The 71,392-nt window shown below is 42.0% G+C and overlaps 2 protein-coding genes across 7 annotated transcripts; one reads left to right on the forward strand and one right to left on the reverse strand.

The window, feature by feature from the left end:
- Positions 1-8,228: 8,228 nt before the first annotated feature.
- Positions 8,229-52,148, forward strand: POMP (proteasome maturation protein). 3 transcript variants are annotated; one of them, XM_049647401.1, is made up of 7 exons: positions 8,229-8,273; positions 8,808-8,905; positions 11,297-11,357; positions 14,194-14,295; positions 18,039-18,132; positions 50,427-50,555; positions 51,581-52,148. In XM_049647401.1, the coding sequence occupies exons 1-7, from the start codon at positions 8,244-8,246 to the stop codon at positions 51,595-51,597; spliced, it is 531 nt and encodes a 176-aa protein (XP_049503358.1). In that variant the 5' UTR covers positions 8,229-8,243; the 3' UTR covers positions 51,598-52,148. The 3 variants fall into 3 exon arrangements, with proteins under 3 accessions (XP_049503358.1, XP_049503355.1, XP_049503359.1); XM_049647398.1 differs by lacking the exon at positions 51,581-52,148 and having other exon boundaries at positions 50,427-50,866; XM_049647402.1 differs by lacking the exons at positions 50,427-50,555; positions 51,581-52,148 and adding an exon at positions 21,772-22,660.
- Positions 34,674-54,442, reverse strand: SLC46A3 (solute carrier family 46 member 3). Of its 4 annotated transcripts, none has more exons than XM_049647395.1 (6): positions 54,198-54,440; positions 53,270-53,482; positions 45,567-46,437; positions 43,896-43,979; positions 38,614-38,770; positions 34,674-35,287 (listed from the first exon to the last, which is right to left on the reverse strand). In XM_049647395.1, the coding sequence occupies exons 2-6, from the start codon at positions 53,456-53,458 to the stop codon at positions 35,203-35,205; spliced, it is 1,386 nt and encodes a 461-aa protein (XP_049503352.1). In that variant the 5' UTR covers positions 53,459-53,482; positions 54,198-54,440; the 3' UTR covers positions 34,674-35,202. The 4 variants fall into 4 exon arrangements, with proteins under 4 accessions (XP_049503352.1, XP_049503351.1, XP_049503353.1 ...); XM_049647394.1 differs by having other exon boundaries at positions 53,897-54,440; XM_049647396.1 differs by lacking the exons at positions 53,270-53,482; positions 54,198-54,440 and adding an exon at positions 51,958-52,044.
- Between the last annotated feature and the right edge of the window lie 16,950 nt (positions 54,443-71,392).

Raw genomic sequence — 71,392 nt, forward strand, 5'->3', positions numbered from 1 at the left:
AGGGCTTTAAGGAGGGAAGTAACAGGTTTGAATTTGAGGGGACAAAACATCTTTAGCAGCACCATGGAAGATGGTTTGGAACAAGGCAGGAGCTCTTCTTATGACCCAGGCATCAGGCAATTAATTCTGTTAACCATAATACCCTATTTGTCAGGCAATTTCACTGAGGTATCTGAGAAATAATGCTTTCCTTCCTCACTGATGTAAACACCTCTAACTACAACGATAAAAAAAAAAAAGGTCTTTTTTTTTTTTCTTCTAGACTCTATTGTGTAAACTTAGTTGCACACTCTGATTTAATAAATAGAGTGAGGCTGAATAGCCTTTGGCATCAATCCCAGATACTAAAACAGTGAGAAAACAACAAAACATGGAACGTAATATCTATCCATAAATCCAATTGTATGGTTAGGGTTATGGAGCACTTTAAGAGTTATGATTTCCCTGGCAAAGTATCAAAAAAACATACCTTTGAAAATTATTCAGAACAGCCATTTGGCATCCAACCATGCTGACAGAATGAAAAATACTGAGTAAATAGCCTACGTGTAGTTCACCATTCTTTAAGTAAAGAAAGGATGTTTTCTAAAGCTTCAGAATGACATCTTTTGTAAAATAAAAACATGGTCATGACAAAAGCCAAGAGAAAACTTCCCAACTCACTTAGAAGACGGGGTCAATCTATTTTTGTAAAAAAGATAAATAGATATATTCTGTCATATAAAAGAATATCTGCAAGCCAGTATGTTCCTGGTGGTCATTTCTGCTCTCCATTCCCTTCTTTTTGTCCTTTGGCGTTTTCTAATTTTCTACAATGACTGTGCATTCCTTCCATAATTAAAAACGGAAAACCTCAGACAGACCAATCATACGATCAGAATGACTTAGGCTGCTGTCTCACCTTTTAAATTCGAAATCAGCTTTCTGATTCTGAAAAAGATGAGTGTAAGCTGTTTTTGAGGTAGCCTTCTACTATGTTTTGAATGAATATAGGCAAATTTTCTCTCCTCCAGTTTTGAATGGGCTTCAAGGAGCAAAATTTTGATTTTCAAAAATACAAACGCTTCCCCTCAAGTATTCATACCAGTGGAGAAGAATACGGACCCTAGTATCCAAAACTATCATCCGAATTGAAAATACCATTGTACATGTATATTCTATGAGGGTCTATATGCAGCTGTATAATGCTTTTGGCAGATATGCCTTCCGAATTAAATTTTTCTTTAGCTGATATTAACACGACTCTGTGCTTCTACGTGTGGGCTGGCAAATGAAGGGTAACAGAAACAAGTCTAGAGTTTAAACTTCGTTGCATATAACCTACAAACTGTACACTCCACAGACAAATAAAGACTCTCTATGATAAAAATATCAACCACTTTTTCAAAAGCACAGACCCGAAGTAGGGCGATGAGAGCATGAAAAATGAAATGCTAACCTCTGCTGTCTGATGCAACGCAGATGGAAAATAGCAAAACGAGACACCTGGATTCCAGAGTCCACTCTAGTCCTTATTCTCAAAACCCAGCCTTTCATATTCAGAGGACACTCTTCCAAGAGCATCTCCATCTGAAATCATAGCCAGCAAGTATTTCAGAAGAAATATGAAACTTTCATCTCTTAGGGTTAAAGAAAATGGTCTGTCAAATACAGTTGGTGTAACGTATTTCTCCGTCCCGTAACACTTACGACGGGACTTGCAAAGAGAGATGTGTCGGTGTCATTTGTCTGAAATTAAGCACACTGAATCTTCCCCACCACTACAAGAATTTAGATCATTTAAAGGAAGAGTTGGGTGTACTATTTATGATTTATATAGATTCTTTTCAGGTCCTCTGAAGCATCGTAACTTTCTTATCATTGAGATTTGGACCACCCCTTCACAAAAACTCCCTCCCCAACCTCATAGGGGGGCACCATTTCTGAAACTGACGCAGCCGGAGTACATGTTTTACAAAATTTTTACACTATTTTTCCCTCCTGTGTCTCTCAAACAATGGAGCTCTTGTGCTTCTCCTACTCTAAACTCTGAGGGAAAAGTCACTTGTCACCAACCCTCATCGCCAATCCCCCCATTCCGCTTTCAGAGCTCAAAAGAATCCATGTGGCTAAGAACTGTCAGAGACTGGGAGGACAGAAGACCAACCAGGACTGGCCAGAATTTGTAGCTGGAAGGGGGAGGGGGAAAGGTGGGCATATCACACACACACACACATCCGTGGCTCTTAAGGTCAGCGGATGTCAGAACTGTTGACTTTTTGGTGAGGTGCCAGATTTTGTTGAATCTAGCCCTGGGGGAAAGGGGATCGTTGGAGCCAGGCAAGGATTACGGGCCTTGGCTTACAGTGCTGAGCTTTAAGGTTGGGTTTCAGGCCCAAGAAGATGCTTCTGGAAACTTCTCCAAATAAGTTATCTTGGACCACCCTTGTCTTCCCCCACCTATTTCCCAACCATGTTAGTCTAGTCTTGCCTACTAGGCACAACGATCCATTCATCTGTTCTTTCCTACACTTTTCATTCAATAAGCATTTACTGGTGCTGTGTGCCAGACACAGATACAATAATGTGTAAGGCATAGCCCCTGACTGCAGAAGCCTGTCAGAGAGAAGGAACAGAGAGATCTGAAAATAGATGAACACAGTTAATAGATTAACAGCTAAAGGTTATGGCCAAGGGTGTATAGGTTGTATCAGGTCATAAGGGAAAGGACCTTGACTTCTCTACCCCATGTATTCCTCTGGTACCATCACCTGGTTGGCCCCTGAACCTGCTACTCACTGGTCTTTCCTTCATAAACCCCTGCCACCATGTCCCTTGGAACATACAATTAGACTTCCCCAGTTTATTGTGACTACATTTCCCAGTATTGTTTACTTGGCCACAAGTTCTCTTCCCACATCTTGGCCCCAACTAAAACCTAGCTTTCTCATAAATGATGCCACTTTCCTCAAGTCTATCCCGTGGAGTCTCATCTTTCTCCCACTTTCCCTAACTCACAGGGTAAGAAAAATGTCAGCACGGCCTCCTGCTCCCCACTTTACTGCTTGATCATTGACTTTATCACTCAACTGACTACCTCTTCTTTGAAATGCATGTGCTTGCTTTATACCATCCTTTCTTTTGAAGGGATGAGGACTCAGCCAAAGCCAAGGGCACATTTCAACTTCGCGTGCTTTTACACCAACCCGAGCCGTATCCGTTCACCTGTGCTCACCCATGTTCAGCAGGCTGCACTCTAGATGGGTTTCTTCTGCTATGTCCAACAGTGCGCACTAAACAAATATTTTTACCAGAGAGCCTGAAGAGTAAAGTCAGGGAAGACAAAAAAATGTGAAACAGAGTACTTGTTCTCTCACAATGTACGCAATGAGCCTGTTTCTTACGGAAAACAGGGATAATAGTAGTACCTACCTCACAGAGTAATTGAGGATTAACTGAAACAATGTATGTAAAGAACTGAGAACAGGGCCAGCTACTCAGCAGACGTTAACAATTACTAATAGTCTGTCCTCCAAACGATATTACATAAAGTCTAAGTAAACATTAAACCATTCTAATGTCCAGTCTAATTGAATTCTTCAAGCTACTTGAGCATACTGAACACTGACTTGTATTAGTTAATGCTGTAACAAACCTTCTAAAAGGATATAAATATAGGTGTGTGTACGGCTCAAGGTAAGGCGATTTTTCTCCTTGCTGCCCTCCTGATATTATCCTATCAGTCACCGGAGACTTATTTTTGACACTTCATCATCTTTTTAAAGCGATTTTAAAGCTACTTTTAAACCTGAACTACTTTTCAATCTCTCATCCCTTCCTTCCCCTGTGGACTCTACTGCAACACTCCAAATGGTACCTTGGTTCCTAGTTTCTCCTAATTCCAGTACAGTCCTCAGGCTGCCACCAGAATAATTCTTTTTAATGTCAAGTGTCTTGTGAAAAGACCTCCATTATTGCCTATTCCCTGCAAGACAAAGCCTAAAACCCCAGGATACCATACAGGGCCCTTTATTTTATCCTCAACCAATCCCTCCAATTTCATTTCATGTTGTTCCACCTGTTCCCCCTGAACTCCCAACTGCATGGGAATATTCTTCATTGTTCTTATTACAACATGCCCTTTTGCAAATCTCTGCCTTTCCACATTTCCTCTTCCTCAAAAGCCGGTTTTCCCTGTTCCCAGCCACTCTCTGATCCAGCTCCTTTCTCTACAACGCATTTACATTTATTCACCATACTTATACCCCCCAGTAAAATAAAAGTATCTCAAGTATAGGGAAATGGCTCTTCTCTTTGGCTCCAGAATCAAATGCTCAACAAAAATGTAATGACTGAACTGTGAGCAATCAACAACATTAAAGCAATTTCTTTTTAAGAGCTGCAGTTTTAAAATTTCTCCTTAGGTGGAACTGAGTGAAAGGAAAAAATGCAAATGAAACATTCAAACTCAAATCTCAAGGCAAACATGGAAGAGACAGAAGAAGACACATAAAGGCAGCAGTGCAGAATATTCAAAACCTGGAACTTCAAGGTTGTAGGACCTTGGCAAGTGGGTATACATAACGTATATGACTTTATCACCTCCCTTAGAGGTGACAGAAGTCCTCCAATGGCTTAAAAAAATTTTTTTTTAATGTTTTTATTTATTTTTGAGACAGAGAGAGACAGAGCATGAGCAGGGGAGGGGCAGAGAGAGGGAGACACAGAATTGGAAGCAGGCTCTAGGCTCTGAGCTGTCAGCACAGAGCCCCACGCGGGGCTTGAACTCACGGACTGTGAGATCCCTCCGACGCTTAACCGTCTGAGCCACCCAGGCGCCCAGAAATCCTCCAATGGTTTTTAAAGATAAAGCCTCACCCTTAATTGGCACAGAGGCCTCCAAAATAAACTTGCCTCCATCTATTTACAGCCTCATCTCCCACTACTCTCTCCATACTCTCTGAACTTTAGCCACACAGACCTCCTTTCCCAGCTCAGTTTTTGCGCAAGCAAATTTGCCAGTAATGTTCTTTCCCATACTCTCCTACCTTTCAGTATCAGCCCAAGGATTCTTTAAGTTATCCCCATTATATGGTAACAGAGTAGGAGTCCATTTTATCGCGTTATATTTGGAAGGCAACACAGTATAATGCTTTGAAAACGGATGATTGGGTCCTTGGGCATATTTAAACTCTTGTCTTGCTTTCCTTGACTATAAAGTTGAGATAACAATAGAGCCTACTTCATAAGATTATTGAAGAGATTAAAGGGGATAATTCACGTAAAGGGCTTAGAATTCTATCGCGAGAAGAGCCCCAATATATGTTGGCAATTATCATCCCTACTTCGCTCCATGTCACCCGCCCCACCCCCAGCAGTTCCGCTGCTCCTCTTGCCTAGGAACCACATCAGCCCGATTCATTTCTATATTCTTAGCCTCCGCACAGGGTTCTGAACATAGCAGACCTTCGTTCTATGGTTTTAAAGAATAAACTGGCAAAGCCTCGTGTTCTACTTTTGCCTTTTTCTAGCTGAAACGCTGCAAATTATTCATTGCACCTGTGCCTCGTTTGCCCTCACGAAAAATGTAGTCTCCTCTTCGACGAGGTTTTGTATTCACTAAGGGGATGCATCTACCAAAGCGCACTGCACATCTTCAAACACCGTACCAACGGTGGATGTTTATCATTAAGCGGAGGTCCGCGTCTTCCCTCCCCTCCGGCACATCTCGTCCCGACCCCACCCTCCCCCCAGCCCACACCCTTACTGCGCCCTTGGCCCCGGGTCCCTCGGGACTTCAGGCGTGGGAGCCTCGGCCCCGCGCGGCTCCCTCCCGGCGCCCCGCGCCCTCCTTCCTTCCTCGCCCGGACGGACGCACTTCCGGCGGATGTTGGGGGGGGGGCAACCCCGGAAACGGAAGTGAGCAGTGGGGCCGGCTGACGGTAACGGGGCTGAGAGGCTGTTCACTGAGCAAGTTGAAGATGGTGAGTGAGCCCCCGGGCGACCTGAGTTCCCGGCGGGTTCGGGACCCTGGCCCGGCAGAAACAGGCCGCCTCCCCCTGGCTCGTCCCGGGGTGGCGGCGGCGGCGGGAGGATGAGGCCGGCCTCGGGCGCCATGATCTGTCGAGTCACGGGGTTGGGGGTTTCGTGGCTGTCGTCCGGGCTGGGCTCGGCGCGGGTCCCGCGAGTAGCGCTTGGGCTTCATCCCCTTCGCTTGGTTCTCTTCTCTCGGTCTGCGCCCCCTCGTCCCCAAGTCCCCAGTACCCCCCGGCTCCTTCCTCGTGGTTGGCGCCGAGCTGGCACATCCGAGAGTGCAGCCTGTGATGCGGCGCTGAGGGGCCCCAGAGGGGCGACCCTTGGGGGCCCAGAGCCCTCGAACTCCTCGCCCACCCCCGACCTCGGAACTGCTTTGCGAACAGACCCACAGCTGAAAGTCTCCTTTTCATCTCTTACCTTTACAGACATTTCTGGGGGCTTGTAGTGTGCCAGACGTTGGAGGGGGTAAAAATCAAGGCAGTTGTTACTCCCCGTGTGTCTGTGTCTTTAGTGCATCTCCTCCCCCCTCCACTCCCTTTCCCTCCTTGTAACGTAAAAGTAGTGATGCTTGGGAAAGACTCCTGAACCGCCCTGGCCCCTGATTCTGATACTAGGCCATCTAAATCTAGAAAGCGTGTGTTGGTAATATTGCTGATTATTGTGAAGATGTTGTATAAACTCTCTGCGGTGTAACTAGTGATACTTTTCATAGATTTGGTTTTGTCTGCTGCTTTAGCAGAAACATCAGGTGCCTATCCTGATGTTGTACAGAAGGAAATTGGGGGAAACGATAATAGTAGAACCCAGAGATCAGAATTCTCCTTTTCTTTGTGCATAGAAGAAACTTTCCTTCTGTTACTTTACAATAAAGCAATGTGGGAGGAGGAGAGTGTTCCTTTCCTGGTGGGAAAGTACCAGGAGATACATTTGGTAAGGTAGAATCATACCACTCTGGTCCTGGCAAGAGTTCAGGTGCCTGGGAGGATAAGTAAATGGGGCCAGAGACATTGTATGCCTTGATCATAGTCACGTAGTAGGTTAGAGACAGGCCACACTGCATAGATTCCAGATTCGTTTCCTGATCAACCTTGACTTCTGTGTTGGGGAACCTGTTGTGTAGGTTCTTGAGTTCCAGGATGAGGATATTGGGCTCTGTTTTTCAGACTGGACATTGGTGAATCGGTGAAAGGTTTTTTTTTTTTTTTTGACGCTTTTTTTTTTTTTTTTTTTTAACAGGTTGGTGGGGAAGATTATATGTGTTAGGAAAACCTTGAGATGCAGAATTGGAAGGTGGAAGAGTCTAGAGACAGCAGTACCCAGCAGAGTGCTGTTAAGGTTACCCAGGTGTGAGGTCTTGAAGTAGGGCGGTAGATTGAAGAAACCCTGGACAGGATAAAGTAAAATAAATACTCGGGTGAACCCAACAGTCGACATAAAACGCTGGTTTCTCAGAGTAGTTTCTCCTAGAGTAGTGTAAGGCTGCTCACCAAGCTACCTGTAGCTGTTGTACATTTTTCTGCAGAATTACAGGGTTATTGTATGTGAGCAACACGTGATTAAAAGTTAGCTCTTGTGTGTTCCCTGTTGTAACATTTATTGCATTTTATTTGCTTGTCTGATTTATCTTCATTAGACTCAACCCTGGGGAAAGTGTACATTCAGCATCTACCAGAACACCTGACGCATAATGGGTGTTTAATAAATCACCTGCTGATTATTAAATGGTTTTTATATTTAAATATAGTTATTGAATTTTTTTGATTAAATGTTTTATAGCATAGATGTGATTAAATGTTTTATAGCATAGATGTGATAATACAGTAGTGCCCAATGTACTGTGAGTCTTCGGTTTTGTTTACATTATGCCAATTAGATTTATTTTTCGTAGGGTGTACCCTCTTTCAGAAACCAAATACTTTCTCAATGTCCCTTTTTTTCTTAGCTTCTGTGACTTCATTCTTCTAGCCATTCTATTCATTCTTAACCCCGTTTCCTTGTGCTTTTGTATTTTTTAAGGAATAGTGGTTTCCAGGATTCTGCCCTCGACTTTTTTTCATTCTGTGCTAATCATTCCAACCTAGGGGAAGAATCTTTCCGATGAAAGTAATTCTGATCATGCCAGAACCTTCAGAGGCTCTCTCAATTTCAGAATAAAACCTGAATTTCTTCGCATGTTCGAGCCTTTTTTTCATTTTGCCAGCCTGCCTTTACCTCTGCCTCACTGAGACATGGAGTTAGCTGGTCATCTCAAACTACTTGTAGCGTATTCATTTATGTCTCTCTCTTTTTTTTTTAAACGTTTATTTATTTTTGAGACAGAGAGAGACAGAGCATGAACGGGGGAGGGGCAGAGAGAGAGGGAGACACAGAATCGGAAGCAGGCTCCAGGCTCTGAGCAGTCAGCTCAGAGCCCGATGCAGGGCTCGAACTCACATACCGCGAGATCGTGACCTGAGCGGAAGTCGGACGCTTAACCGACTGAGCCACCCAGGCGCCCCTATGTCTCTTTCTTTTACCCGTGTTCTTTTGTCCGAGAATGCCTTTCAATATGACAGTATTCAGAGATCAACTCCGGGATCCTATCTACTCCCAAGTTTGATATTATTTAGTGTACCATGTATAATCACCCTACCGTAATGCTAAGTCTCATCATAATTGTCTAGACTATGGGCTCTTTGAGGGCAGAGACTTTATTTTTTTGTTTAGTGCTTAAACAGAGTTTTTTACATAAATGTTCAGTGTAAGTTTTAAAAAGTTTTTTGTATTTAATGGTGTTTTTGGTTGTGTTGTAGAATGCCAGAGGACTTGGATCTCAGCTAAAGGACAGTATTCCAGTTACTGAACTTTCAGCAAGTGGACCTTTTGAAAGTCATGATCTTCTTCGAAAAGGGTATATGGGTGGGGGGGAGGGGCGGGATTGTGACTTTGACTTTGTTGTAATAAAATGTTTCCGTGAATTCTTTTTCACAGTATTCTTTAAATATTTTGATAGGCCATAAATATATATTTAATTTGGGACATAGCAAGTAATATACCTTAGACTGGGTGAGTGTGGGCATGGATGTTTTTTGTTTTTCTTTAATTTTTATTTAATTTACTTCTTTAATTTATATCCAAGTTAGCTAGCATATAGTGCAACAGTGATTTCAGGAGTAGATTCCTTAATGCCCCTTCCCATTTAGCCCATCCCCCCTCCCACAACCTCTCCAGTAACCCTCTGTTTGTTCTCCATATTTAAGAGTCTCTTGGGGCGCCTGGGTGGCTCAGTCAGCTAAGCGTCCGACTTCAGCTCAGGGCACGATCTTGCAGTTCATGAGTTCGAGCCCCACGTCGGGCTCTGTGCTGACAGCTCAGAGCCTGGGGCCTGTTTCAGATTCTGTGTCTCCCTCTCTCTCTGACCCTCCCCCGTTCATGCTCTATCTCTCTCTGTCTCAAAAATAAATAAATGTTAAAAAAAAAAAAAATAAGAGTCTCTTATGTTTTGTCCCCCTCCCTGTTTTTATATTATTTTTGCTTCCCTTCCCTTGTGTTCATCTGTTTTGTATCTTAGAGTCCTCATATAAGTGAAGTCCTGTGATATTTATCTCTCTCTGACTGACTTTGCTTACTGTAATACCCCCTAGTTCCATCACTAGTGATCCATGGCCAGATTTCATTCTTTTTGATTGCCGAGTAATACTCCAGTGTGTGTGTGAGTGTGTGTGTTTGTGTACCACATCTTCTTTATCCATTCAGTGGATGTTTTCTGTAATGAAGAAATGTTTTAACGGTAGTGGGTTCCCAGGTTAGGGCCTCCTTCTAGGAGCTGTCACCCAGGAGCATGATTTGCTAGGATTCTCCTTTTTGCTACTGCTAACTTGGAAAGCCATTGTGTCCTTATCTTATTTCCTACTGGAGTAATTCTCTGGGAGACACTAGAACACAGCAGATACAGCATTAACTCTGGACTAGGCCGCCTGGGTTTTGATCCGCTCTTTACTAGATGTATGATTTTGAGCAGGTTACTTAATTGCTCTATTTCTCAGAGTCTTTATATGTGAAATAGGGCTGTTAATAGTATAAATCTTATTTTGAGGAATAAATGAGTTAGTACATGAAAAATAGAACAGTCCCTGACATTAGTAAGTTCCCAGTAAGTGTTAGCCGTTGTTATTTTTCTTCTCTACCCTCAGTGCACAGTTGTACCCTTGATTTCTTCCATGTTTCTATATGTTTAGGTCTCGATTTCTAGTACTTCTTGGCAGGTTGCCTTTCTGCTTAATCCAATAAGAGTAGCATCTGAATTTTGAATTCTATATGTAACTTTAAGATATTTAGGTCTTGCTATAACAGAATGTTGTTCTAATACTGGTGTCTGGGGACAGATAGGATGCCTTGTTATTATTGTCTTTCCATTTTATAGTGAAAGATGCAGTTTATAGTCTTTGGAATTAGAGAATATCATTTGATTTATGGCATAATGTAATCAAATTCACGAGCCAGTCAGTAACCAAGTTCTGATGATTTGTTATTTATTTATTTTCACATAAAATGCTCCTTTTTCTTCCTGGTTAGACTATAAGATTGCTGTGGACAGAACCATTTTCAAATTCCACTTGTAGGATACTTCTGTACAAAGACAGTATTCAATAAATGGTTGTTGCAGGATTTCTGTGGCTTCTTTCAGCTTTCAAATCCTGTTTTGGCAATAAGAATAGTTATCTTTATATATCTAGAGTGATAAAGACCAGTGGTCTGGTTCTAGCAGCGTGTGACCTTACATACTAGGTGTTCAGTAAATGTGAAACACATTGTTCAACATGTATTATTAAAGATACGTTAAATATTGAATATGTATTGGACCTAAACAGAAGGGGTGTAGATATTTTGTATAGTAAAGGAAGCACGTCATCAAATAATAGTAGTTTTAAACATACTTTATTAAATTTCTTCTAGATAATAGGGCATCGTTCAAACACTGTTTTTTGAAGGGCTCTCCCTAGTTAATTGACTACTAGTATCTATAATTGGTACATTTTAAAATAGTTATATAGTAGATTTGACTTTTTTCCTCTTAATGTTACATAACTCGTTATAATTCATTATGTTACAATTCATAGTTATATGAATTTTAACACATGTATCAGTTTCTGTAACCACTGTCACAGTCAGGACGCAGAGTGTCATCGTCCCCCAAAAGTCCCTTGTGGCATTCTCTTATAGATAAACGTATTGATAGATGTGATTTTGAGCTTTAGGGATTGAGTGATTTATCATCTACCTCTTAAATGTTTATTTTCAGCCTGCCTTGTGTGAAAAATGAACTTTTGCCTAGTCATCCTCTTGAATTATCAGAAAAAAATGTAAGTATGTTACTTGTATTTTTACTTTTCTTCTCTAGTAGAAGAATAGTTTTAGTAATACTTACGTGGTTTCATTTATTAGGACATTTTTGATTTTGAGCATTTGACCATGAAGAATATGAGGACTTATTTTCAGTATCCTTGTAGAGTAGGCTTCAAATTATCATTATACTGCTTCACTAAAGCTCTACACATTCCTTCTTTTGTCTTTTTTATGGATGTTTCTTTTTTTTCTTTTTTAAATTTTAACTAGGCTCCACGCCCAGCCTGGGGCTTGAACTCATGACCCTGAGATTAAGAGTCGCATGCTCTACCAGCTGAGCCAGGTGCCCCTTTATGGACATTTCTGACAGCCAATCCACCATTCCTCTCATAATATTTCCTCATTTGATGATCCTGTTTTCTTTCATATTTTTCCTCTGCCATTTTTGCTATCGATCTCCAAATCCTCATCTCTAGCCTTGACCTCTTTCTCAAGCCCTGCACCTCCAAGGTACTGAGGGACATATCCTCTTATGTGGTATAGTAGGTACATAGATGAATATGACATAATCCCCATCCTGGAGGGGCTGAGAATTTAACGGGAGGACAGGCAGTGAATAGGGGCTATATAAAATGCTATAGAGGACGAAGACGGAGCGACCACTTGTGCATATGGCTAGTGGAAGGCTTCAGAGAGCAGACATTTGAATAGTTTTAGATCAGTCACTCCCAAAGCAGGTATAGCCTGGATGGATGTTGTAAGGCAGCTTACAGGGTTTCTAAACACACGTTCAGAGCAAGAATAAAGAGGTGTCTTATTACTTCAGGAAGATGGTGCAATGTTATTATTAATAAGATGGGGCTCACTCAGATCAAGGGAGGAGACAGTCTCACTTTCCCAAGTATTATTTGGAATATTGGTTCACTTCTGGGCAATACATGTTAAGAGAAACTTGGACAAATCTGAGTGAGACTGGCCCAGATGAAGAGTTAAAAAATCATACAGTTGTTTTGAGACTCAGCTTCTATCTGCCACCTCTGTGTAGTCTCCTTAATCACTTAGCCAGGTAGTGGGAGTCTCTTGAAATTCTCTGGCACTTTCTGTTATAAATCCTTCAGCACAGGTTGTGTAATTGAACTATCTAGGTTTGAATTCTTGGTACCATACTTAGCAGCTAAGTGAACTTGGGCAAGTTTCTTAATTTCTCTTTAAGTCTTAGTTTCTTCATCTGTATAATGGAGTTAGTAATAGCCCATGACTTGGCACATGCTGACTTAAAGTAGCTCTCCATGATTGGGAGCTATAGTAACGATAGGGAAGATGGCCATCGTTATTCATACCAGTGGTTCTCAACTAGGAATGATTTTGCCTCCTCCAGGGGACGTTTGAAAAGGTCTAATTGTCACAAGTGGTTGGGGAAGAAGGATCTTCGGTAGTGGCGTCAGTTGGACGGAGGCCAGGGATGCTGCTAAACCTCTTACAGTGTACAGGACTGTCCCCGTGCACCACGACAGATAATTATGTAGCCCAAGATGTCAGTAGCTCCAGGGGTTGAGAAGTCCTGATCTGTATGTGATGTTTTCCCAGTTCGATCGTACAACCTTCTCCGTGGTAGACTGGTTGTCATACTTTGCCACGGAGCCTAATTCTAATTTTGCATGTGTTGTTAGTGGTTAAGTATATGTTGACTGATAATTGCAGTTTGACAGCATATCATAAGGTGGATACATTCGTCAAAGTTTATAAAATTGAATCTTTTACATAAAACTGTATTTACTTAATTCAGTATTTAAAGGAAACCCTTCAGTGAGAACTTCAGATTATATACCCATAATGAAATGTTGCATATTTTCTCTAAGGACCGTCTGTTAAAATTTTGCACTCCAGCTACAGTAGTTAAAAACCATATTGCTTAATATCCTTTAGACTTCATGTATATGGCCCCAGGTTGTGTCTCAGTGGGCACTAATCTCTCAGTAAGTATTTGATTAAAATTCCTTAGCCTGCCCCTGCCATGACTTAAAATCTTATCAAGAGAATGTAGTATAATAAAAAATGATCACACAGGTCACTTTACCTTACTATAGTTAACTTACACAGACCTTTGTAGCAGTCTGTCTGCAAATCATATCCGCTACCCCTAAGAGCCATTTTAGGAAACTGTATGATTAGAATCCATGAATGGAGTTGATTCATTTTGCCTGGAGTACATTAAATTGTAAAAGTTTTTTACAAGTAATATCAATGTTTAGTAAAAATATGATTCCAGAAAAAAAAAATTCCTAATTAGCACCCAGTGCAAACTGGACAGACTTTAGAGTTTCGGATCCCTACCCCCCAGGAATCTATACTCCAAAGAGTGGAGTTTAAACATTATAGCCTAGTTAACAGGGTGGTATAATGGGTGTGATTATTTCTTTTGTGAAATCCTTTGAATTGTATATTTTCATACTGAGAAATTCACCATTTTTGTCACTTGTATGTAACTATTTCTGGATCTCAGGTTATTTATACCTTTCTGTGTTTTACCAGTTTTGCGGTAATTCTAATCAAAAGCACTGACATGTTTTGTAAATGTATTTTTGCAGTGTGAAAAACATTCTTTATCTAAAGTTTTGTAAATCCCAAGTTTTAGGGGTAATTTTACGTTAGTGAAGTACCCTATACCTGCATGCTGGATAAAACAGACGTACGTACTCTAAACTTTATTTTATTGACAAAAGTGTTTTGTTTTTATTTCAGTTATGGATAGTAAAATGCTTTGTCTAAGTGTTGTGTTATACATGTATCAATGAAGTTTTGAAAGCAGAGTGTTGAGTGTAACCTTTCAACTTCCATTGTTGTCCCGTGTAGTTCCAGCTCAACCAAGATAAAATGAATTTTTCCACACTGAGAAACATCCAGGGTCTGTTTGCTCCACTCAAATTACAAATGGAATTCAAGGCAGTGCAGCAGGTGAGTTTGTGCATGTCAGCTATGATACATTCCACCTGCGTGTCGCTATGGACCGGAAGGACTCTTCCCTAGTCATAGCCCTATAAACCTTACCTTCTCTTCTCTACAGCCTATTCTACTTTGTCCCCTTTTAGGATAGGACCCCGAGTCCTACTTTATACAGAAAAAAAAAGAAGACATTAAACGGAAGACTTCAAATTTAAGAGCTCAGTGCCAAAACTTACCTGCATCTGCTTTCATGTTTTTCTTTTTGGAGGGTTACATTGAATTTGAAATGCCTCTAGAAATATCCACGTGTGGTGCGTGGCAGGCAGTTTGCATATAGCTGGGCACCCCTGTTGCTAAAGAATAAGATCTTCAGAAATGTCCTTCCAGGTGTAAGAACTGTCCTCGACCTGTGTTCTAGGTTCTGCCCTCTCACACCACGTCAGAGAATTCCCTTTTCGTGGATCCTTTCTGTAGCTGATGTCTTCATCCTCTCCGTCTACTTGCTCAGACTCCTCAGCAGTGTTTATGTGCATCCCGACCTTTTCTGTCTTTAAAAACAACCCAAATGTTGTATCAGTCCCTTTATAGCAACTTCTCGCTCACTAAATGTGCTTTTGCCAGGTTAGTGTCTTAGACTTGCCTCTGTTTGCTGCGTATGTGCCTTTGCCTCTTGTCCACTCAACCCACCGTTTCCTGGCTTCCATCACCAGTGAAACTGCTCCTGAACAGTGTGGACGTCTGGATACCCTCCTTTTGCTTGGTCTCCCTGTGGTGTGTAATACCGATGACTCCTTCCTTCTTCCCCTGGCTTTTAGGACACCACACTTTTCCTGATACTCCTTCCTGTCTGAAATCGCCTTCTCAGGTATTTCTGTGTAGGTTCCTTTTGCTTTTTTCTTCTGCATCTTGCAATACCGGGTTTGTTAGTTCCCGTCTCCAGTCCTCTTCTCATCCTGTTATTTCCTACCTATTCCTGTGACTTTAGGTATCACGTATATGTTGATGACTCCCAAGTTTTAATTCTCATGAGCTGTAAACCTGTAGGCTTCTCCAGTTGTAAGTCCCACGGGCACTTCACATTTCACATGTGTGAGTACAGAAGAACTGCTTATGCCGCACATACTCTGTGTCACGTGTGACTAGGTTGCCACCTAAGGCAGAGATTGCAGCATTAACCTTGGTTATCTCAAGCGGCACCTGTCCCCACCCGCCACCCTGCCTCCCACCGTCCAGTCAATTACATGTTGACACCATCGCTTCTGCATTGCTTTTGATCCCCTACTGTGCTTCGTCTGGATCAGTGCGACGACACCCACCCCTGCTGCCCTCAAGTCCATTGTACATGCTGTAGCCACGTAATTTTTGTAAAATACAGAGTTGATCGTGGCACTCCCCTCACTTTGCCCTCAGAATCATACTCTGACTCTGTAACGTGGCTGTGCTCCTGAACTGGCCTCTCCTTGTTCTTCAGTGTACTTCGTAGCCTCCTGAAACTACTTTCAGCGTCCTAGTTTTTTTTCTGGCCTTTTGGCTTTTGCACGTGTTCTTCTTACTACTGTGTCTTTTTCAATAAATTCTGTTAATGCCAGCAACTGTGTTGGCTGAGTCGTCCTGGAAGCTGTTTTAGAACTTTTTTCCAAGGATCAAGCTCCGAAAGAGCATGTGTGGCTCTAACAGTAACCTGGATGTGAATCTTGGCTCCACTGCCTACCAGTCTTAAGAACTTAAACAAGTTAGAGACCTTTCTGAGCCCCAGATCTTGTGTTTGTTTTTAATGTGAAATGGAGTTAACAGGAACAACACTGTCAGGTTATTAGGGTAACTCTGAAGATTAAATACAACATATGTTTGGCACAGAATTGTTCGTTTCCCTTTTATTTTCCTGCTACTCAGATTCCAGTTACATATTGCTCATATTTTGGGCCTAAACTTTTAATTCCATTTAATCCAAAAATCGTCGTCCAGAGTTCTGTCCCCCGCCCCGCCTTTTTCCCTTATCCTTGTGCTGTTGGGGTTCTTGCTTACTGGGATATGTAACAACTGCCTGCTCCTTCCTGCTTTTGGTGCTTTCTCAGGACTGTGTCTGATCAAACTGTACCTACCAGACCCCTTACTCTCTGATTTAACTTACAGGTCCATTTTTGTCTCTTCCTCTGTCTTCCCTACTTTCCTTTAAAAAACAAAAACAAACAAACAAAAAATACATACATACATACATTTGTCAACCTAGAGATTTTTTCATCCTAAATTCTATAAGCCATTAGTAATTAAAAATAGTTTTAGTAGGTTATATTTTCTTGGGGGAGATAATCTTAACGCCCTGAGATTTCAAAGTCATGATTACTTTAAAATATTGGTATCGTATGGTCACGGACCATCACTCTTGGTATTCTTGTGTTAATATCCAAACTAATCTTACGACTAACAGAGAACACAAAACTTGAAAATTTGGTTTGCTTATATAAAAGTTCATCGAATACCAAGTATGTGCCAACGACTATACTATATACATATTTTACACCACACCGTTCCGCCAGTTTGAGAGGAAGGTGATAGAATCCTGTTTCCCAGATGAGGAAACCGAGAGTGAGACAGAGCAGGTACTTCTACGAAGCCAAAGTAATGGTGAGTCCTAAAACAGTCTGGATCCAGATACCACTGGCTCTACAACCCGTGCTTTCCCTGCTACGCTTACAAACCAGGGTGCAGATCCTATGCTTGATACTTTACTTGAAGGGGCGCCTGGGTGGCTCAGTCGGTTAAGCATTCGACTCTTGATTTCAGCTCAGGTCACGATTGCACGGTTTGTGAGTTCAAGCCCTGTGTCAGGCTCTGTGCTGACAGCACGGAGCCTGCTTGGGATTCTCTGTCTCTCGCTCTCTCTCTGCCCTTCTCCTGCTCTCTCTCTGTCTCAAAATAAATAAACCTTAAAAAAAAAAAAGTTAAAAAAAATACGGTACTTGAAAAAAGTAGATACTGCTAGTTCAGAATGGTATTGTGGTTTGTTTTGTTTTGTTTTGTTTTAAAGTTCATTCATTTATTTTGAGAGCGAGAGTGGGAGAGGGAGGGAGGGAGAATCCAAGCAGGCTCTGCACTGCCAGCATGGAGCCCAATGTGGGGCTCGAACTCATGAACCGTGAGATTATGATCTGAGCCAAAATCAAGAGCGGGGGGCTTAGCCTACTCAGCCACCCCAGTGCCTGATGTTACTGTGTTTTTCAAAGACCTCACAAGTGACTTTGACCTTCCTTTCTGGTTACCAGTACTGTTTTAAAGGGCCATAACTTATATTTTTACTATGAGCAATATGAAACAACATACAGAGTGAAGTCATCAGTTTGCTAAGTAGAGTAGTACTCTTACTAAGCTGGAATTTCTTCAGGAGTTTGATCATCCCACCTTTATTTGGAACTAGATTATGGCGTTAGGCTCTGGGATTTTTGCACGTCGTCATGTGTATGACAGAAGCAAAGCCCCAAAATATGTGCAAACCTGATGGGATTATTAAGTGTTAATAAAAACTCTAATTTTCAGGGTCTTTACATATTTTGAGTAAAGTTTTGAGGAATTTTAAAAAATTTGGTTTGGGTGTAAAATATGAACTGCTGTTTGGTTTTTTCCCCCCACTGGTTAAACTGTTTATTTAGTTTTGTGAATTTTACAAATAAAGAATGAAGAGCAAGAAGTTAGATTATTTATTGTCCCCCCCCCCCTTTGGTTTTCTCTAATCTTGCCCTTTCATATTTTTCCTGAAGGTTCAGCGTCTTCCATTTCTTCCAAGCTCAAACCTTTCACTGGATATTTTGAGGGGTAATGATGAGACTATTGGATTTGAAGATATTCTTAATGGTAAGTGTCATTCAGCACCTTTTTATGGAGCCCTAATAATGTACAAGGCAATGGTAGCAAACAAAACCCACAGCGTCCTGTCCTCATCCATATGGCCCTTACAGCTCATTGGATTCACTTGTGTTTATTCATTGCAATGAGACAAAATTTAATGGTAATAACTGTTCTTTAACTGGTTTTTAAAGGTGAAAGTTCTTTGTGGAGTGTCAAGGTTATAGTTACTGCCAATCAACTAATGATAGTCTTTCATTTCATGTCCTGCAGACATAGACTAATGTGTGAGTCTAACATAGTATTGTTAGGGTAGCTTGAACAATGATTGTTGTTTCAGTATTTAAAATATTTGTGGGACACGACTAGTTTTTAAAAGAACTAGAAAAAATAAGAGAATTTTTCCTTAAAAATTGCCTCCCACCCCCAAAGAATTTTTGTGCTACTATAGGTGGTGAATAGGAAAGAAGAATCTGTCATTTTTAACAAAATTCCTTGGATAATTGTATCATGTATGAGATAAATGACTTTTAAGTAAGAACAATACATGCAGCATCCCCTATTTTTTTGCTTCTGAGGAAGATAAACAAATATAATTCTGTCTAGTGTTGTTTCTTCTCGTTTTGCCCCGGCGGTTCAGGAGAAACAGAAAAAACCCAACAGGATTAAATTATACTAGTTTTGCTTGGCTGCTAATGTCCGGTGAGGAAATGCTGTGGACACAACAGAAGTCTAGTGAGCCTGCCCTTCGAGAATCTTTCCTGAGGGAACTTTTTGAATGCAGGAAAACCTGGAATCCCTAAGCTTTTTACATTGAACTTACACCTCATTTTAAATTAGCAAGGTGATAGTTCATGTCTGTATGTTTCTATCTTGCATTTTAAATTAGTTATAAGAACACATTTCCTTAAAAATCACCTCCTGTAAGTTTGTGTAAAGAAAGTGAGAGATGCTTATTGAGCATTTACTCAGTTATATATTTACTATGTATCAGGCACTGAGCTAGGGTCTGAATCTACAATGGTAAAAAAACAAACGGTGCTTTCTAAGGCAGGAGGTAAACGTTCAACAGTTAAACACAGACATATAATTGCAAATTGTGATAAATTCTAGGAATAAAAAGGGATAGGGGTATAGTTTGTTGTTGAGTAGGAGAGAGAGGCACTTTTGGGAATATGACACATAACCTGATTCCTAGAAGATGTGTGAATTAGTTGATACAGTAGAGGTAGAAGCAGTGTGTTCAGGGTCTGTAACCTGAGAGAACAGCTGAAGAACTCTGATGTTGTCCTGTCTAGAAGCTAACAGGTTAGCCTGCCATGGTTTCATGAATCCGGGCAGAAGACAAGATTCCTAGAGACCACAGTTTATTACTACGAGCAGTAGTAGTAGCTGGAGTGTCAGCTTTCTGGTTGGTTCCCTGAGCCCCAGCTCCCACGGAGCAGCCAGAAGAAGGTCAGGTGATGCTGCATATGTTATGTATTTTATTACAGGTAGAGGAACCCCCAGGTAAGGGCATCTGAATCTTTTACAATGGGCAGTAAGGCTTCCTGTTCTGTGCTCCAGAGGAGACACGATCTTTGTCTTCTTCTTAGTCTGTTCACTTTAGTAACAACTTTGGACAGAGAGCCTAGAACAAAGGCAGGAAGTGTATCCAAGGCTTACAGAAGCATGAGAGACGCATGGAGAATTGTCTCAACACACATAAGAGTGTGTTAAGAAGACCTATGTGACTGGAGGGTTTTGAGTTCAGTGTTGGAAGTGATGAAGTTTTGCTTGCTCATCAGGGAGTACTTGGCCAAGAAAATTCTGCACATTTTACGAGGAAGGGAAGGGAATATGAGGAGGGCAGTAGTAAAGTCAAAACAAGACTTTTAATGTTGAAAGGGATTTCTGTTTACTCTGGTTCCCTCACTGGACGGTGGTTAAACAGCCTGTGGAGAGGCTCAGTCCTCCCTCATGGTCTCACAGCAGGCGTTGGAGTCACAGGCCATCGCCCTGCTTATGTGGCGTGCTGTTTTCTGGTGGAAGTGACTTATTTAATAAGCATGTACTTTATTAAACTCAAAGCTTAAAACGGTTTAAAAGAAAGTTGTCATTATACAAATTAACGTATTCTTTAACAATTTAAAACATTACAGCTGAAACTCAAGTCCTCCATGATTACCCCCAAACCCATTTCTCTGTTATTCTTCATTTACTTGCTATTTATATTTAGTGTATTTCCTTCCAGACTTTTTCCTGTATGTCTTCATACAGTTATTACAGATATAACCAGAAATATTTGGCATTGCTTAGTGTTTTGTTTTGTTTTTTTAACACAACAGGTATACTGGGTCTATCTTAACGGTATGCGTGATACCTCAGTGCATTTATTGATGGTTGCTTATCTTTTTTTCACTTACTCACGTGAAACAGTGCTGTAGGCAAACATCTTTGCCTATCCTTTGTACTCATGTGCAGGCATTTTTTTTTATAAGTTTAGATTTTGAATGCCTGTTACATACATGGCAGTTTACTCTGTTATTAATAATTACAGCAGCGTCAGTTGTTGTTAAGGCTGCTTTATGGTGCGATGAGTGCAGAGAGTATATAGATGACCGAACCGATGTGACACAGTAACCTCTAGTCTCTTAGGAGATCCAGCGAGGAAACATCCAGACCTGTAATCATTATTTTAATGTGGGTGGTTATTTATTTTTACAAACTGATTTTACGGTCTAGTTCATTGGGTTTTTTTTATCCTGTTTGTGGAGTAGGGGACAGAAATGGAAAAAGGCTTTGTTATTTTGCAACTTACTGTTAGTATTAATTTTAAAAGCTCTTCTAGGTGTATTGTATGGTTAAAATAAGTCTTTTGTCTGACTCATCTCTAAAAATGAGTGAAGATTTTAAAAATTTTGTTGGGGCGCCTGGGTGGCGCAGTCGGTTAAGCGTCCGGCTTCAGCCAGGTCACGATCTCGCGGTCCGTGAGTTCGAGCCCCGCGTCAGGCTCTGGGCTGATGGCTCGGAGCCTGGAGCCTATTTCCGATTCTGTGTCTCCCTCTCTCTCTGCCCCTCCCCCGTTCATGCTCTGTCTCTCTCTGTCCCAAAAATAAATAAAAAACGTTGAAAAAAAAAAAATTTAAAAAATAAAAATTTTGTTGGTCTAGGATTCTGATTTATGTTTGTGTATGTAAGTACAAAGCAATAGAAATAAAGCGTTTTTGCAAACTAGATTAAGAGACTGCTCAATTTCTTGATTAGAGATTGTTTCTGGGAAGCCTCTGGAAAACTTCAGAGCTTTGAAAAAGAAGAACGTTTTCAGTCTGTTGTTGTTGTTTTTGTTTGTTTGTTTGTTTTACAGTCAACTGTATTGAGGTATAATTGACATACAATAGAATGCTCTCATTTTAAGTGTATATTCTGTGAATTTTAGCAAATGTGTACTGCTGTGTAAGTGTCCCCCAGTCAAGATATAAAATGTTTATCACCCCAGAAAGTTTGCTTGCTCCTTTTGCGGTCAGTCCCTCACCTTTGGCCCCAGGCAACTGCTCATCTGTCTTCTTTCATGTTAGTTTTGCCTGTTCTAGATTTTCATGTGAGTGGAATCATTGAATTTATCTTTTTCTGAGAATCTTTAATATGTTTGTTTTTGTTTGTTTTCAGACCCGTCACAAAGTGAACTAATGGGAGAGCCACACTTGATGGTGGAATATAAACTGGGTTTACTGTAATCTCTTGTGCTGTGCATGAAAATAGAGGGGCTGCATCTTGTTTATAGTCCTCTTTTTACTATAATTTGATGTACACGACATTAAAAGTACTGACATCTGAGAATTCTTGCCTAAATAGTATCTGTGATCATTTGAAATTATTTGGGTCTTTGGTTTATTGCCATGTGACAGTTGAAAGCACTAAAGGGAGATGATTTTAAAACTCCCAATTTATATGAAAACAGTAGCCTTCTATGTCTTTAAAAAAATGTTGCTAATGAGTATTTTAAAACTGTCTACAGGTCTACAGTGCAACCTGTTGTTTGGGTATTCCATAAATTTGGTTCTGAAACCATTATCAGCATTATAGTCTGCAACCTTCATAGTAATGTCTTTCAGAATAAACATCTGTAATTGATTTTAGTGGCAACACTTCAAATTAAGTACAAAGCAAGGTATTTATATTTTACCTTGTTTCAGTATAGCTCATTAATATTCAGAAGAATAATATTGGCTGTATTGATGCTATTTTAGAATTATAGCTATTCTTTGAGGTTGAAAAGTACAAGTTCAAAGGTTTTGATTTCGGTCTTGTGTTTAACGTGAAAAATTAAATAAAGCAACCAGGATATGCTGATTAAACTGTTGTACCACATAGACTTATATATCACAAGATGCTTAAATTGAAAAATAATCAGAATATTCATGTACACACATACTATGTATCCATGAACAAATCCCATAATAATTTATTTAAAAATAAACCTTCGCTATGGTTGTTCTTTCTTATGAGGTATTCTTTATGAACTTGGTATACAAAAATTAAAGAATTTTAGATTTAATTAGTAAATGAGTCATCTTTCACTAATAAGAAATATATTTTGATAATAAAAGTACCAAATGAAGATGATTTTAAAAACTCATAATTTATATTGAAACAGTAGCCTTCTATGTCACAAAAAAAGTTATTACTGAATATTGTAAAACTGCTTATATTCAGAGTTTGCTCCCTGCAATATCCCAAATCATTTGGTTCAATATGTCAGTAGTGTCAGCGATGACAAACCTTGAAATAAAGCAGATGACACATTTTTTAAAATTGCTCTTGGGGTGCCTGGGTGGCTTAGTCAGTTGAGTGTCTGACTTCAGCTTAGGTCATAATCTCACGGTTCATGAGTTTGAGCCCCACATTGGGCTGGCTGCTGTCAACGCGGAACCCACTTTAGATCCTCTCTCCCCTTCTCACTCTGCCCCTCCCCTGCTTGCATGCTCTTTCTCAAATAAAATAAACATTAAACAACAACAACAAACCTCTAAAATTACTCCTGACTGTTGAGGTTAGGTTTAGAAACACCTTTGCTACCACAATATTTGCCAAACCATTTTACACTTAAATTATGAGAAAATACAGAATTAATGAAGGTTCACTAATTGCTTCTAGATATATTCTTTCAACTAAGAAAATGGGAAATTTCTTCTTTACCGTAGTTCTAAGAATACTACATACCCTTCCCGACCAGGAGAGGGTACTATGAAATTAATGAGCATAGTTTAAATGGAAAGCTGATGCTTTAAACAAATGGGAATACTTTCTGAAGGTCTTTTCACTTCCCCTCTCTCTCCTTTTCCTCTTTCACCTTCTTTGTAAAGAATACCAGTGATCCTGATTGCTGGATACACAAAAAATCACCTGGGGATCTTGTGAAGGAATTTTGGTACTGGGTCTGAATCTCAGAAATTCCAATAAGACCAGAATGGATCCTAGGAAATGTACTTTTGAAAAGCTCTCCAGGCTTGAGAACCTTTGATTTGTATGCTTGCTTTCCTCTATGTTCACTTTTGCCTTTGTATTAGCAAGAGTCATTGGCATTAATTGGTTAATTCTTCTGGCCTACCTCACTGCTGAAAAGCTTGCCATTTCTTAATTCCTGCAATCTTTACTATGTGCTTGGAGTTGAATTATTTGGGTTCCTGCATTAGAGTCCATTGCAGGGCTGTCTGAGTTGCCTGTCTAGGTGTCCAACTCTAATTAGGCATTTTTTCTTTCAGAGGCTGTGACTTTATTGAAGAATTAGTTTAGTATTTTCCTGGTCTTTTTTTTTTTTTTTTTTTTTTTTTTTTTTGCTTGTGAACTATCTTTGGGTTCAAGAGGAACTTCATAGGTTGGTGGCTAATTGAAATTCATTTTATTCACATTAAAATGATAAAATTCACATTAAAAGATGGAAGCATGCCTAACGAGGTGCAATCTAATTCTTTATTAAGCCTCTCAATATATATGAGGTTAAAGGAATTTGTGGGTTTTATTGTCTGGAAGTGTTGGGGGCGGTTGGCAAAAAATTAAGCACTATTTGGCATACACGCCACGGGATGGCTCTTTCCTACCCTCTGTGCAAAATACAGCTGATAGGTGTACCATGTTTCCTTAACTGTGCCCTTTGCAGTGTTATCCCTCTTTCAGGAGTACACACGACCACTGTACAACCCAGTGCTCGCCTGTGTTTCGTTACTCCTTCAAACGCAGACATGCAAGAATGTAAAAGGTGATCTGAACAAATAGATGATGAAGTTTTGAAAAACAGACTGGGGGCGCCTGGGTGGCTCAGTCGGTTGAGCAGCTGACTTCGGCTCAGGTCACAATCTCACAGTCCGTGAGTTCGAGCCCCACGTCGGGCTCTGTGCTGACAGCTCAGAACCTGGAGCCTGTTTCGGATTCTGTGTCTCCCTCTCTCTGACCCTCCCCTGTTCATGCTCTGTCTCTCTCTGTCTCAAAAATAAATAAACATTAAAAAAAAAAAAATTAAAAAAAAAAAAACAGACTGTGTTGTGTATCATCTTCCGCTGAAATTTACCATCGATTAAATTTTTTTTATCAAGCACCTAAAATCTATATATTAACTAAATTTTGACTTGCTATTTGAATAAAGCAAAACTAAGAATGTTGTGACACTTTTTTGACCTGTTTAGCTCATGATTTCAAAAACAAATTTAGATTCCTTCATGTACAATGAATGTTTAAGAATGTATATGTTTAGTTTGTTTTATTATAGATCCTTATGTTAAAGAATAAGAATATACTGTTAGTTTTTGAATTGAATTTCAGCAGTTTTTTTTTTGATTGGAAAAAGTAAAAGGGACTTTAATATATATATACGTGTATGTACATATATATATATGTATACATATATATACATATGTATGTATATAATATGTATATATATGTGTATATGTATAATGTTTTATATTAGAGAGAGAGCAAGAGAGCACGAGCAGGGGAGGGGCAGAGAGATAGAGACAGAATCTGAAGCAGGATCCTGGCTCCGAGCTGTCAGCACAGGGCCCGATGCGGGGCTTGAACTCAGGAACCATGAGATCATGACCTGAGCCGAAGTCTGATGCTTAACCAACTGGCGCCCCTCTTTTAAAGATAAATCAAGTTTAGAAAACTTAGAGTTTGCTTTCAGATCTTGAGTTTATTTCTGGAGCCAGTAGACCTGCTTTGCCAGTCGTACTTTGTCATTTTGCTTTTCTTTAGCGTCTTGAACTAGTGGAGACAGGAAGAGTCTATGTTGTTCATCTCTGTGACAGAATAGAGGTCGCAGAGGGTATGGCTTTGGGTCAGTGAAGGACCAGGTGAAATTCTGCTTCAACTTCACCTAGGCTGTTTTACTTTTGGTGAGATGGATTGATTTTATTTTTTTTTTTTTAATTTTTTTTTTCAACGTTTTTTATTTATTTTTGGGACAGAGAGAGACAGAGCATGAACGGGGGAGGGGCAGAGAGAGAGGGAGACACAGAATCGGAAACAGGCTCCAGGCTCCGAGCCATCAGCCCAGAGCCCGACGCGGGGCTCGAACTCACGGACCGCGAGATCGTGACCTGGCTGAAGTCGGACGCTTAACCGACTGCGTCACCCAGGCGCCCCTGGATTGATTTTAACCTAAGACTTAGACCACCCTTTTTATTTGTTTGTTTTCTGTATTATATTTTATATAATTATGTGTATTATATTTTATAATCCCTTTCTATCATCACTCTCTGATGCCCTAAACCTAACCATTCTAGTGAATACATAGACCTTTTATTTGAAAAGAAAATTCCAGGGGTGCCTGGGTGGCTCAGTCGGTTAAGCGGTCGACTTCGGCTCAGGTCGTGATCTCGCGGTCCGTGAGTTCGAGCCCCGCGTCAGGCTCTGTGCTGACAGCTCGGAGCCTGGAGCCCGTTTCAGATTCTGTGTCTCCCTCTCTCTGACCCTCCCCCGTTCATGCTCTGTCTCTCTCTGTCTCAAAAATAAACATTAAAAAAAAAATTCCATGGGGGTTCAAGTACTGGATTTAATTTTTAGCATTCCTAATTTAATGTTATTTCACAGAGTTTTGAATGTACTTGAGATACTTCAGTTACCATAGTTATCATAATCATAGTTATTAGAGAAGTTATGACCAAAGAAATATTGTGTCAGTCATAGGGGAAACACTCCTGAACTTAATACTACTGATGTTTTGATGTTTTGCCTGATCACATGAGAAAGTCATGAGATCAATACAAGTAAGGGCAGCCATAGTCTTGGTCCATTATATGCTGTGGCTTCCAAGTAGGCAGTATATTAGGAAAATTTGAGAAGACAAAAGGAACTGGTAAGGCACAAGAAATGCTGTATTGTTTTTCTTTTTAAACTTTTTCTTGAAAATTTCAGACATCCAAACGTAGGTAGAAAAAGACCATACAATCTCATGTTCCATAATATACTCATGAACAGCCTTATTTCATTGACATTTTTTTATCCACTTTCCCCCTCAATATTTTTGGAAAGAAATTTCGTTCATCAATTCCATGCTGAACTATTTCATTATATAAAGCTAACCATAACCGCAGTATTATACCTAAGTGGACAATAATTCCTTATAATTCAGTGTCTAGTCAGTATTCAGATTTCTGATAGTCCAATAAGTGTTATAAACTTCTTTTTTTGCAACTGTTTTGTTTGAATCAGGATCCAAGTAACTCACATTGTGATTGGCTTTTGTGGCAGTTGTCTTTTGATTCATGGGTTCACCCTCCATCTATTTCTCTTTTCTTTCACTTGCTATTTGTTAAAAAGACCAAGTTGTTCTGTAGAACTTCTCACAGTCTAGCTTTTGTTGTTTGTGTCCTTGTGATACAATTTCCTATAAAATGTGATGCATTTCCTATAAATTGCTAGTTGGATCTACAGATTTACTCACATTCAGGCTCATTATTTTGGAAGAGATCGATTAATAGTGTTCCATAAAAAGACACCTAATGGCTAGTGGGCTCTCATTTTGTGTTATTGGTGGCCACCGACGCCCAATGCATGCGCTCATTTATTTATTAGGGGTTGCAAACTTCTAAATCTGTCATTCATTCCCTCTTCACTTTTTTATCCGGACTACTCCCTTGGAAGGAAACTTACTGTGATCTACCACTTGGTTACCTGAGGGTAGAGTTGATCTAGAAAAGGCAGGGAAAATACGCTTTCTTCTTTACTTTGTTTTTAGCCATTTTCAAAATAAGGTGATTTTTTGTTTTTTAAATATTCTGTAACAGGGTTTAGCTTTGGGCAAAGATAGGCAAGACTAGCTTTATCCCACCATACCCTTCATTTCACCTTCCGCTTTGTAGAATTCATTTGTCTTACTTTGGCTGTCTGGCATCCACTCTCACTTTCTGAACATTCAGAATTCTTTAGGGCAAATCACCTTTCCTCTATTGCGTGTTTCCTTGGGGGAAGATCACGCATACCTGCCTCTGTAGAATTCTGTAAAGGCATGCCTCTCTGCCTCTCTGCTCCTGGTGCCTCGTGGGACAGGTCTGTGACCTGAGTCAACCAATCAAACCTCTTGCCTGGACTTGGACTCAGAGAACAAGGGCGTGAGGAAGACAGTGAGGTGGCTCATCACTGGCAGAAATAACGCCCTTTGGTGCCGCGTGATTATTGCTGTGTCGCTGCTGCTTTATCTCTGGAGCTCCATTGGCTCCCTATTATTTTCTTACCTGTTCTTTGGCTTTTTATTGAAGCTACTACTGATGTAGAAAATGTTGGGGTTCGGAGCCAATGGCCAAGAAAGAATTCTTGAGATGTCTTCGGTGCAAAAAGGTGGTTTTATCAAAGCATGGGGACAGGACCGTGGGCAGAAAGCTGTGCTGGGGTTGTGAAGAGTGACTGATTATATACCTTCAGATTGGGAGGGAGTTAGGGATAGCACAAGTCTCCAAGGTATTTTGGAAACAAGGTTTCCAGGATCCGAGGAGACTAGCTTTGTCAGGAAAAGGCAATTTATTACTGTTTAGTAAAAACTCAGTCATGACACCCTTCAGATGTGTATCAGTGGGCTATATGCTTGGAGGATGATTGTTTACATTTGCGGGGGGGGCGGGGGGTAGAGAGAAAGGAAGTTTCCAAAGGAATTTTTATGTGTTAAAGTAGACTTAACAGGATCCTGGAGGTTGGGATAACGTGAAGCTAAGATTGCCTTTTGTCCTTAGCAAAGTGTCATCAAGGAGGCAACTGAGCTCCCAGAGGAATGTCACTCTGGGTCTCAAGGACTTGTCAACGGGCTGTAAGTTGTAAGGAAACTTAATTTTTATCTTTTACCTTTGTTCCCCACATCGCTATCATTCCAGTAAATTCACTGTGCTTAAGATAAACAGTACATTTTGTTGTTTCCGGTCAGGATCTCTGGATGCTGTGGAAATTGGCATCAGATAGTTGGTGTTATGGGGAGCACATCCCCAGAGACTTGTGGGAAGCAGGGGTTAGTTATCTGACTGGGATAGGTTAGGCAGTGAATCTGGGTAGGAAGTCTAGCTGTCTTTCCAGTGGTTCTCTGGTCACATGAAATCATATGCCCAATTCATAGCAAAGCTCTGGGCAACCAGAATGTGGAAAAGTCAGGATGGTGGAGTGGCTGCTTCTGGCTGTACTGGAAAGTTTAAAGTAGGTAAATACCAAGTTCAAATCCACAAGCCAACCTATCGAAGCCTAAAGAATGTAGTCTTACAGGCATAGTACTGTAGCAAAACCCAGTGTGAGGCTCCAGAGTTGGCCCGGTTGTTGAAGTCACTGCCTTACCAGATCTAATGTATGAAAATCGGAGCACTGATTAGAGCCCTGAGAATTAAGTAGGAATGTGATTTAGCAAGGAAGCAATTTCTGCACTTAGACAGAGGGCGTTTCTTTCTTAAGGCATTTTCACCTGAGGGGGTCAGTTTACCAGAGAAAACCAATACTTGTCACTGTGCTCTATTCCCAAACCCGGAGCTAGTGTTAAGAGCCTAGCATGCCCCCTGGAGGCCAAATCCAAAGAAATCTAGCGCGGAGGAGGAATTTGGGGACTGCTAATTTTTATATGCCAAGAATTTCAGGAACGTGCGAAAGAATAGAGGTTGAATGTGCTTTTCGAGTCTTAGTATGATCCCCTTATACAAGATACTTCTAGACACGTTTAACTCAAGAAGATGGATGCGGTTTTAATTGTTTGCAAAATTGCATTTAACACAGGCCCGCACTAAATGAAGCTGAGAGGCCAGAGGTTGTTAGTATTGTGTAAAGCAGTGTTTCTTAAGCTTTTTCGTGCATCGGGCTCATGGGAGGGCTTTTAGAAACACAGACTGCAACGCCTCCCCCAACCCCCCCAGAGTGTGTGATTCTGGAGGTTTGAGCTGAAGCCTGAGAATTTGCATTTCCCACAAATTCTGAGGTGATGATGAGAATCCAGGGATCACACTCTGAGCACAGCAGGTGTAGAAGGAGGAAGTCAAATACTTTTGAGAGACAGGAGCCTTGGGACTTTTGGTTTGCTTGTATAAATCTGTTTACTGTCCACCTAACTGGCTTTCCCAAGATAAGCTAGGTAACTATTATACCTTTATCAAGGGCTTCAAGCATATATTAGTGCTGGCTTCACAGCATCAATATAGGCTTTTTAACTGAAGGTTATTGAGGCAAAATCTACATAAAGTTGATGGATATCCTTGCCCTATTCCCAATCTTATGGGACAAGTGTCCAGTCTTTTTACTGTTATGTATTGTGTTAGCTGTACAGTTTTGCGTGTGTGTGTGTGTGTGTGTGTGTGTGTGTTTCTTTGGTAGGTAGATGCCCTTTATCAGCTTGATTCTAGTTTTTTGAGAATTTTTATCATGAATGCAATTTTGAATTTAGTTACTATTTTCTTTTGTATCTATTGAGATAGTCATGTGTTCCCCACCCCCCGCCCCCCCCCCCCCCCTTAATCTGTTAGTATAGTGCATTAAGTAATTTTCAGATGCTGAGCCAGACTTGGCGTTCTCTAGATAAATTCCACTTGGACAGACGTATTATCTTTTTCATATATTGCTTGATTTGTTCATATTTTATTGTGACTTTTTTACGTTCATGTGAGATATTAGTCTGTAGTGTTGCAATGTGTCTCTGTAAATGCCCCATTTGACCAGAAATGCAGCATATCCAGTCAACCCGTCCCCAAATGCCAAGCCATCTCTGAGCTTTCTACTTACTTCTGTGTTCCTTACTCTTTTTTCTGGTAAAAGCTTCCTGCCTTCTGGCCCAGTTTGGTATTCTCCAGATGGAGTCCTATTTTCATGAAGTGTTAAATAAAGAGTGTCCCCTACCTTGTCTTCTTTATTTAACAGTAGTTCACTTTTCATGCACAGACAGTCCCCACCTTAGGATATTAGACTTATGATTTTTTGACTTTATGATGGTGTGAAAGGGATACACGTTCCATAGAAACTGCACTTGGAATTTTGACCTTTCCCTAGGCTGTGATATGTAGTAGGATCCTCTCGCGATGCTGGGCATTGGCAGCTCCCAGGTAGCTGTGCGACCGTGAGAGTAAACGGCCGACACACTGACAACCATTCTGTTTTCCACTTTCAGTACAGTATTCAGTACATTACATGAGATATTCAACACTTTATTATAAAACAGGCTTTGTGTTAGATGACTTCGTCCAACTGTAGGTTAATATAAGAGCCCTGAGAACAGTTAAGTGGGCTGGGCTAAGTAAGCTGTGATGTTTGGTAGGTTAGGATTTTCGACTTAGGATACTTTCAACTTACGATGGCTTTCTTGGGGTATAACTCAAGGAAGATCTGTAATTTCTTGGTCTGGTTTTGCATCAGGATAATGCTGACTTCATAAAATGAGTTGGGAAGTGTTCCTTGCTTCTGTCTTCTGGAAACACTTGTGTAGAGTTGATTTATTTGTTCCTTAAATATTTGGCAGTGAAACCATTTGGGCTAGGTCCCATCTTGATCATATTCTAGCTGTATATCATCCCTAAGAAAGCGGTCCCTAAGTAACCATCTGAAGCTACGTAGGTCCAGAAACTTATTCCTGTGAGCACAACCAGATCATTCTGGCTCCCGGGACTATCTTGAGCTAATCAAATGAGACTGCTTTTTCAAGCCCCCACTGAGTCAGGAACTGTACCAAGAGTTATATATTTACATTATTTTATGCATTCTGTGATTTAAAATGCCGATATTTACAGTGAAGGACATAGCTCTCCAGTAACCACAATGTGTGTGTTCTCTGTCTAGAGCAGGGCTTCAGCAAAGTCCTGCCAAATTCAGCTGGCTGCTTGTTTTGTTTTTTGGAGGACTGCTGTGCACATTCGTTAGTATATGGTCTATGGTTGCTTTGTGCTTCAATGGCAGGTAAGTAATTGTGACAGACTGTATAACCCACAAAGCCTAAAATACTTATTCTCTGGCCATTGATAAAAAGAGTTTGCTGACCCTTCATCGAAAGCAGTGATTCTCAACCTTGGCCACATACTGGACATACTGGAATCACCTGGATAACATTAGGTGATTTGAAAAAATACTAATGTCCGCCCTCCCCTCCTAGAACTTTTCCGATTTAGTTGGCCTGGAGATTGGCAATGTTGAAAGCCCCCTAGGTGATTCTCCATGGCAGCTAAGACTGAAAACCACTGGCCCATGAAAAGGCTTACTTGTATTTATTTTACTGCCCATCCCACACTGATTATTCTAATGTGCATTTAGAAGAGGGCTGAGAAGAATTCACTTGGCCAGTAGTTTCCAGATCTGGATGTGTATCAGTCACGTGAAAAGTTTTAAAAACAGATTCTGAGGGGCGCCTGGGTGGCTCAGCCGGTTAAGCGTCTGACTTCGGCTCAGGTCATGAGGGCTGCCTCATCGGGCTCTGTGCTGACAGCTCAGAGCCTGGAGCCTGCTTCAGATTCTGTGTCTCCCTCCCTCTCTCTCTGCCTCTCCCCCACTCACACTCTATTTCTCTCTCTCTCTCTCAAAAATAAACAAACATTAAAAAAAGAATTAAAAAAAAAAGAGTTGGTCACCTTCAGAGGATGATAGGGAACAGATAGGGAATCTGTTTTTTTATTAAAACAAAAAAAAAAAAACAAAAAAAACCCAAAAAACAGATTCTGAGACCTCACTCCAGACTGACTGGATCAGAATCTCCAGGGATTAAAAAAAAAAAATTCCTTGGGTGGTTCTGATATGCAGGCATTTCATTAAAAGAGAACTGAACCTAGGACACCTTATTCTCATCAGCAGGATTTTTGGACATTGAGGGATTATTTGGTGAGTGTAGGAGTGGAGAAAAGGGGTTTCTTGAGGCTGTGCGATGCAGGATGTAAATGATCTTATTGAATAGTCCAGCCTCATAGAAATACCCGCTGTGTAGCGATAAGAGTATCCATTTCTTCGAGATCTGGGTATATCTAGCCCCTCTTGTACCGTGCTGGATAAAAAGGAACATGTCTTTCCTCTTTGTTCCTTTTGTATGGACTCCACAGAGACAAATCATTCCACCAATATTCTTTCTTCAGATAATCAGATAATTAGGTCACATTATGGGAGATTAAGCGGTAACATTTTTTCCTCACTTCTGTCTCGACCGTAACCCCATCAGCTTGTGCATTTATTTTTCTAGTCTCTTCCGTATCACATTTACTGATTGTATCTTAGGATAGATACTTTAAAGATGGCTAAACTCCTTCATGCTCTGTTTCTACCCTGAGCCATCTCAATCCAGTGCCCTGATGTACTTACTGGATCTCCCAATAGTTTTTGCTCAAAGATGAAACCCATCTTTTTGTGTCTTAACTGTATGAAACAATACCATTTGTGCTCTCTTCACTTGGGATGAAAATTGTAAAAGCATGGAAAGCTGAGCTGAAAGGGTCTTTAGAGGCTTTATGTCTACCATTAAACAGGGCAGTACTGTAGGCAGTCTAGGCGGGTACAGTTGGGGGGTACTTCATACTCTGCCTTGTACAAGTGTTGATACTGGGTTTACAGCCTGTAACGTGGGCACCTTAGCCATGAAGAATCTGAACCACGCCAAGTCCATCTGTGTGTGATGCTGATGCCTGGAGGGAGCCGAATAACCAGGGTCAGGTCTCTCCGAGACTTACCCTCCTTGAGTGTACTGAGGAAAAGGAGTATCTACTTTGCAGGGTTATTAAGGGAGTATACAGTAAGTTGATATAGAAGATCCCTCTGTAAACCATGAAGTCCTTTTTGGTTTGGGAAAATTATTGAACAGGAAGAAAAACAAAACTAAGTAACTATGGAAATCACCCGGTTCTTACGTGGGCTTCTGGCCCAGAAGGCATTCGGTAGACTTAAAACGAATGGTCTTGGAAATAAAAATTTCTAATCTTTTACACCGAGTGCTGTTCGCTAGTCCAGCGGTCGTTGATTACCCTACAGGGAGAAGCTGTAAGCATTGCTGTCAAATGGAAAACTGTCTGTGTTCAAGAGATCACAGAGAAGTCAGTCATCTAGTTGTACTTGAAGGCATTTGCGATATTACGTATCGTAACTTAGAAAATCAGAGATACTGGGGCATCTGGGTGTCTGAGTTGGTTAGGCATCCGACTTCGGCTTGGGTCATGATCTCACGGTTCGTGGGTTTGATCCTTGTGTCGGGCTCTGTGCTGACAGCTCGGAGCCTGGAGCCTGCTTCGGATTCTGCCCCTCCCCTGCTTGAGCTCTGTCTCTCTCTCTCTCTCTCAATAATAAATAAACATTTAAAACAATGAAAAAAAAAACCCAGAGATATTGAAGGACCAGTGAAAATACCATAAACCAATTTAAAAAGTGCTGGCATATTTTTTCAGTTGATTTGCAAGGTTGACTTAATGGCTGTGGCATGTGGCTACTTAAATATGTAACTTTAAATTATTTTTACAAGGAAAAGCAAAATTTTGTATTTAGTTCAACAAACATTTATTGAGGATATAATGAGGAATCCAAGACTGTCCCTGTCCTCAAGGTGCCCATTGTCAAGTAAGGAAAACAAACATTAGGAGACGGTGGAAAATGCGAGGAAGTATGCACCCAGTGCTGTGGGTGCCCTGCAGGGGCGGGGGGAGCATAGGAGTAGGGAAGAAATGCCAAGGAGGCTACACAGAGGAAGCAGGATTTGGCTGACAGTTGAAAGGTCCAATGTCTCAAAGGAGGAAAGGCAAATGGAACAGTGTATAGAAAGATAGGAGGCATGAGAGAATGTGTTCTCAGGGACCAGGGTGGGTCTCAGGATAAGTTTAAGGCAGTAAGATATGGATATCCCTGGATAAAAATAAGGAATGAATATTGGCTCTGTAACATTACCTCATGATTGGCTGCTTGCTCAGTGTTTACGTTTCTTTATAAAAAATTTTATTTACAGTATTTTTCCAGTCACCCCTGTGTCACCTATATAAACACTAACATACCTGTCACTGATGACACGTATTAGGAAAAGTGAAAATATGTCTCCTCTAAAGTGCTTCCGTTTTAAGGTTTTTGCATCTCTTAGAAACTTTCACGGTCCCTAGAACCTTGATGGGCTCTGTAAAACAAAGCATTATCCAAGCAGAGGTGTGACTGTACTAGAATTGTTTGAAGCTTCTACCGTTATTTTCCTATCAGAGAATGATTCATCATAATTTTGAACAGTGATGCCTTCAAAATCTTTGAGAGGTCAGAAACCCATTTTGCAGATGAAGAAACTGAGGTATAGAGTTCTCCTTGGTCCCAGGGTGAGAGGCTGGAGTATGTCAGGGAGATTATTGCTTTTGATTGTGTTAAGTTTCTTAATCCCTTTAGACTGTGACGTTTCCGTTTCTTTCCCAAATCCAGAAGTGGGAAGTGTTTTGAAATTTGTTCTATCTATGGGACTCCATCGCAGAATATTCATAAAGTGCTCAAAGTGCATGGTACTGTAAGAAGCTAGAGCCAGGGGCCGTTTCTCTCACTGTTCAGTTGAGAAGAAAGGGCATGTAGCATTGATTATTTATGAACTATTGATTATGGAACTAGTTTACAGTCCTCGGAAGTCCGAGTGTATAATGTGAGTGTCCAATTATTTTTTTTAAATCACGATCAGCTGTCTGAAGTGTCTTCACTGGGTTCCTCTTGTGTAAGAAGTACATAGCTTCCCTCGTTCCAGCTGGTGCACTTGACGATGCTGCAAAAGCAAACAAGACATTCTGCAATTGTGACCAAAGCAATACATAAATAAATAATCTATATTCCAACTTCCCCCTGGTTACATGGCTTGCAATAAATTGTGCAAATTATACACAGAAGGAACATACTGGCACTTCGAGTCCAGCTGACTTGCTAGGCAGAGCATTCTGAAAATAATAAACAATCTACAGTTCTTTTCTCTTCCGGATCCCTGAAATGTCCATCCATCCCACTGTTTAGTTTCTATAGTCCACAAAAAAGTAGTTATAACTGTAGGTGTGGCTGAAGTTCATGTCCAATACCTATAACTGAAGCTGGGACAAGAAGACACCTGGAACTTAAAAAACATGTTAATTTGGGGGTGCTTGGGGTAGCTCAGTCCGACTCTTGGTTTCGGCTCAGGTGCTGGCAGTGCAGAGCCTGCTTGGGATTCTCTCCCTCTCTCTCTGCCTCTCCCCCACTCGCACTGTCTCTGCCTCTCTCAAATAAATAAACTTTAATAAAAAATAAGCATTGGGGCGCCTGGGTGGCGCAGTCGGTTAAGCGTCCGACTTCAGCCAGGTCACGATCTCGGCGGTCCGTGAGTTCGAGCCCCGCGTCAGGCTCTGGGCTGATGCCTCGGAGCCTGGAGCCTGTTTCCGATTCTGTGTCTCCCTCTCTCTGCCCCTCCCCCGTTCATGCTCTGTCTCTCTCTGTCCCAAAAATAAATAAAAACGTTGAAAAAAAAAAAAAATAAGCATTTAACTTTTTAAAAATATTGAACGGTATAGGGTTAAAAAATCTCAGGAGACCATCTACATTTACATTAGAAGCATTATTGAAAGCAAAACTATCTTTTATCTAGCTGTGTATATGTTCATTAACAGATATGTATGAATATATGAAGAATACAAATTACCCATTTTCTACTCCCTAATTCTTTTTATTTTTCGTGATATGGTATGGATGCACGATCATTTATTTAATCATTCTCTTTTGGTCATTTAAAAAATGTTTTTGTCTTCATAAACTTTGTATCAGTTGACCTTTGAACGCCCCATGTAGTTGGAAATGCGCATATAACTTTTGACTCCCTAAAAACTTAACTACTAATAGTCTACCATTGACCAGAAGCTTTACCAGTAACAAAAAACAGTCTATCAACACATATTTGGCATGTCATAAGGATTATATGCTGTATTTTTGTAATAAAGCCAGAGAAAAGAAAATGGCATTAAAGTCATAAGAGAAAGTATATTATAGTTCTGCATATATAGAAAAAAAATCTGCATGTAAGTGAATCCATGCAGTTCAGACCTGTGCTGTTCAGAGTTAACTGTACATAAAATTTTGATATTACCGATCATTTCCTTAGGATGTGCTTCTAAAAGGAATCACTGGGTCAAATACTACGAACTTCTTAAAAAAGCTTTTGATACATGTTTATGAATTGCTTTCCAAAGATGATCCTGCCAAATAACACTCCTGCAAGCAATGCGGAAGACTGTCTCATCATTTACTATATAGCACAGCATGTATTTTTAATTTTGCTGGTTCAACAGGTGGAGTCTCTTTTTAAAAAGACATCTAGTAAAAATCACTTTTCATCAGAATCACAGAGGAACTGTAAATAGTACTGTAGTCTGTCTTACACAGATCTAGGTATGAAAATTACATAGAGAGACATTATGTAATGAGGTCCTACTATGATTAAGACGTAGGGCAGCCCTTCAAGGAGGTCACAGTCTTGGTAGAACGGGTAAGGCCTGTGCACGTAGGTACTTTCCTTACTCACCCCGCGCCCCCCCCCCCCACCAGTGCTCAGGAGAAAGCAGAGATGTGCTGTGCTCCACCTCCTACTGACCCCTGTCACTGCACTGTCACTGCACTGTCACTGCACTGTGCTCTCAGCCGTGCAGACTGGGCAAAGCCCCGCAAGGAAAGGGCAAAGAGCTCTCGGCCCAGTGCGTTGGCCCCATAGAACGTGTTCACTCTCTTTGCTTGGCCATTTCGGCAACCGCTTGTCTAGTTAGATTACACTTTTTGTTAACTGAAAGGCAAAGGAAGAAAGAAATACTTGTTATGTGTATGACTCTGGTCTTTTTATTCTATGTACTATTCATAAATAGAATTTGGTACTTTGTATTTATTTGGATATTTACATTTAAAAAGGGAGTCATTGGGGGCACCTGGGTGGCTCAGCTGGTTGGGCAACTGACTTCGGCTCAGGTCATGATCTCACAGTCCGTGGGTTCGAGCCCCGCGTTGGGCTCTGTGCTGACAGCATGGAGTCTGGAGCCTGCTTCGGATTCTGTGTCTCCCCCTCTCCCAACCCCTCCCTGCTCACGCTCTGTGTCTCTCTGTCTCTCAATAATAAATAAACGTTAAAAAAAAACCACTTTTTTAAAAAAGGGAGTCACTAAATAAGCCAACATTCTTCAAAGAAAATTCTTGATGTTCAGTGCACACTATTTGCTCTTGTCATCAGCCCAAGACTCCATATTAAAGTCTGTCTTCTTATAGGAATCTTTGACCCCCCCAGGGGATATTATACTCTAGGAAATCATAGTTGAATATGAATATATATACATACACACACATTCGCATACACATGCATATTCTTGGATGCTGATTTAATCGGTTCATATCTAAAGAGACAGGGGGTGGCTATTCAGAGTCTGACCCAATCTTTCTTTCTCTTAGTAATGGTGAGCCTTGTCATTGTCTCTTTCTTCTTAAGTCTTCAACATTATCAATAGATGTCCTCATGTCTAAAAGTTACTGAGAAAAGTACATTCTGGGACAAAACTTCGTTCAAAAGAAAACCACAGGCCCCACGTGGTTTCCATTAGGCCACCTCATCAAACCTGGACTTCACATGTAACTTACCTGCACTCCCAGCCTCCCCCAGAGGCTCGTCTTCACCAGTCAAGCCAGGAGTTCTCTGATCAGCACCGGTGAGCCTGCTACTTGGGCCCTTTCCATCCCCCAGAGAACGATGAGGTCATCCACCCTAATAAGACCCCTGCCCTTCTCCCTAAGGGAAGGTGACTCTGCCTGAAATAATTATTTCTTCTCCTCTGCTAATAACTTCACGACCCACCCTCTTTCCTATGAAAACCTTCCAGTTGGCACAGCTCCTCAGAGCCCCGCTCTACTTAGATGGGAGGCCGCCTGGTTCGTGAATCAACCAGTGGAGCCAATTAGATCTTTAAAAGCTACCCAGTTGGAATTTTTTTTTTTTTTTAAACAACTTTAACAGATCTATGTAATTTTACTAGTGAGGTTAGGGAATTCATTTAATCCAGCTATCCTCTGACAAAACGGTTGAAAATAATTACCTACCATAGACTGATGGCTGGAATTAGTAAGAGAACGGCAGACAGCAGAAAGGTGAAGCCTGGGTACCAGGCGACAGTGGCTGAATAAATTCCATTAAAAGTAGAAACTGCAGTGACACCACCGAGCGTTTCTAAGAAGGCGATGCAAGCAAACAGGGTACCTGTTTGGGGTCAGGGTGTGGAAGGAGAAAAAGAAATGGCTTCGTGACAAAACCACGAACGGAACAAAGGGAGAAAACTTACTCCCTGGAAAAAACAAACACGGGGCACTGCTTGGTGAATGAAAGCTATTTCCTCCAAGTCCCTGAGGTGGAGAAACTAAGATCATGAGGTCCGCGTGGACTTGATGTGGCCGAAGGTGAAAACACAATAGTTCCGATGTCGGTAGGGCAAAGGTAAAAGGCAACGACAGCTGACACATTTGAAACCCACAGTCTCCTGTCCCTGAACAGCCGCAGGCATAGCCACAACTACACAGCCCTGACGTTCAAGCTTATTTCCCACTCTCAGTCCCCAAGCTGGGGACATCTGTGACACACCTCCTATGTGCAGGTGGCTCCTACGAGCAAAGGTCCCACCCGAGGAGCCTTCTGAGTTAAAGCAATCCTCTTCATCTGCTTCTCAGATCTGCCAAAAGTGACAGCTGCAGACAAAGACAGAGGATGGCATACGCTTTCTGCAGCGTGGGCTGGATCCCTCCCTCCAAAGTGCCGGCAAATTGAGCAGCCACAAGGTTCCTTTGTGTGACTCCTCAAGTAACTGTCTGTGCTCTAGTTATGCCATGGTTTGATGCGAAGTGAGTCTTTTCTGCCTTCCCTGCCTGAAATGGCTTCCACGCTGAGGTGGCTCACGAGACTGAGTGAGCGGGGATCCCGCCACTGCCCGGCACCCCTGCCCACCTACCACGGCTGGTCGAGGGCAGGCCCTGGAGCATCGTTCGAGGAGCGTAGGGTGGCTGCGTGGTCAGTCCAAGTTCATAATCCGAGAAAAGGGGGCACAAATTCTGCCAATGTTTCGTTCTGTCTGCAATCCAAGACCACGCTGACTGAGCGGTTAAACCTCTAAAGGACAGGCGGGTCATCTTGATGTACTTGTCTTCCCCTTTGCCCTATTTGGCATCACCAGATGAAAAACTTTGTCCTGGTTTTCCCGCTCTTCTTGATGTCCCCGGTAGAAGTCCCTACGTGGCTTTGGCGGACTCTATCATTAAGCCGTTGTGCTTGTTCCCTGCTTTGCCAAGTTTACTTTTCCATGAGAAGTTGTGATGTGTTTTTTCTACAAACAATGCAAATCATGTAAATAACTGTATTTGATGGACTGGTGAGAAGGAAAAGGCAAGCATGAGGGTCACCTTTCGTAACCAGATTATGGCTCACGCTGTCCGTGTTTTAATTTTCCCCGTGGTCTTAGTCTTGTAGACCGTGTGGCGTATGGGTTTTTATCTACTGAGACTTTTTACCCCGGTATACATCTTCTCGTACGTGGCTTCTAATTCTTCACTGAATGACAGGTCACATGTTCATAAAACATAAACATATCTCTGAAGAATACTGTGTTTTCACGTACATGTCTTCTTTTGACTAAAACGAAAGCTCTGTTCATGCCAAGTGCACATCTACTCTGTTTACTGCTGTGTCCCAGGGCCTGTCTGTCCTGGCACATGGAAGATGTTTAACCCGTATTTGTCGAATGAATGAAAAAAAGCTTCATTCAACAGCCCAGTTACCAATCAGCAAGTAGTACACAGACCTGCTGCCTCCATGATTTATAATAAAACATGAAGTCAGTTCACTTGGGAGGAAGTTCTCCTACCTGTCTGTGCGATTATCTTCTTCTATTTCTGATCCCTTGCTACATCCAGGCACAGTGCCATGGAGGACAGACTGGACAGAGGTAGTCCTGTTTTGCAATGACCTAACTCGATTCTTGACAGAAAGCTGGCCAGGTGGTACGTGTGTCTGGCGTAAACAGCCATCCTGTGACACGGTAGGGTTCACTTGTCGCTCAACTTTCTCGAGCAGTTCAACTTGTGTCACAGTCACCAGAGATAAACTGGATTAAGTCATCAGCCCATTGTTTCGTATCTATACTTTTTCTTAATCCGGTAGGTTTCAAAAGTCGAGTGTGTTTTTCCAGTGTTCCAAGTAATCACAAAGAGTGCGCAGGGAGCAGCGAGGCAAGAGGTAGTCCAGGGTGGCTTTAGCTGGGAGTTTCACGGCCGTATGGAGCACAGGGATTCCGAAAGAATCCAGTTTCCTCTCCTTTCTCATTCAAGATGATGGGGATACTGAGAGACTCATGAAAACCTCTGTGGCACTTCCTTTCTCCTCCGGTTACCTTAAAGCACATAACATTTTCACGAAGGTATCCCGTTTTTAAAAAAGTAATGCAGGACCAGAATATACTCAGTAGGGAAACTCTGACATCAGCAAAAGGCATCCTCAGTGACAATCCAAAACACAAAACATTTTAAAGTGTCACTTTAAATAGCCTTTGTAAAGTAGACCACACCAAATAAAAACCAAAACAAGCCAGGCGCTCTGAGAAGTGTCTTTTAGCTCCAAGTTGTGAAGCAGGCAGATGTTTCTTTTTCTCCTGAACAGCTCTACCGAGGTATAATTCCCACGCCCTAGAACTCACCCCTTTAAACTGCACAGTTAACGGAGCTGCGCAGCCTCGCCCCAGAAGAAACCGTACCCCTTAGCAAGTGCTCCCTCTCTCTCCAGCCCTGGACAGCACTTACCTGATTTCTGTCTCCACGGGCTTGCCTTTTCTGAACGTTTCACATAAATGGGAGTACTTATACGACAACGTGTGACCTTTTTGTGTCGGGCTTCTTCATTTTCCACAATGATTTCAAGGTTCATCCATGGGGTAGTGGGTATCATCAGTACTTTATTTTTCTTGCCAAATAATATTTCATTGGGCCGATATACCACATGGCATCGATCCATTCATCGGTTCGTGGACGTTTACATTTGTCTTTACTTTTCGGCTACTATAAATAATGCTGCTGTGAACATTTGTGTGCAGGGGTTTTTGTGGGCATATGTTTTCATGTCTTTTGGGATTTCAATTCCATTCTATTTCTAGGAATGGAATTGCTGAGTCCTAAGGGAATTTTATTTAACTTTCCGAGGAGCTACCAAACTGGTTTGGCAAAACGGGTGCATCGTTTTATGTTCCCACCAGCGGTGTAGAAGGGTTCCAGGTTCTCCACGTCCTGACCATCTCTTGTGGTGGTCTTTCCATTTCAGCCATCCCGGTGGGTCTCACTGTGGGTTTGGTTTGCATTTCCCTGAAGGCTAATGATGTTGAGCACTTATTCATATAATTCTTGGCCATTTGTACAGCTTTCTGGAGAGATGTCTGTTCAAATCTGTTGCCTATATAGTTGGGTTGTCTTTTGGTTTTTTCTTTTTTTTTTTAATTCCAGTGTAGTTAACACACAGTGTCATAATAGTCCCAGGTGTACAATACAGTGATCCAGTAGGTTCCATATACTACTCAGTGCCCATCCAGATAAGTGTATTCTTAATCCTCCTTACCTATTTCATCCATTCCCCTCCCCCACCTCCCAAGTTCCTCATTAGACATGTGATTTACTCATATGTTCTCACACTCTGTAGCTTGTCTTTTCACTCTCTGGATGGTGTCCTTTAAAGTGCAAAAGCTCTTAATTTGGATAAAGTCTAATTTATCTATTTTTCTTTTGTTGTTGTGCTTTTGGTGTCATACCTAAGAAACCACTGTAACCCAAAGAAGCAGGTATATTTTTACATATTACAGTTACAGATTTTCATATTCCTAAGTGGTTTTCCAGTCAATCATCATTACATAATCTATAAGCAGCTGTGTGCATATACAGTGACATGGGTGGAAGAGAATCAAGAAATATATTTTTAAAGGCACTGAATTAGCAGTCTTCCCCAGTGTTGACTAAACTGCCATCAATACAGCAGCCTAGATATGAATGGCCCATCAACAATTAATATGAATGTCTGCACCAGGCTGAGGCATGAAACAAAAGAAAGCTCCAAAATCTAACAATATTCACATGGTACAGATATGCCTAATATCTAACTAGTAACTAGTTCTAACTAGGAATTTAATTTTGTTGTCCTTTTGTATTGGTTATTCTCTGCCCTCCCACTTCAGCTGTTTGATCTCCTGTGTCCTGCTCTGTGCTTGGGAGGCTGATAGATTTGCTCCTATCGAATGACGTGGATTTCCTTGCTAATCTGACTTTCTGTTGCACTTGGTCAACGAGATGAAGGTGGAGAGAAAGCTTGTAGTGTCTTGTCTCTGCTCCCTCTTTGGGCCACCTTCTCTGGGTGCCTTCTCCACTGCCCACTCCGCCATACTGCTTGGACTTCATGAAAGTCGCTATGGAACCAGCCGAGTGGGATCCTGTTTTTGCTAGGATTCTAATTCAGGCCCAGCTCTAACATTTGTGGGGTCCAGTGTAAGAATACACTTAGAAGCCTATATATTATATTGTAAGTATTTGTGAGTTACAGTTCTAATGAACAAACTGTTCAGTAAGCTATGTTTCAACTCCCCGCTCTGAGAAATATGCCTTCTATACCTTCACGATGATTTGGAAGGTCAGACACAGACTCCGAATTCTCAGACTCTTTGGAGTTCTGTGGAGGAACATGGCAGCACTGGCCGAGCTAGCTGGCCCTTGGCCCTCAGTCCCCAGGTGCAGGGTGCAGTCCGCCCACGCTGTGTTCTATCTCTCGCTCCATCCTGCTCAAAAAGGATCATTTACACATGGCTGTACACACCCCACTCTGCAATGCCAAGGTTGGGCTAGTTCTATGAAGAGTGATGGCTTGGCTACCCCTTTGGTCTAGAGGGGAACACACGGTCTACCCTCAGGAGAAAGGGTCTGAGGAAGAGGACCACCCAGGCACTCAAAGACATGAACCCAAAACTGTTTGGCTGGGAATTATGGGTCCCGGATACCCAGAGTATAGTCTAGAAGGGGGAGGTGTTGTGAGCTCCCGGGTGGGCATCTGCCTGGGCCCTGAGCACTCCTCTCCTCTTGAGGCAAGGCCTGGCTAGATGCAAGCCTTCTAAAGCGGGAGACCCTGGGCAGGGCACCCCTGCCTGAACATAAGCCTCTACCGAACACAGAATTTGCTTACCACTTAATTCAAAAGGCGTTCTGAACAAAAAAAGTGTTGTAGAATATTCAGAGGAATCAAACATTGGTTGTCCATAGATTTCAGTTGAAACAGATTGTAAACTCATTATATTCATTAAGCAAATTAAACTCACCTTGTTCAGTAGAACGAACCACTTTTGATATCATGGACCGTAGAACAGAGAGCGGCACGATCGTGAAAAGGAATGGCAACCTGACTGTAAGAGAAATGGTGGGAAATCACTGGCCAAGTCAGAAAACGAATGGCCAATTTTAAATGTGAAATACTTTCTTTCTGACTATGTCCTTTTCTATAAGCATCCTACCTCATTGCATCCAAGGACTGAATTAATTAATTGTAGACTTCTGTCTCATGACTTAAGATACACTATAGATGGGTCAGCTAAAGGTTACTTTACTTTGTTATTCCGGGAGTAAGAACAAGAGTTCATGGAGGTTTTAGGTCCTTGGGATTAGAACTGCGATTGGGACTGATGTGCTATTTCCCTGATTATTACAGTGACCTCTCGTTCAGCAAGTTGTGACTTAGCTTTCTTCATGTATTTTCTGGTTTTGCTTCCTTAGACTTGACATTCTTAGTGTTAGCATGCTTTTAGTATATCGACTCACTTATCGAGAAAGTGGTTATCTTTCTGCTTGTTCATCTTTGTGCTGAATCATTTTATGAGTCCAGATCACCTCTCCTCTTAAATTATGACCCCTAATAGTAGCATTTCTAGTTCCTTGACAAAACAGTAATAGATTATTTTTGCAGACGATGTTAAAGTTTTCACACATATATCAACTTACTTGACCTTGGCAATTCTAAGGGAGACAGGGAGAACCGACATTTACTGAACACAAGGCCTTGTGCTAAGTGCTTTACAGTGATCTCTTCTAATATTCTTGTAACCCTCTGAATTAGGTACTACTGTGCCCATTTTACATTAGAATAAATGAAGGCCCTCAGTACTTAAGTAATTTGCTTAAGATCACCTGGTGCCATATAGATGGACATTAAACCTGATTCTCTTTGGTCACCCCGCTCCCCTGCAAGGTAGCAAGAGGTTGGCAGTGGCTTTGTAGAAAAAGATGAAATCGGACCTTTCCTAAGGTCCCACTTGACAGATCTCTTAGCTCTTTCAAAGGTGGCATCTCACTCAAGCCCTACAGAAACCACCTGTGGGGTAGGTAGTTGAGGAAGTAGTCCAGTTTGCCAAAAAATGATTTATCAAAAGCCAATTGACGGAATGACCAATTTGCAAAACCCTGTCTTAAAGAATTTTCTTCTTGAATATATTCAACAAATGTGAATTTTATAAATCTTTTGAGTTTATTTTATGTAATGATCTTTACTTCTTATGGGGCGCCTGGTGGCTCAGCCAGTGGAGCGTATGACTCTTGCTCTTGGGGTTGTGAGTGAGCCCCACGTTGGATGTGGAGATTACTTAAAAATAAAATCTTAAAAAATAATTTTTAAAAAGTTTTATGGAAAGTAGTCTTCTTAGCAGCGCTTTAAGAAATATTCAAGTTGGCAAAAAGCTCTATTGAAGAATTGACTCACAAGAAGAATGCTTCTCAAAACAATTTTTTGGCAAATATGCAAATTTAGAAAATTGTGGTTAATCATTAGTGTTTTTTAAACCAATTGGCTTTCACTTCCTGGCAAAGTGCCTTAATTGAACTAGAATAAGTTAAATAGAGAATGTTAAACTAAACTAAAAGTTTCTCACCCAGCAGACTAAATTCATTTTATATGAACATCAAATACATGGTTAGTTCTAAGGCTACATTTTGTATCTTACCTAAAAACATCATTAATGTCGTTCTGGCAAAAGCAGTCATGACCATTCCTGCCATGGTGGTAAAGATTCCAATGAAGGCCATGTGAATGTCTTCCATACAGTAAGAAAAAAGCCATATTCCTAGGAAACTACTGAAAAAGGTAATGCTACCCAGAGCCGATCCATAACCTATAAAGACTTCATTCCAGCAGAGTGGGGAATCCAATTCATAAAGGATAAAAATGGGGGAAATGCCAATCGTCACGAAAAAATAAGTGATCATTGTAAAAAGTAACAAACAGAGAAAATACCGTCGCTTACCGGAAGCATTTTTAAAAAGCATGTAAGTTCGGTAAAATAGGTTTTTAAAGCCTTCACTACATGATATGGCAACATTCGGAGACGAAGATTCTTTCAATGAATCGCCAAGAAAAAATAAAATATAAATCAAGTTAACAGCAAGAGCCATACTAATAATGAAAAAGGACCACACAAAACCTAGTTCTCTGATAAAATAGCCAGAAGACAGTCCCGTTAATCCAGTGACAAGTCCAAGTATGAAGTCAATTATAGCTATTCGAATTGTTCTTTGTTTCTGTTCTACACATTGATCAACTACGTAGGCAAAACAGGCCCCTAAAAATGTGGTATAATTGCCACACAGTGCACCGATGAAGGTAGATGCGATCAGAAGCTGGACTGGAAAAGCAAAGTAGGAGAGCACACAGAGCCAAACACTGGTTGCAAGAGCACCAACGGAAGACAAAATCAAAGGGAATTTCCGTCCTCGATGATCACTATGAGACAGAAGTATGAACGTAGACACTAGACCAGGAATTAGCCCACTTATGTCCATCTGCAGATTAAAGAGAGACACCTTCTTCTGAACTTCCTGCAAAGAAACAAAAAGAAGACGATGTGTTTACAGAGATATAGACAACATGCATGAAAATATCACGGTGCGTGCTTTTCTTTTTTCCAGTACGTCGCCAACAAGGAATCTCTGCAGCATGGGTTTGATACAGCCTGAATCTTCATCCAGTTCACAAAGCAAATAACAAGAGGTGACGCAGGAATCAAAGCTCAGTCATAATACTCAAGTGCCGTGGTGGGGACTTTCACTCATAAAAAGAAAATTGGGAATCGCGGTGTGTCTGTCTTATATACAGGATCCACAGACCCCAAGACATCTGGGACTGGCCATATAAGGATATTTCTTTCTTCTGTGAACAGCTAGCACGGAGATCATGACCACTGTTGTCAAGCAAGAGCAACACCCTTTCCCGTGACAGATCCTTCTGTCTACTTAAAAGGCAATGAATATCACGTGTAAATGTCATACTCGCTAGCCCTTTATTTAGGAGGCACTCAGTTGCTTTTTTCACGTGTCTCCACAAATAAGTTTCTTCCAGTTTCTTTCTTTCCTTACTAAAAAATAAGATAAAACCCCAAGAGAAGCTTTGCACTGACGAAGACGGATGGTAGCACGCCATGAGCTGAGGAGGAAGGTAAAGGAAGCCAATCTCCAAGCCAACACACCCGGGGGCACACACAGGCTGGAAGACGTTACAGGCGCTGCACTGGTTGTTTGAGGGAGAGCATTTGGGGTGATTTCTGTTTGCCACCTCTCTCTGTATTTTCCAAGTTTTATACAGAGTATGTGCCATTTTCATAACAGGGATTACTAACCTCATTTTTAAAAACAGACGGATTCACGTAATATTTAGAAAGCACCCTAGAACAACTGATGAACCACACAGAAAAATCAAGTACTGAAATTAATGATCTTTTAAAAGAGTGAGCCCGTGTTGATTTTTATATATCCATATAACGCAAGTAACTTCCCGTTACCAGGAAGTGTTGTCGTCACTAAGACTCAAAGCTCCAGTCATCTCTGTTTCTGGCCTTTCCCTTCACCCATGCCTGCCAACACCCGGTGCTTCTCGTGACCTCTGCCTCTTTCCGGTCCCATCACTGCCACTGGAAGCACAGGGCTCCTAGCGCTCACCAGGACTCCCCGGGCACCTTGCTTTCCCTCTCTTCAACTCGGTCCATGACCCAGCCTCGTCACTTGGTGGATCACACACCCTAATGGTGGGAGCGGCTTGCCAAAACACACCGGTGGCACGTCTCGCACCTGCTTATTAGCCCTCTGCCTGCCAGAGAAAGCTCACGCTTTCCGTGTCCGTTATGTTAGGCCACCCGGAGGCGGTCCGACCCCACTCCTCAGCATGATCTCCACTCCCTCCCCAAATGCGCCGTGTTACAGGCACAGGCCTTAGTCAAGTCCAACTTGGATTTGCCTGAAATGCCCAAACAGATGTAATCTCTCCCGTTGAACCTTCTCATCTGGCCATTATCATTCTTCAGTTGCACTTTTTTGTGTAGCGATTAAGAGCTCTGGAGTCAGATGGATCTAGATTCAGAAGGAGCCCGTTCTTTACGTAGCAATTAGAGTGATTTTTAAAAACACACACCAACCAGCTCATGTTACTCCTCCACCCAAAATCCCTCGGTGGCTTTCCTGACAGTGGAATAAATCCGAATTCCTTGCCACAGTGCGGGCGGCGATATCATGACTTCTGTGATTTCAGGTCTGCCTCTCGGCTCCCCTCAGCCACATGCATTCCTCAGACACTCCACGCTCATTCGCTTGTTTTGTACGTGCTGTTCCTTTGGCGATGACCACACGGCTCACTTCCTCAATTCGAAAGTCACTTCCTCAGAAGCCTTCTGTGAGCCATCCAGAGCAACCCCATCAACCCCCACCCAGGGCTCCATGCCCTTATCTGGCTACAGTTTTCTTTAGAGACTTGCCCCACCCCCACAGGGTGGGTTACTTTAATGGAGCTGCTCACCGCGAGCCCTCTCCACTACCACTAAGCTCTGGGAGGGCGGGCACGCGGTCTTCTTTGCCACATCGTCACGGATTCCAACCAAGTGCTTCACAGGGTGCCCCACAGATACTGGTTGTACCAGTGAATAAGCAAATAAAACAGGCGACGCGCTAGCTGCGTGTGATGCCGACCGAATTATTTATCCCTATAGCTTCATCTGACAAGAGGGGGGTATGAAGAGTCCCTGTCTTGCAGGCTGTTGTGAGTGTGAGATTTAAAGTCAGCATGGCAACATAAGGCACACCGCAGAGACCCTACTATAAGTTCATGCTTAATCAACTCTGGTAGTTTCATTTTTACTAGGGCAGGCTTCTTTTTTAAACATTTTTTTTTAAATGTTTATTTTATTATTTTTGAGACAGAGAGAGACACAGCATGAACGGGGGAGGGGCAGAGAGAGAGGGAGACACAGAATCGGAAGCAGGCTCCAGGCTCTGAGCCATCAGCCCAGAGCCCGACGCGGGGCTCGAACTCACGGACCGCGAGATCGTGACCTGAGTCGAACTCGGACGCTTAACCGACTGAGCCACCCAGGCGCCCCTAGGGCAGGCTTCTTGTGCACACCGTTGTAGCTCCACGGTTATAAAAGCCATCAAGTAAATATTTACCGAATAAAGAAGTAAATCAAACAATCATTTTCTAATCCGCTTCTCAACAAGCTATTCCAGTTTGGGATTCCTCTTCCCATTCCCACCCCTCCCCCATATCTGGTCTTCTTTCTAACCCAACCTCTTACGCAGACTTCTCTCCTCATCTGCAATCTGTTCCTTTTAAACTCTGGAGAATCATAATTAGATAAGGGCAAATGGAAGAAATCAGAGTAAAAAGGGCTATGTCTTCTACAAGACTGAACAGGGTGGCTCAAGCATCCGACTCTTGACTTCAGCTCAGGTTATGATCTCACGGTTCAGTTCATGAGTTCGAGCCCTGCGCCTGACTCTGCACGGACAGCGTGGAGCCTGCTTGGGGTCCTCTCTCTCTCCCACCCGTTCACTCGTGCACGCACACTCACACACTCTCTCTCAGAATAAACTTCGAAATAAAACTAAAAAAAAAAAAAGACCGAACAGAAGCACAATGTACTGAGACAAGTGTAAATTACATTAAGGAAAGGAATATCAATTTTCAAAGAGTCACAATTCCATAGGCTGTAGTATATATAGTAATTACAATTGAGTAGAAGACATTCTCTATCTGCTGGTAATAAGGGACTGTGTTAGTTATTAAAAGGGTTATAAGTAAATTACTGAATAAGAACAATTTCACGATCTGGTTGCCACCAACTTGCCCCCTCAACTAGCAGGGTCCCTGTCTTGATAGCACTTGAAGAGAAGAGACCAAAGTGGCCAGTTTAGCACCTCAAAACCAGTCGTTTCACCTGGGAAGGAGAGGATGGCAAGGGGCTTCAAAATTCCTTCCTCCACACAAGTCAACAAACATGCTTAGAATTCCCTACCTCTTCTGCTTTAGCCGAGAGTGTCCTTCCCACAGCCTTGCCATTTTGTTAAGAGGCCCTTTAGAGATGAATCTTGCTCAAGAGAAGTATGTAGGTGCATCTTATAGTCACAAGACTCAGAAAACTCAAAGATTTGGAAAGTAGGTTAGATGAATATTTATATGTATTTATATTTATATGTCTATATATATTTGACCCTACTAGGTTGAAAAATAAGACTTTTCATTCATATAGAGTTTCAAAATGTTAAGTATAAGTGAAATAGCTTAGTTTATTCTTCTATCTATACCCTGAAATTCGTATTATTATCTTGCATTCCAATACATGTGTCTGTGTCTGTGTATTTGTTATATAGAAGGATAAATAAATATGGTATCACAGTAAGAAGTTCAATACACTATTGTATTATGCACTCTTCTTACAAATAATTGGTCTTTTGGGGGGGTGGCAAAGAAAAATTTGAACTGAAAAAAATCCTTTGTTTTATTCAGGACTGACTCTGTGTGTCCTATGACATTTTATTTTTAGGGTTACAAGAACAATTCTCAAACCCCTCAATTTCTTTAAGTCAGCAAGTGCCCAGCACCCACCCCCAGCAGAGCTGGGAATTGAGAAGGAAGGTCCTGAAACAGGGAACATTTGTCCTTGGATTTAAAGGTAAGAGAGGGGCGCCTGGGTGGCTCAGTCAGTGAAGTGTCCGCCTTCAGCTCAGATCACCATCTCACCGTTTGTGAATTCGAGCCCCACGTCAGGCTCTGGGCCAACAGCTCGGAGCCTGGAGCCTGCTTCGGATTCTCTGTTTCCCTCTCTCTGCCCCTCCCTCACTTGCACTTTGTGTGTGTCTCTCTCTCAAAAATAAAGAAACATTAAAAAAATAAAAATAAAGGTAAGAGAATATTCTTATATTGAGCAGGAACAGTATCCAGAAAAGGGGCCAGAGGGAAATGCTGAAGGAGATGGGGGTGCCTCCCGGGAAGCAAAAATGCTCCTGTGACCTAAGGAGCAAAAAGCGAGTGGCCTGCCCGCCCTGTCCCAATTGTGGGTGGGGACAGTCATGCTTTCTAGTTCCCCAATCTGAGAAAAAGGATCTGTAGCTCTAGAGTACCAACTTTAAGAGAAGGGATCTAGGGCACTATGTTTTCTTGAATATTAATCTCATTAAAAAACAATTAATGAAACAACAATTAAACACTGGGCAGAAATTTTCAAAATGAGACCACTGCTCTGGGCAGTGGGGGCCTCTCAGCAGCTGGGTAAGGCCAGAGGCGGCCAGTACTCATCACCTGCACAGTCACAGAGGCCACCAAGGTGACTGAACCACGGCCTGTCTCCCCTCACTCTGGGAGGGCAAGGGCAGCAGACTTTTCCACACATTCAAGTCCTCTCCCCCTCTGTCCCTCCCACTGCTCCCAGGTGTCTGCTGTAGGAAAGCATGGAATCCAATATAGAAACTGATGAGCCTACTGAACCTTTTCACTCCCTGGGAGTTTATATATATAATATATAAATATATAGAATTATATATTCATATATTTATTAATACAAATATATAATATTTATAAAATATATATATATTTATATAATATAATTATTATATATAAGATATATAATATATATAGGAACATTCTTTTTTTTTTATTAAAAAAAATTTTTTTTTTAACGTTTATTTATTTTTGAGACAGAGAGAGACAGAGCATGAACAGGGGAGGGGCAGAGAGAGAGGGAGACACAGAATCCGAAGCACGCTCCAGGCTCCCAGCTGTCAGCACAGAGCCCGACGCGGGGCTCGAACTCATGACCTGATCATGACCTGAGCCGAAGTCGGACGCTCAACCGGCCGAGCCACCCAGGCGCACCAAGGAACATTCTTAAAGTCAGGAGACAAAACCACCAGGTGAGACCCTTGGCCCTTCTATTTTTACGACCCCACTCTAGGCCAGAACCCTGATGTCTGCATGGCTTCCCAGCAATTATCAGTTCCAAGAAAATTTCTCCCATGGAAATGAGGAACGGCAGAAGCTGTGTCCAAAGGCCAGGCCTCAGCCCAGCAAGGTTCTACCTGACACCTGGGGAGCCACCTCCAGAAGCGCCACAGCCTTCCTTCTGGGCCCTTGGCCATTTCTTCTAGGCCTCAGACTCCTCGCCCAGTCACACCTGAATCCCCTTCTCCTGAGGAGAAAATCTGAGAGCCGGCTAGGCAAGTGACTTGAATTCCTCCAAACTCTTCTTGTCCTTTGAGAGGTGAGGCGGTGCCACTCTTTGCCATCACAAAGTATCCCCTAGGGGAAGAGTTCAAGGTGTAGAACCGCCGTCTGGGGGAACAATTCCAAATCTAAATGCTATCTCCTTCGCATCTGGACATTGGTAGACTTTGCTAAAAACTGTCTGAGGGAGCCGGCGGATGGTGATGTACCTCCTGTTTGAAACAAATAAAAAATTGGGGGAGGAGGCCAGAGAGGGAGAAGGTAAGGCTCTGTAATATCTGGCTCAACACTTTCAGTGTCCTCAGAACCAAAGTGAGTGCTCCCCTCCGCAGACAGCCTCCCACAGCTGCTCCTGGGCACTTGGGAGTCAAAGCTGATCTGCTAACACCAAATGATGAATGACAAATGCTGCCGCCTGCCCCCTACAAGTCCATGAAGGACACTGGCCCCAAGGTCCACAGTCTTCAGTGATGGGCTACTTATGGGGTCACTGAAAACTGGGTCATGTACAGGCAGAAGGAGGGGTGGTGGAAGGAAGCAAGCCAGGGAAAGGCAGAAACACTGTTTCCCCCGGCCGCTGGGACCACCGAGTACTCATTCCAGTTGGCTGTGGTCCAACTTTCAGGCTTTGGGATGGGGGTGGGGGAGGAGGAGGAAAGAGCCCCTGGGGAGGTGAGACTAGGCTGAAATTTTCTAAGAAAGGAGAAGCACCAATGTCACAGAAGAAGGGGCTTTTACTTAGAAGAGGCAGATTAGGGACACCTGGGTGGCTCAGTCGGTTGGGGTAACTGACTTCAGCTCAGGTCATGATCTCACAGATCATGGGTTCCAGCCCGGGGTCAAGCTCTGTGCTGACAGTTCAGAGCCTGGAGCCTGCTTGGGATTCTGTGTCTCCCTGTATCTCTGCCCTTCCCTGCTCATACTCTGTGTCTCTCTCTCAAAAATAAACATTAAAAAATAAAAAATAAAAAAAAAAGATGAGGCAGATTAAAGGTGTCAGGAAACTTCAAACAGGAGAACTGAATAAAGGCTCTTGACCTGGGATTTCGGAGCATTTAAGGTGACCCTTGAGAGATCAACGTATGATGAGTGCAATGCCCTCTTTCATCAAAAACGCCTTTACACATTCCCCTTTTATTACATTTTAGGGATATTTTAATGTCTTACCTCCTGGAATGCAAAAATTGGGCTGCTTGTATTTTTTCCACACTCAGAAATATTGCTATCCGACACAAAACTGTAGTTGCTGGTTTCTTCCCATATTCTCCTATACACATACTGTGTTGTCAGTGGGGCAGTCAAAGTCATAGCAAATGCACTCAGGCAAATGGCAGGTTCTACAAAGAAAATCTTCATGTTGCCTGGGTAGGTAGTTGAATTCTGTTAAAAAGAACGGGGAAGTTAGAGGAGTTTTGTGGAGTAACTGGGGAACAGAAAGCAGTAAGCAGTTCGTAAGAGATTAATTTTCACTTTGGAATCGGGTACGCAGTAAACCGGTGACTATCGTACTTAACTATTTTTAAGAGTAAGTATGACCTTTCAGGGCTCAAACCGCCTTAAAATAATCTTAGTAAGTTGTCACCCATTTTCGTTTGGAATCATCTCACCACAGTCCCCACATTGTATATACTGCCAACCGGTTTTCAAAAGGCAAACAATGAGGTTCCTCCGGGAACGCGATAATTGCGCAACTGTTTGTTATTGTTATTTTGCTGCTCGTTAACAAGGACAGGAAGGGGGCCTTTAAAAAGCAGCTCCCGATCATAAAGGGATTTTTTTCTCGTTTAAACTCACCCCACGGTTACAGTCTTCCTGCCAGGCTAGGCGCAGGTCTGATCATTTTCGGGGCCGGAATCCCCGGGGGCTGTCTTCTTTGGGGGGGAGGGGGTGCCCTGCGCTCTCCGGGCGCCTGCCGAGCAGCAAGTGCTCCCGAGGCTGGGGCGGCCCGGGACGCGCCGGGGACACTGACCGCCGCCTGGGTCGGGGGCCGGGTCTGCGCCGGCCGCCGCGCTCGGACGGGGAGGGGAATTTCCGTTGAATTCGACCAAATGCACCTGTCGGGGAAACTCAAGCTCTCATTTTAAAGCAAACCAACCGAGCGCACTCCGGCGTCCAGAGTGACGACGGCGACAGGTCACTGCGCAGCCCCCGCTCGGCTCCTCGGTGGCCCTGCGGACTCGGCCCCAGGGAGCACGGGCGGCTGCTCCCTGCGCGGTGGGCAGCCTGTCCGCGGGTCGGTGGGTGGGTCTGTGGGCCCGCTGCCGGTCGGCTCCAGACAGAGGCTTAGCCCCCGCCCGCGGAGCACCGCAGCCGGCCGAGAGGGCGGGGCCGCTGGCTGCCGGGGTCGCCGCCGGCGTGGCTGTCCCTGTCCTGCCTGGCTCTTCTGCGATTGGGCCCGGTGTCTGGCTCCCTCGCGGGGATTGGTCCGCTCGACGTCGCTCCCGTGAACCCGCCCCCAGAGGCCCCAGGCTAAACCTGGCGCCGCGCAGCCGTCCGCCAGCCCGAGCTGTTTGTAGGGCAGCGCAGAGGTCTCGCTTTAGGGCTCTGCAGTGGAAGAACATTTCTGGGTCTGAGCATCGTTTTTCGCAGAAGCACACGGAGATCTGTTGCAAAAGTAACGTGTGTGGGATGCAGTTCCCTGTAGCGTCCGGGTCGGCAGGGCAAGTGCCCTAAGAAACGCAGAAAAGGGGGACGGGGTAGGGGGCGCCCGTGCAGGGAAAGAGAGTGCTCCTGGCAAAGGGTCTGAAATGTGGTCTCTGGCTCTTCCTGGCGGTGTGACCTTGGGCAAATTATTTAATCTCTATGAACCTTTCTTTGTCAAGTGGGCATAACAGCCCTACAGGATTGTTCTAATGAACCCTCAACACGTGTATACAGCGTAGCCTTGGGACAAAGGAGGGACTGTACCAGTGCCTTCCAACAAGCCCGCCAGGACCACACCTGAAGTTAGGTTTAGGACTTCTTGTAAGGAGGAGGAATACATAAATGGGGAGCAATGGGGTATTTCAGTAGAAGTGTTAGAATTTGTCATGGGATTTGGGCATAAGTGATGTGTGGGAAGGGTTCAAGAAAGCAAGCCCCCCTTCCCCCCCCCCCCCCCCCGTATTGGATGCTGTCAGGAAGTAGGGGTAATTCTATGATTGGGTGTCTTAATTCTTAGTAAGAAGGAGTGAACATAAATGGAGGTTAAAGCCATAACTGATAAAGAAGTAGCTTACGGTAGACATTTTTTGTCATTTTTGTGGTTTAGACCATGCTCACGTTCTGTGTTCCAACAAGACTGTGGAGCAGTCTTTTTTGTCTCGACCATGGTCAAAGAATGGCCTTGTCTGATGTTATCCTGTGAAATTGTTTTTATTCCACAGAACATGGTCCAGACGAGCTCATAGCAACATCAAGGTCAGTACCTAGATGTCTGAGCTGCTTTCTCTTCCTCAGTGCTCAATAAATGATAGTGAAATCATGGAAGGTTGAGTCAGAAGTCTTAGAATCCAACTTGTAACTTTGCTACTGAAGTGCTGCTTATAACTTTGGACTTGCCACTTACCTTACTTCTCAACTTCTTCAAATGAGCGTTTTTAAAGCACTTGTTATGCGTCTGAAACAGTAGAGCTTGGCTGTCGGTTGGAAAGAAGGTATACAAAAATGAACAGGACACAGTTTCCTAGGAAGACGGATCTTATTTTAAAACGGCAGGACACTGTACCAAGTGCTGAATTAGGGGCACATTAGAAGTGGGATGGGCAGTGAGAGCAGTCGACTGACCAACGAGTGTTGGTCTGGAAGGGAGAGGTAGAGAGATCTGACCACTTCCCAAGACCACAAGGGAAAAGAAATGAAATAATTAATGAAGAATGCTTTTGAGAATTGTAAAGCATGGCATAATCTTATTCTCACTAAAATAACATCTATTTTTTTAAGTTCATTTATTTTGAGACAGAGAATGTGTGCATGTGCATGGGGGAAGGGCAGATAGAGAGAGGAAGACAGAATCCCAAGCAGGCTCCTCACTGTCAGCGCCGAACCCGATGCAGGGCTCATTCCCACAAGTGGCGAGATCATGACCTGAGTCAAAATCAAGAGTTGGACGCTCAACTGACTGAGCCACCCAGGGGCCGCAATAACAATTATTTTTGTGCTAGGTACATCCACTTTCTAAATGTTTTAGCCGGCTTAGACCCTCTTGTTGAGATAGGAGTCAAATGATCACTTCAGGTGCTTGGCCCCTGTAAAATCAAGAAGGCCAAGGTCATGCCCCAAATCTCAGTATCTTAAAACAGCAAAGGTTTATTTACCTCTTGATCTACCTGTCCATTGCGTCACTGGAGAGCTTTACTCTCTTATCATTTTCACTCACAGACACAGACGAATGGAGCCATCATCTGAATACTATCACTGGCATCAAAGCAGAGAAAACAGAATGTGGTGAATCTGACACCAGCTTTTAAAGGTTCCCCCATAGAAATGATACATACCACTTCTGCTCACATTTGACGGGCCAAAACAAGCCACAGGGCCACATGAAAAATTGAAAAAATTGAAAATGAAAAATTTCATGTGCTCAGAAAGAGGAAGAAATATCAGCAAATAGCTCTAATGACCTCCGTGTCGCCAAGGCCATGGTTTCTCACAAAGATCAAGAGAAAGGAAAAGGCATTTAAGAGATGCTCTTTCTTATGGGCAGGAACAGTTAGTATCCAATATACTTGCATGCTTTGGTGTTCCTACTCTTCCACTTGGAGAAAGCCAGGCCTTTTTAATTTACTCTCTGCTGTGTATCTCTATGTGATGATGATCATTATGCAACCTTCCCCTTGCCAAATAATATTAAATGCTTGAGTATGTATTAAAGAGGCCTTAACCAACTATCAATTGGAATCTGTCACTGTACTAGGGGCTGTCGATGCAACAAAGAAAGTTAACACGCCACAGTTAATTATCAAAGAAACATCCATTTATTTTTTTTAGGAAAAGATAAAAATATATGAAAGGAGTAAAAATGATTCTAAACCGAAGTCTCTGGATGTCATCGCAGGCCAGAGATTGTCATTCACCCACTGCTATTGTTACTCCTCACAGGTTCTAATTCAAACCCTCTTCCCTTAAAGACAGAAATCAAAAATAAAGGGTAGGCATGAGAGAGGAGTGCCCATCCACTGGGCATAGTCTCCCTGGGAGTGTTTCTGAAACGTGAGTCAACAGGTCCCCAGGAGGACTTTGAATTTTCATGGTTTCAGTTCAGGATCCAGAAATTCTCATGTAAGCATATCCTGAAATTGTATTGCCACTTGATATCCCCTGTATTTGTATTTCTGTTTATGGTACATTGGTGCTGAGTAGAAATACTTTAATATTTCAGACTAAAAAGAAAAGAAGTGGACTAGATATATAAATGAGATGCCCAAGCTAAGTGAAGACAGTGTCGTATCATGGTGTTCAAAATGTTTCCAGAGCATTCCAGGAAAAAGTGTAGGGGAATTGAATCATTACCTCACATGTGAATAGACATACCGAACTCAAAAGAACCCATGCTATACAGGGGCAGTGCCATAGTCAAGTGGCAAAGACAAAACACCATATAGTAGTTACTAGATTTCATTGATGTCAAGAGGAAAGAAGCTTTTTTGCTTCTGATAAAATCAGCAGAGTAAGATGTGATGAAAAGTCCTTAGTTATACCAATTACTACTTAGCAAGTGATGGTCAATAGTGTGCTGATAAGAGTCTAATTATACAACTCCAAGCACAAATTGTTGAAAGGGAATGTTAATCTGATCATATGACCTTAATCAATAATATGCCAAAACAGACCTTTATCTGTGTGAGAAATTCATAACCTGACTTCAGTCCCTGGCTTTCTTGACCTCTGTTACCTTGAACGCTGTTGAACAAATTCTTTCTCCTTGAAATGTTTTCTCTCTTTGGGGTCCATGACACGTCTCTATTTTTCTCCTACTTGAAGAGCTCCTTTGCTTCCTCGCTGGGCTTGCTTCCCAAATGGTACTATTCCTCAGGTTCCTTCTCAGCTGTCTTCCTCTCTGGAGTCAATCACAACCTCACTGTGATTCAACTACCAATGCAGCCATCACTTCCAAATCTCAAGCTCACCTGCTACTCTTGAACTTGACACCCAGAACTTCCACCTGAGTATTTAAAAAAGCCACTGCATAGTTTTAAATGTCCCAAACAGATATTCTCTTCTTGTAAATCTTGCAAAGGGACCAAGGATTTCCCTAGCAAATCAGAAATCCTGGCTCTTTCCCTTTAGGGTTTCAAACCAAAGGGAAGGTTATAACCCTTCCGATGGGTTATAACCCTTCTGATGTGCTGGGATGGTCCTACCTAAGTTAAGTGGCCGGAAATATACAATAATGGCCCTCAAGAAGAAATCCACCATCATGACGGCAGTGGTGGTGATGATGGTGGTGGAGTGAAAGGGCTGGGCTGGTAAGCCAGGTCAACACCAGGGCCTGTCTGGTCTTAAGGGGAAGGTCAGTTGCTCACAAAGTGATGATGTTACATCCTGTCCTGACCCACCATCTTGGACCTTGGGGTTCCTTAAGAGAAATAGTTGATTATCTGTATGTGAAAATATTTGTCACTAGAGTTGTAATTGGGAACCCAGTCTCCTATAGTGTGGAGTAACCATCAGTAACCTCTCTCCCTCCAGTCTGTGCAGCACTATCTGCAGTGGGTTAAGCCTCCAACCTTTAGACATGGGAGCTGGACTTCCTGTTTTCTGAACCAGTCTCACAAAAGCAGAAGTGAGAACCTTAGGCAGTCAGATCAGACTTCTCAATTTCTTTTCTGAATAACAGAAATAAACAAGATTGACTCATTGGATAAGGTGAGCACTGAAGGGGTCTTACTTTCCAAGGAAGGGAGGGCTCAGGGAATGGTGAATGGACCTCTCATAATCAGGATAGAAGCATAAATTTGCTCTATTTGTGTGGTAACTTAAGTATGGCTTTATTTTCAACCACAGCAAGTGAGATAGGATGTATGTGAAAGCTCCCAGAACAAGATCTGACACTTGGTGGGTATTCAGTGATGTTTGGATTTGAGTCGAAATCTTGTTTAATAAGACATACATACTACTGTGTTTGAGAAATTACAGAGAAGAACCTGGTCATGGCTTCAAGTTGGCATTTCCTTCTGTGACTCCACAGAACAATAGTCATCTTCCTTTCTTAAGAGGATTCCGTCCCATTTACAGTGAGGTTGGTTAGCGGAAGGATTTGGAGTCAGCTGAGTCAGTTAAATGCATGCACATGTGATTCCACAATATAGACCATGTTTATAGGATTAGTCCCCCTCCTTCCGTGTGCAGTTCCTTACCCCAGGCCACCATAGTCTCTTGTCTGCAGTCCTGCCACAGTTTCTTACTTGGGTGCTCTGCTTCTACTCTTTATTCTCCAACAACAGCAAAGCATGATCATCTTCATATAGATGTAGGATCACATCATTCTCTTGCCTGAAACCCTTCCGTGGCTTCCCCATTGTATTCTGAATAAAGGTCAACCTCCTTGCTGTGGCCTGAAAGACCCCAAACAACCCGGCTACTATCCACCACTCACCCCTGAACTCCCTCCCACCATCAGGGTTGGCACACTTCTCCTTTAGGTGTCAACTTGAACGTCGCCTTAGAGAAGTCTTTTCTGAGCATCTTGCCAAACTAGCAAATGTGTTCTCTTCTGCTGTTCTCTAGCTCAACGGCTTCTTGTTTAAGACTTCACATTCTATATTATTTTATTTATTTGTATGTTTCCTCCCCCCTTTTTCTTGGTCTTTTCCCTGCACTAGAATTGTAAGCACAAAACCATGGCTGACTCGAGCAAGACTGTCCATATCTACAGTAGTGGTTGGAACTCAATAAATCTTTGTTAAATGGATGAAAGGAGATGATTTTGTCCAGTGCTCCCAAGTTATAGAATTGTATACAAAATCTGCCCTTGTGAACCACAGAGAATAACTATATATATATAGTCCCTATAAGGGACTAAGTTTATGACTACGTGCATTCTCGCTGAATCCCTTAAAAGATGTACGTACCAGAGTATTTAGCAAACAATGGTTACCAACAGTATTCTAACATACTATGTGATAATGGCAGAAATGAGAAGGTTGTATTCATATCACCAGTCTAAAATGTGTAACTTCAAAACTAATTATAATTTTATCTGAAATGTTACTCTTTACCAGAAAAAGAGGGGAAAATGTTCAGTCTCACTAGTAATCAAATAAACGTGCATTCGGATAATGATTTAGGTGTCATCTTCCACATTCAAAATAGGCAAAGGTTTTGTTTTTAAGATAAAATTTATTTGGAATGAACATGCTGTAGTATACTGCCGATGAAAAGTCAGCCGGCAAAAGTTTTTTCAGAAAAGTAATTTAACAATATGCACTAAAGTCATTAATGTTTTCGATCCACATTGTCTTCCCAACAAGTCCTATTAGTAAAGTAATAATAGAAAACTTTAGCTACTTGGATTTTTTACAAGGTTGTTTATAATTTGAAAAGTCCTCAATATACAACACTATGTAACTATAACTGTTGTATGAGTAAAATAATAGAGGAATAGTGCATATATAATTGCATATTGAGAAAGGCTATTGTACTGTGTTTTCACAGAATATTTAATTACATAAAAGGCTATTATACTGTGTTTTCACAGAATAGTTACATGGAAAATTTTTCATACTGTGGCATTAAGTGAGACAAAGAGCGAATGAAAAGTATATTGCAATTTTCTTAAAAAAGTATGAGTATACGTATGAATGCAGAGAAAAAAGCCCCCCCAAAATAACAAATGTTGATAGCAATTATCTTTGAGTGGTGGGATTACTAACAATTTTTATTGAGTATTGAATACCATAGACAGTATAATTTTCTGTATTCTCCATATTTGTAGCAATGAACATATGTTAATTTATAATCAGAAAAAGTGCTTATCTAAAAAGAAATGAGAGAGGGAAATGATAAAAAAAAATACATGCAAAATCATCTATATTTGTTACAAAGCTTGAGTAAAAAAAAAAAAAAAAAAAGAAAGAAACCCTTGGAACTTCTCAAAGGTTGATTCTTTTCCAAGTGGCACTACAAGCTTCAAAGTTTAGTCAGCAACCACATGACAAACTGACATCCATGGCCTGTCCCAGGTGGCCCAAGATAAGACCGGACGGAAGCCAACTCCTGACAAGCAAGAGTTCTTTCTCTAGACAGGTGCCTTGACAACGGAGAAATGACTGTTCTGAAATGAACAGAGGAGCCAGTGTGAACTTTTGGATTGTGTGGCCCAGCCTCTTTAAAACCAGGGTCACACAACAGTGGAGGCTCAAAGAACATACAAACCCTCTAGTTTCGAAAGAAGCAGGAAGGAATCATTGTGTTATTCTTCACTTTCTGTGTTTGCTCTTTGATAAAGCACTGTGCTCACAAAGATAGGGAAAGGATCCTCCTTGGAATGCCGGCTGCCAATTCTTCCATTATTATTATTATTATTATTATTACTATTTGTAACAAAAAATGAATGGAGTTTTTAAGGAGAAGTGTAAGAAGGCAGTTAAGAGGTTTAAGAAGGGGTTTTAAGCAGGAGTCTCTTACCCATCCCGGTGCCCCAGGAAGGTAAAGTGTACTCTCTTATCTTGCCACTCCTAGGTGGCTCCCATGTCACTCAGTCGCTGCTACTGTGACCTCCAGGCCCTTGCACTCTCTGAGGTTATGAAAACAGGGCACTCACACCACCGTGGCTGACACTGATGGGAGCCGCACCCCTGCGTATCTTTAAACGAAAGGAGACATAACTTGTGTCGCCACGTTCACACCAATCCTGAACCATTGGATTATGGTTTATTTTATTTCTATCCCCCTCCCCCCGGCCCCTGCCCCCCGCCCCTCCATAAAGAAAACCTTCAGGTCATCAGAGCAAGATTTGCAAGTATGCAAAACATAACTAAGCAGAACTCTCCATTAATGTTTTTTTTTTTTCTTTTTAATTGTCCTTCCCCAAATATCTGCTATCCCACTGTGTTCCCTATCTTACTTCTCACCCCAGCCAGACCCTGGTGTCCTCCCTGACTCCTCTCTGATACCTTCTCTCCAGAAGTGTTCATTCAGACCTGCTTACTGTGCTTTATTCATTCAACAGCATGTACTGAGGCAGTTCTGATCTCGGTTCCACTGTGTAAAGAACTTGCAGGTCATTAATCCCGTCCTCAGAGCAAAAAAAGCTGAACAAGCTGAAAATCAATACATTCCCTTGAACCCATCAGAGACTGAGGTCCCAGGGCAGAGCTGCATCCCATGATCTGGAGAGAGAGGCCAAACCAGAGTCACAGCCAAGATCTCCTTACCTGTCCAGAAGGTGCTGCAGCCCCACACTGGTGGGAACACTTAGATGACAGTTTTGATAAACCGCTGGAGGCTGAGTGTGGACCAGCCTGAGGGTAAGAAACTCCTGGAGTCTGCCTTCTTTTTTGGGGTCTTACCTCCAGGAACCTCACCAGGGTTTTCACGATGAAGAGCCCAGAGTGATCCCCATGTGGCTCTGGCACAGGAAGGGGAATATTTACATTCAAAAATATGCCTGGAGCATTCTTGTAACAAAGGCCTACTTGCTAAGGGAAAGGACTGTCCTACCTGGGGAAGGGCATTTCCCTGCCTCCAGCCCCCTCCAGCCTTCCTGTCTCACCTGAGGGAAGGGGGGGAAAAAGAGCTAATAAATACTTGTGAAAGTCATAGCCCAGGAAGACAAGCCCACTTAAAGACATATTTAATTATAAGATCACATGCCCACACTTTAGCAGTACCTGCAAACCTCGGTGAAATAGCAGCGGGTTGTAACTGAAAGGCGCAGGCCCTAGTTACTTGAGGCCTCTGGCACCTGCAGCTTCAGAGATTAAAGACGGCTCAGCACCCTGGTTACATTAGAACAGAAGCTGAGACTAAGGGGCCACATACCTCAGGTCCTATTACCTGACATGTCATGTCTGGCTTCCAGCAAAAAATTGCAACGCAAGGTAACAGGCAAGCAAAACCACAATCTGAGTAGCATCCGCACCAGGTGGTGGTATGGCAGAGATTTGGGAATTATGGGGCAAGCAGCTAAAATAGCTATGATAAATATTTTAAGAGCTATTTTGGGAAAAGTGGACAACTTGCAAGAACAGTTGAGTCAGGTAAGCAGCAAGATGGAAACTTTAAGAAAGCAGTAAAAGGAAATGCCAGAGGTAAACACTGTAACAGAAACAAAGAGTGCCTCTGATGGGCCCCGCAGTAGACTGGACATGGCCAAGAAAAGAAGCATTATGCTCGAAGACAGATAAAAATGTCCTCAGTGCCTCTGTGTGCCAGACACTGTGTTGGGCCATAGTGAACAAGGTGGATGGCCTGTGTCCTTCTAGAAGTGCCTTCCTGCAAGCAGAGAATTCAGAATACATCCATTCATCTCCAATCTGTCCTATCCTTCCCATCTTTGCTATCTACTACCATCCCCGTCCTGACCTTTGCCTCTTTGAAACCTCCCAGATGACTCTTAACACTTTCACATCTGGTCTTCTTACCTTCCAGTACCTGCCCCATTCCAATTAATTCTTGGCACTGTTGCTGGAAAAATCAATTTCAGATATAAAACGGGCTGCTTTCTCCCTGCTTTGGTGGTTATAGGTTGCTGTCCGGATAAAGTCTGAATCCCTAAGCGAGACATGCAGCATTGACTTCAACCTACTTCTTTTATAGCTTCAACTTTTGCCAACCCCTACCTAGAATTTTATGCACAGACACACCGAACTCTGGTTCAGTAACTTAATATTCTGACCTGCTAAATTTCTTCCACTAGTGGAATGTCTGTCCCCTTCCCTGTTCTACCTTGCCTAGGCATGTAATGTATCCTTCAGGACACAGTTTTGGAATCAGTTGGCCACAGGAAGCCTTCCTTCCCTTCTCCCATAGCATATCAGTTAGGTACATTTTCTGTTTATCATAGCAGTCACCACTCTGTGTCATAACCATCTGTTTTCTTGACTGTTCTGCCCTGGACTAGGCTGTGGTTCTTTAAGGGTATGTGTCATTCTTAACAGGCAATGTTTTCCAGACACCTAGTACTTTGACAATTAAAGGCAACCAGTACATGTTTGATGGATAAATGCATGTATAGATGAATGCAGAAGGTTTACAGTAGGCGAGAAATAGGTAAATATAAGAAACGAAACTACAACAGGCATCTGGCTTAAAAGCCAACTTCTAGGGTGTAATAGTTAGGGTTTGTGGTTACAAAGTTGACTCTGGGTTCACTTAAGCAGAGTTGGAATTTTCTAGAGGGGTATTAGGTAGCTCATGGAATCAATAGAAAGGCTGGAGAGTCATGGAAAAGACATAACCAAGAACTTGGCATAGGAATGGCCTGCTGAGAACTGAGGCTGGTGTAGCTGTCTTGGCACATTTGCTGCAGGACTTCTCTACCTGCCAGAGCCACTGCCGAGAGTCACAATTTGGTTGCTTAGTCCCTCTTTCAAGATTCAAAATCTCCACAGGGAGACTCTGACTTGCCGTGCTTGGGTGAGGTGTCTGTGATGTAATTGCTGGGGGTGGGAAAAGGGAATAGCTTCTCTTCAGTTTCAAAGGAATGGTGTTCACATGCTAAGTAGCCAAAGGGACAAAATGGCGACCGTGCAGATTTTCCCGAAGAGCTATGTGTCAATTTCCTAGGGCTGTCATAACAAAGGACTACAAACTGGATGACTTACAACAACAAAAATGTATTTCCTCACAATTCTAGAAGCTAGAAATCTGAAATCAAGGTGTCAGCAGGGTTGATTCCTTCCAGAGAGTGCCTTTGTCTTAGCTTCTGGTGCTTACTGGAAACCCTTGGCATTGTGGCTTCCAGACGTATCACTACAAGAACATCAAGTGGTGTTTCCCCTGTGTGTCTGTGTTTCTGTGCCTCTTCTTCTTATAAGGACACCAGCCGTATTGGATTAGGGGGGCACCTACTCCAACATGACCTCCGCAGTGACCGTATTTCCAAATAAGGTTACATTCTGAGGTACTGGGAGTTAGGACTTCAACATGCCTTTTTGGAGGACGCGGTTCAACCATAACGTCCTACACCTTCTACATCAATGTTTTCCTTCTATCCCATGGTTTCCCAAGAGCAGTGAAGGGGGAGTCTTCTGCCCCAAGTGTAGACAGGGGGTACAATGTGAAGGATGTAAAGATATAATGAAAATGACTAAAAGATGGTTGCTTTTTGTTCTCGACTTGGGCCAGGGGTTCTAAACAACATCACTGATAAAATACTTTTCTCTCCCACATCTGTGTGTTGGCTCTAAATAATTTCAGTATGTGGTAAAACTATGTCCACAAATTCTTCAATATGCCTCCCTTTGACCTGTGGAGCCCACTTCTTCTCTCCTGAATGTGGGCTGGACTTAATATTTTTGTTTGGTTCATCCATGGTGTATTTACAGAGTTTGAAATCTATCTTTAAATGGAAATTTATTCTTTTTTTTTTTTTTGCTAGTTTTATATATATTTTTTTTATTTTTTAATTTTTTAATTTTTTTATATATAATTTATTGTCAAGTTAGCTAACATACAGTGTATACAGTGTGCTCTTGGTTTTGGGGGTAGATTCCCATGATTGATCACTCACAACACCCAGTGTCATCCCAACAAATGCCCTCCTCAATGCCCAACACCCATCTTCTCTCTCCCTTGCCCCTCTTCCCCATCAACCCTCAGTTTGTTCTCAGTATTTAAGAGTCTCTTATGGTTTGCCTCCCTCTATGTTTGAAACTATTTTTCCCCCTTCCCTTTCCCCATGGTCTTCTGTTAAGTTTCTCAAGTTCCATATATGAGTGAAAACATATGATGTCTGTCTTTCTCTGACTGACTTATTTCACTCAGCATAATACCCTCCAGTTCCATCCATGTTGTTGCAAATGGCAGGATTTCATTCTTTCTCATTGTCAAGTAGTATTCCATTGTATATATAAACCACATCTTGTTTATCCATTCATCAGTTGATGGACATTTAGGCTCTTTCCATAATTTGGCTATTGTTGAAAGCACTGCTATAAACATTGGGGTACATGTGCCCCTATGAATCAGCACTCCTGTATCCTTTGGATAAATCCCCAGCAGTGCAATTTCTGGGTCATAGGGTAGTTCTATTTTTAATTTTTTGAGGAACCTCAACACTGTTTTCCAGAGCGGCTGCACCAGTTTGCATTCCCCCCAACAGTGCAAGAGGGTTCCTGTTTCTCCACATCCATGCCAGCATCTGTTCTTTCCTGAGTTGTTAATTTTAGCCCCTCTTACCAGTGTGAGGTGGTATCTCAACGTGGTTTTGATTTGTATTTCCCTGATGATGAGGGACGTTGAGCATCTTTTCATGTGTCTGTTGGCCATCTGGATGTTTTCTTTGGAAAAGTGTCTATTCATGTTTTCTGCCCATTTCTTCACTGGATTATTTGTTTTTTGGGTGTTGGGTTTGTTAAGTTCTTTATAGATTTTGGATGCTAATCCTTTATCCGATATGTCATTTGCAAATATCTTCTCCCATTCCATCAGTGGCCTTTTAGTTTTGTTGATTTTTTTCCTTTGCAGTGCAGAAGCTTTTTATCTTGATGAGGTTCCCAATAGTTCATTTTTGCTTTTATTTCTCTTGCCTTCAGAGATGTGTTGAGCAAGAAATTGCTGCGGCTAAGGTCAAAGAGGTTGTTGCCTGTTTTCTCCTCTAGGGTTTTGATGGTTTCCTGTCTCACATTTCAGTCTTTTATCTTCAGTCTTTTATTTTGAGTTTATTTTTGTGAATGGTGTAAGAAAGTGGTCCAGTTTCATTCTTCTGCATGTTGCCATCCAGTTCTCCCAGCACCATTTACTAAAGAGACTGTCTTTTTTTCCATTGGATGCTCTTTCCTGCTTTGTCAAAGATTAGTTGGCTGTACATTTGTGGGTCCAGTTCCGGTTCTCTATTCTATTCCATTGGTCTATATGTCTGTTCTTGTGCAGGTACCATACTGTCTTAATGATTATAGCTTTGTAGTAGAGGCTGAAGTCCAGGATTGTGATGCTGCCTGCTTTGGTTTTCTTTTTCAACATAAATTTGGCTATTCGGGGTCTTTTGTGGTTCTATACAAATTTTAGGATTGTTTATTCTAGATTTGAGAAGAATGATGGTGAAATTTTGATTGGGATTGCTTTGGGTAATATTGACATTTTAACAATGTTTCTTCTTCCAATCCATGAGCATGGAATGTTTTTCCATTTCTTTGTGTCTTCTTCAATTTCCTTCATAAGTTTTCCATAGTTTTCAGCATACAGATCTTTTACATCTTTGGCTAAGCTTACTCCTAGGTACTTTATGGTTCTTGGTGCAATTATAAATGGGATTGATTTCTTGGTTTCTCTTTCTGCTGCTTCATTATTGGTATATGGAAATGCAACTGATTTCTGTACGTTGATTTTGTATCCTGCAACTTTGCTGAATTCATGTATCAGTTCTAGCAGTTTTTTGGAGGAATCTTTTGGGTTTTCCATGTAGAGTATCATGTCATCTGCGAAAACTGAAAGTTTGATTTCTTCTTTGCCAATTTGGATGCCTTTCATTTCATTTTGTTGTCTGATTGCTGAGGCTAGGACTTCCAACACTATGTTAAACAACAGTGGTGAGAGTGGAAATCCCTGTCGTGTTCCTGATCTCAGGGGAAGGTTCTCAGTTTTTCCCCATTGAGAATGATATTAGCTGTGGGCTTTTCATAAATGGCTTTTATGATGTTTAAGTATGATCCTTCTATCCCGACTTTCTTGAGGGTTTTTATTAAGAAAGATTCCATATTTTGTTAAATGCTTTTTCTGCATCTATTGACAGGATGGTCAATAGATAAATGTGGTATTTATCCTTTCTTCTATTAATGTGATGTATCACATCGACTGGTTTGCGAATATTGAACCAGCTCTGCAGCCCAGGAATGAATCCCACTTGATCGTGGTGAATAATTCTTTTGATATACTGTTGAATTCGATTTGCTAGTATCTCATTGAGAATTTTTGCATCCATGTTCATCAGGGAAATTGGTCTATAGTTCTCCTTTTTAGTGGGGTCTTTGTCCCACTAAGGAAATTTGCCTTCTTCCCACAGCACTCAAGGGAGAGAATTACTCTCTCTGACTGCACCTGGAAGCTAACTGCCAAGCCAGGTGCTGGCTCCCCTCCTCCCCAGGTGCGTGAACAGTGTAGTGGCCCCAGTCCGGAGAAAGCCTCGCAGTTAGAGAGAGATTGGATCTTCTTCCATTTTTTTTCGATCCCTGGTCTGTGGTTTTTCTCTTGTCCAAATACAATCCTCACTTCCACAACCTCTCTTTCTCTTCCTTTTGTCTCTTCAAAGAAGGGGATCCCTCGTCTCCATTCTTACACTGTTTTATCTCTCACAGTTTGCAATCATGCACCTATGGCTTTGCCACATTGTCCCTGTGGGCCCCTGGAGACATTTCTGTCACTCTGTAGCCCGGATTCCTGGAATTCCAAGTCTTCTGGCCTCAGTACTGCTGTGTTTGAGGGGTAAGGGAACTTTGGGCCCCCCTACTTCTCTGCCATGTTGACTCCTTTAAAAACCTTTAGCTAGTTGTTGTAAAACTAAAGGAATCAAGCAAAAATATATAATTAAGTATAAAAATAAAATTAGTTTTGGTAATTACTGAAAATAATTTTGTTTACAGTTAAGAAAATATGAAAAAATGACTTGTCATAGTTGTCAAATATCTAGGTATTATGGTGCTGCTTTTATGGCATGTGACCCTGAGACTCAGAATTGTTTGAGGCAGCATAAGTTCTCCATTGTGTAAAGAAGACTGCATTTTCTTCATTAAGGCTTTTTTTGATGTCAGGGAGTTGGATCCTATGAAGAGTGAAGTCATATCCCTACTTAAGCTGATGAAAAGTTTATCAAACAAATTTGACAAAGGTTTCCTGTGTACCCACTATGTGCTTGGAATACATCTGTGAACAAAATAGACCCTTGCCTTGCGACTGGAGGGAACAGCAAACATGAAATGTATATAGTAGGTTAGAAGTGGGGGGAAACAATAGGGCAGGAAGGAGAGCTGGGCCTACTGGGGTGGAGTGGAGTGGGGCAGATTGTAGGATTGTGCAGGTGGATGGGGGCAGGCCTCACTGAGAAGAGACATAGGACCAGAGACTTGGAGGAAGGGAGGAAGTTTGGCATGTGGGTAGCTGGAGAACATTCCCACAAAGGGACCATCTAAGGCAAGGGCCTGCGTGGATGTGTACCTAGCCTATTGGAAGGCCATGGGAGTAGAAGGGGAAGGGAGCTGAGGCTGCCCCTGAGGTGGGATGTACCTTGAGTGAGGAAGCTCCCTTCTGAAGGAGAAAGCCTGAACTGCCAACATGCCAGCAGCTGGGGAACAAGGGCTTCACACTTGAAGGAGGTCTGGGCAGGACTCCTAGCAGCCCCCACAGAGCAGGATCTACAGGGATTGAGTCATTTCATGTGGACAGGGTTTTAAGGGGGAATCGTATATTCTATGTGGAAAACCCAAGAGACTCCACTGAAACACTGCTTGAACTGATACATGAATTCAGCAAAGTTGCAGGATATAAGATCAATGTACAGAAATCAGTTGCATTTCTATACACCAATAATGAAGCAGCAGAAAGAGAACTTAAGGAATTGATCCCATTTGCAATCGTACCCAAAACCATAAGAAACCTCAGAATAAACCTAACCAAAGAAGCAAAAGGTCTGTACACTGAAAACTATAGGAAGCTTGTGAAAGAAATTGAAGAAGACACAAAGATATGGGAACACATTTCATGTTCATGGATTGGAAGGACAAATATTGTTAAAATAAATATACTACCCCAAACAACCTACACATTTGATGCAGTTCCTATCAAAATAACACCAGTATTCTTCACAAGCTAGAACAAATAATTCTAAAATTTGTATGGAACCAGAAAAGACCCCAAAGAGCCAAAGCATTCTTGAAAAAGAAAACCAAAGCTGGAGGCATCACAATCCCAGACTTTAAGCTGTATTACAAAGCTGTAGTCATCAAGACAGTATGGTACCAACACAAAAAAAGACACATAGATCAATGGAACAGAACCAAGAAATGGACCTACAAATATATGGCCAACCAATCTTCAACAAAGCAGGAAAGAGTATGCAATGGAAAAAAGACCATCTCTTCAGCAAATGGTGCTGGGGGAACTGGACAGCAACATACACAAAATAGATTCAAAATGGAGGAAAGACTTAAATGTAAGACAGGAAGCCATCAAAATCCGAGAGGTGAAAACAGGCAGCAACTTCTTTGACCTTGGCTGCAGCAACTTCTTACTAGACATGTCTCCAGAGGCAATGGAAACAAAAGCAAAAATGAACTATTGGGACCTCATTAAGATAAAAACTTCTGCATGACGAAGGAAACAATCAACAAAACTAAAAGGCCACCAACGGAATGGGAAAAGATATTTGCAAATGACATATCAGATAAAAGGCTAGTATCCAAAATCTATACAAAACTTACCAAACCCAACACCCAAAAAACAAATAATACAGTGAAGAAATGGGCAGAAGACATGAATGGACCCACTTTTCCAAAGAAGACATCCATATGGCTAACAGACACATGAAAAGATGCTCAACATCACTCATCATCAGGGAAATAGAAATCAAAACCACAATGAGATACCACCTCACACCAGTCAGAATGGCTAAAATTAACAACTCAGGCAACAACAGATGTTGGCAAGAATGCAGAGAAAGGGGAACACTTTTGCACTCTTGGTGGTAATGCAAACTGGTATAGCCACTCTGGGAAACAGTATGCAGGGTCCTCAAAAAATAAAAAAAATAGAACTACCCTATGGCCCAGCAATTGCATTACTAGGCGTTTTTCCAAAGGATAAAAAAAATGCTGATTTGAAGGGGCACATGTACCCCAATGTTTATAGCAGCAATATCAACAATAGCCAAAGTATGGAAAGAGCCCAAATGCCCATCAACTGATGAATGGAGAAAGAAGATGTGATCTAAATATGATGCTAAGCAAAATAAGTTAGAGAAAGACAAATATAGGATTTCACTTATTATGTGGAATTTAAGAAACAAAACAGATGAAAATAGGGAAGGGAAGGAAAAATAAGATTAAAAAAAACAGAGGAAGACAAGCCATAAGAGACTCTTAAATACAGAGAACAAATTGAGAGTTTCTAGAGGGGAGGTGGTAGTGGGGATGGGCTAAATGTATGATGGGCATTAAG

This window comes from Panthera uncia (assembly GCF_023721935.1).
Source record: "Panthera uncia isolate 11264 chromosome A1 unlocalized genomic scaffold, Puncia_PCG_1.0 HiC_scaffold_16, whole genome shotgun sequence".
NCBI lineage: Eukaryota > Metazoa > Chordata > Mammalia > Carnivora > Felidae > Panthera > Panthera uncia.

Excerpts from the sequence above, each read along its gene's own strand:
- SLC46A3 (XM_049647395.1), bottom strand. The coding sequence starts at position 53,458 with ATGAAGATTTTCTTTGTAGAACCTGCCATTTGCCTGAGTGCATTTGCT. Across the intron at positions 38,771-43,895 it reads GGTTCGTTCTACTGAACAAG|GTACCCTGTTTGCTTGCATC; the intron begins GTGAGTTTAATT and ends GACCCCAAACAG. Across the intron at positions 35,288-38,613 it reads ATTCCAGCCATCAGTCTATG|CATCGTCAAGTGCACCAGCT; the intron begins GTAGGTAATTAT and ends TTGCTTTTGCAG.
- POMP (XM_049647398.1), top strand. The coding sequence starts at position 8,244 with ATGGAGTTAGCTGGTCATCTCAAACTACTT. Across the intron at positions 8,274-8,807 it reads CTGGTCATCTCAAACTACTT|AATGCCAGAGGACTTGGATC; the intron begins GTAGCGTATTCA and ends GTTGTGTTGTAG. Across the intron at positions 18,133-50,426 it reads ATTTGAAGATATTCTTAATG|GGTTACAAGAACAATTCTCA; the intron begins GTAAGTGTCATT and ends TTTTATTTTTAG.